Raw genomic sequence first — 72,089 nt, 5'->3', positions numbered from 1 at the left:
TTTATCTATGTGTTTCATGCCTAGCTATTAACAGTAGGAGTGAAGTCCACACCCTGTGATGAATGTAAAGGCAATTCATATGATATGTACTAAAAACAACTAAGGCAGTTTGTTGCCTTTGGGATAGCCATTTGAGAGTAATGCTATATCTGTTCCATAGATACACTGTATTAAGCAATTCTTCTGGAAGTAGAACAAAGGATGTTCACAACTCTTTTCCTGTGACTATCATATCTCATGAAGAGAGGCTCCTGTTATTTTCTTTTTCAGGTACATTATTTTGTATAGAGTGGATAGGATGAGAACATTGGTTATCTGTAATTGAATGGTTTAAGGTAATAATGTTCTTCTGATTTCCAAATCTCCCTCCCTGGTGTTCCCTTCCTAAACTTCCCTCACTTTATCCTATCAAAATTCTGTGCTAATATACCATACAGAATTGAGACGATCAAGAGGTGGACCCACTTGTGCATCGCTCCAATCCCAAGTTACAGGACTGCAGATGACACTCAGGCGTAATGGTGGCGTGGCTCTGTGGAAGATGTGCAGTGGGCAGGGGTCAGTGGGGGCTCCTGAGTGAGTGTTCTTCATGGTTGTGGTGTTCTTTTCAGTGGGACCAGGGTCCATGCGGTGATGGTGGTCTGGCTGTCGTGTCTGGAAGGAAGGGTGGTTCCTGGGGTCTATTAGCTGAAGTTGTCGTGGTCGGCCTTGATGTTCAGAAGCGCGAGCCAAGCTTGTTGTTGAGGTCTTGGGAGGGGGTGATGTCTGTGGTTTCACTGGGGGGGTTTGGTGAATTCCTGGAGGATGTTGAAGAGTTTGTTAGTGTTGCTGGAGTTGGCGAGGATCTTGTTCTGGATGAAGGTCCTTTTGGTTGATCTGATGGGTTGGTGGTATTCTGTCATGGCGTTCTTGTAGGAGGTGCGGTCTTCAAAGGATTTGCTGCATCTCCAGTCCAGTAGGGTTGCATGGTGTGGCTAAAGTGGACGTTGTTACTGCCTGCGAAGATGGGGTTGAGGGTGTGTCCTGCCTTGTGAGTGGGTGTGGTGATGCGTTGTTTCAGTTCGAGGTTGGCGAGGTTGTCCAGGAGGGTAGCTGAGTTGGGGTCACTGAGGTTGTCGAGGTGGAAGTTGAGATCTGTGATGAGCGTGTAATCCATGGATACAATGGCGTGCGGTGCGATGAGGTTGGCGATGGTAGTTGTGAATGCGGTTCGAGGTCTGGGAGGTCTGTAGGCAAGGGTGCCTCATAGGGTTGTTCTGGGGCTGGTCTGGACCTGGAAGTGGAGGTGTTCGGTGGTGGGTGGGCTGACTATCGAGCTGGTGGTGGTGAGTTGGAGGGAGCTTATGTGTACGATGGCCAGTCCTCCTCCTGGGTGCTTAGGGCGGGCCTTCCTCTTAATCTTGTATCCGTCAGGGATGGTGGTGGCGATGCTGGTGGCGGAGGTGGAGATGGTCCAAGTTTCTGTGAAGAAGACCACGTCTGGTGAGAGGGTGTCAAGGAGGTCCCAGATCTCTATGGCATGTATGTGCAGGGAGTGTACGTTGAGGAGGATGCACCTCAGAGCTTCGGTGGTGTTGGCATCTGGTGTGTGGGCGGCGGCCGTGGGGGTTTCGGAGGGTGGTGAAGGTTTAGCGGAAGTGTCGGCAGGAGAGCTGGCCGTGGGTAGTGTTCGGTGTGAACAGTTGGCAGCTGTTCCTTCTGGGGTTGAGTGCGAGGAGGGCAGCTGTGCCTTAGCAGTGGGTAGTCGGAGATCCAGGGTATCTGGCGCTGGTCGGGTCATGGATGGGCACAGATGGGCTTGCCTTTGGCTCGCCAGTGACGCGGCCGCGCAGGTGCTGCCATTAAATAGGGAAGGAGGAGGGAAGCGCTGCTGGGAGGCGGGAGCGGTAACCGGCAGGGGGGAGGGGACGCCGGGGGCAGCAGTGGCGGGAATGGGCGGCGAGTGGGCATGGAGGACAACAACCAGGTACAAAACGGAAATAAAACAGGCAAAAATTAGAACAGAATACAGAGGTGACAATAACAATAACAAGGCACAAAACAGAAAAAGACAGAAACGGAAGACAGGCCCAAAGGCACAAACACAGAGGCAGAGACACAATCATAAACACAGAGACAGACAGCAGCGGACCAGCAGAAGAGCAAGGCTCTCCCACTGGACCACTGGGGATGAGGCGCAGGCAGGAGCCTGCGGGTGGAGGAGGGCCTCGAACACCTACCAGACAGAGGTGAACGGGGTCAGCAGCAGCGACACAGACAGCGGAGCTGCTGGGGGAGAGAGCCTGAGTCTAGCGTAGGTTTTGTACTGGAAGGGTATCCTTCCAGTGCAAAATTCTATGCTTATACACACTTTAAAGCTTTTCCTACTTTGTATGTGTGCTGCATAGTGCAACACGCATGCAAAGTCAAAAAAGCAATGAGAAATGAAAACATTTCTCTTTTTAATGCATGCTTTCCAGCAGCATTCATTTTTGGCGGTAAACACTGTCTACTAAGGTAGGTATTGCATCAAAAAGCATGAGTGGTTGCATGGGAATGCCCATGTACCACCCATGTAACACCCCGTTGATGTAAAGTAATGCAAAGCAGCGTTTCATGCTGCTTTGCGCTACTTTTCCTTAAAAACCAATGCAAATTCCAGGGTGTGCGTTAAAAAAGTAACGCAAATATGACGCTAAACGTTTGTGAATCTTGACCTTAGTTCATAAGTTTTGCGTGTCATTGCAGCATTGTTAACACAACACAGGGCAAAGGAAGCTGATATTTCGCAGTGGTGGATTTTTCAGACTGGTGCTATATAACAATACTTTATATTTGGATTTGTAAAACACAATTAATTAAATCAAGTGCTTTTTCTGAATCTCTCTTTTCAGAGAAAGTGAAGCAAGTGTTCAGAGTGACTGTTTTAATTTTTTGCCCATAAAATGCACTCAAACAAACCAACAAGCTAAACTGTCAGGGTCCTATGGACACCTTTGTCTGAAAGGAAAAAGGATGCCCTATATGAACCCAAACTGTCTCACCAATTATGACCTCACCCGCCGCCGGCCAGCATAGTTTACCTACTATCTGGCCCCACCACCCCATCCACACTACTGTGGGTGATGAATTAACCAAGCCGTTATGTACTCCAAGAAAATTGCATTGCCTACCTTTGACAAGTGAAACCCATCACATAAGAATAAACAGTCACCCCTTAAGCAGGTGTGGGGTATGGACGACAGCCTGGCTGATGTTAACAACTTACCAATCATATTATTTACTCGCCGTACGAAATTATTGAGAGCTTTGACAGACTTACCACCTCTCTACTGCAACATAGGAATGATGTTAGACCAAGCTATGGTGGGCCTATGGAAATTTCTTTGCAAGCCAGCAAAACTCAGACATTACCATTTCAAACAAGTCCCTCTTGCCAATCTCCACCAGGTAATTTCCGGTGCGATGCACTATGATGAACCCGTGGGCAGATACCCCCATGGCAGTAATTTGTCCAAGGTATACCTCAAATGGGCCAACCGTAGCTCTCCATGCCCTCCATAAAAAGTCAGCCAGTAGCCTGCCTGATTTGCCCTGTCCACAAAACCACCAGCAAGGTAAATTTATTTTGCACGCCAAATGTAAGAGTGTCCCAGTACCAGCACTTCTGTAATCTTCGCAGCCTCTGCATCAACAGGGGTCATCAAGAAATCCAGCAGCCAACACCAAACCCCACGCCTTTCACCTGGCCCTACAGGAGAATATGGAATGGTAAAAAAAATGGGGGGGGGGGGGGGGGGAATTGCCAGCAGGATCTACAACATGTGCATTCTCACACAACGCTTGCAACAATTAGAGTTCCACTTGCCAATCCTTTGAACAGTCTAGACTGTAAGCCCCATAGCTGCTGCAGCAGTGGCAGCCCCATTCCTAAAGGAGTGTGACCCAAACGGAGCAGGATCAAACCCCACCACTCTCAGTAATTCGTTAAGGATTCTGCAGAACTGAAACTTGGTCAAAGGTGTCCCAGCAGCATGGGATAGGTGTAGGGAACTCCACTACGTCTCTGTGGTGATACCTCAAAGAATTCATCTTGAAACAAGATAAAGCATCAGCTGCATAGTTCACTACACCTGGGACATGCTTGGCTTTAAACAATACATTCAGCTTCAGACATAGCAACATCATCTCTTTCAAGAGCCTAAGAATCATTTTACACTTCGCTGCCTGTTGGTTGATGCATTCTACCACAGTCATGTTGTCAGACCAGAAAATTACAGGCTTATTGTGGAACTTCTCCGGCCATATTTCAGAGGGCAACAAAGGATGGAAAAAAGCTCAGGAAAACCAATGTTAGTGACTAGACAAGACTGTACTCATTATCTGGGCCACCGCTGCACACACCATGCTGGGCCTAGAATAACCCACTACCTTTGCTGCCCGCCACATCAGTCAACACACCTATTTCTTCACTGGAACTAGGTGGAGTGAAACACAATACTGTGCCATTAAAATCCCACAAAAATGCTTCCCAAATTCTCATACCTTGGCAGACCTCCTTTGACAACCTGGTGTGGTGATGTTTCTGCTTCAAGCCAGTCATGGTTTGGGCAATTAATCGAGAAGAGGGGCGACGCATGGGTATGATGAGCAATGAGAAATACAGGTGCCCTGCCACCACCCAAAGGTGGTGCAAGGTAACATTCCTAGCTCCCAGGCAAGCTCGCAGAGCAAGGGAAAAGGCCTTTTCCAGAGGAGCCTCGAAACTCCGGCAACAGAGTCCAACTCGATCCCAAGGAACTCAATGGTAGTCGCAGGCCCAAAAGTCTTACCCTGTTCCAGCAGTACCCCAAAAAATTTCAGCAGCTCCTGGAAAGACTGCACATTCTCAACACACTCTCCTGGCCCCGAGGGGCCTAAAAACAAGTAATCATCCAGTTAATGCAACACCGCCTGATGGCCCGGTGTAGGACTTGGCCCTTTTTTGCAGGGTCATCCCTGAACTTTTTGCCTTCCTCCTGGTCTTTTGTCTGACCTTGTGTTGGTGGTTTTAGGACTCTGGGCACTTTAGCACTGCTATCCAGTGTAAAGTGCGTGTGCTCTCTGTGGTAAACATGGTAAGATTGGTCTACACCTGTTTGGCGTATTTATCAGTTCCCAGTAAAGTGGTATCTCATATACCCGGGGCCAGTAAATTAAATGCCACTGGTAGGCTTGCAGCACTGCTTGCGCCACCCACCGAAGTAGCCTTTCAAACCTGTCTCAGGCCTCTGCCATAGCAGGGCCTGTGTGCGCAGTTTACTGCCGCTGTGACATGGCACACAAAGTGGTTGCCACTTCTATGACCCCCCCCCCCCTTTTTACTGCATGTCAGTCACCCCTAAGGTAGGTCCTAGTTAGCCCTATAGGCAGGGTACATTGTAGGTAAAAGGTAGGACATGTACCTTAAGTGTGTGACTTGACTGGTAGTGACAAACTGCCATTTTGGTTTCTCACTGCTGTGAGGCTGCCCTCTCATAGGAATGCATTGGGGGTTCCCTGATAAGTGTTTCAGTGGTAATTCCTGATATGATAGGAGCAGTGTGGTCAAGGTTGGTATGTTTGGAATAGTGATAATAAATGCTGTGTAATGGTGTGCTCAGATTTATGATCAGTATTTTAGAAATGCCACCTTTAGAAGTTGGCATTTCTTGCTATGTGTCTTTGCCTGCCTGATGTGTACTGCATGTCTGGCTCTGGAGTGACAGTGGCTGGTGGCTCCAGATGGGCAGGGTGAGTCAGCTCTAGGCTGAATAGGCAGATCTACATTTAAAGTAGTGGGAGCAGTAGCCCCTGACCCTGAATGGGTCCGTGCCTGCCTGGTTCAATGCTGGCTCCGCCCCACTGTGGTGTGTCTGAGGACAGAGCCCAACCTGACAAAGGAGGGTGTAAGCACTGTAAAGAAAATGCTCCCAAACCCCCCAGATCCAGTTGGGACTGGATCCCCAAGCCCTGTGCCAGGGCAGAACAAAGACCAACCTGGTATAAATATTGGGGATGTGACTCTTTGTAAGTGTGCTGTTTTTGGTGCTTACTTGTGCCTGCTTGGACTGCTGGGCCCCGAGAGGAACAGTCCCGAGGGAGTTCCCCTCTGCTGGAGGGCCCTGTGAGCTGGCCTGCCTGGGCCCAGCTCTGCCCCTCTAGACCCTAGGGTGTAATCTGCATCAAGCGCGTGGTGAGCACTTTGTTTTTCTGGCCCTTTGAGTCCTAGGAGTGGGCACTTGCTTGTGGGTGCCAGGCGAGCGCTGTGCCTGTGTGCCAGAAGCCTGGTGGGCATTTCTGGCTCTATTATTTCTTTGCCCACAGAACTGGCAGAGACTTTGCCGAGATCAGCAAAACCGGAAGCCAGGCAAGTGCGCCGGATCGGGGGTGGTGCTCCTGCAACAGAGACGGAGCCTCGCAGGCTTTTCCCGCCACTAAGAGGAAGTCAGGCGAAGAGCGCCTGGTTGTGGGTGGAGCTTGTGGCAACAAGAGGAAACTGCCTCAAAGCCGACAGAGACCTCGCTCTATGACTCCCCCAAGAAGGATGCAAAAACAACAGTTGATGGACAGAATGCAGAACAACGTCATACATTCACCCCAGTACAGAGATCTGGGCCTAAATCCATCGTTTTTTTGCTCACCATGCCATTCCAGTTTGAACCCAGCCATATGCAAATCCGTCATGACCCTGTGCCTCATGGGAACAGTCCAGCCCGAACTGCCAAGCCAGGTCCTCCCTGGACTCGAACCAAGCATCCTAGGACCGGTTTCGGGGTTTCACCCCTGTTCAGCCAGGATAGCTTGATTCCAGTGGCATGGAGAGCACGGGACTCACGTCCGAGCATACCCGTCCCACTCGGGGTGACAAATGCAAAAACAACAGTTGATGACCAGAATGCAGAACAATGTCATACATTCACCCCAGTACAGAGATCTGGGCATAAATCCATCGTTTTTTTGCTCACCATGCCATTCCAGTTTGAACCCCACCATATGCAAATCAGTCTTGACCCTGTGCCTCATGGGAACAGTCCAGCCCGAACTGCCAAGCCAGGTCCTCCCTGGACTGGAACCAAGCATCCTAGGACCGGTTTCGGGGTTTCACCCCTCTTCAGCCAGGATAGCTTGATTCCAGTGGCATGAAGAGCACGGGACTCACGTCTGAGCATACCCGTCCCACTCTAAAGAATGATGATGGATTAAACCCAGAACAGTTGACTGGGGGTGAGTGTTTGATTTGCTCAAACGCTCCGGCCATTATCCCCTTTGGTATCGCTTTGTTCGCCCTAAGTTGGCAGGGTATGCCCAGACGTGGGTCCCTTGCTCACTTTGCCACTGGATTCAAGATAGCCTGGCTGATGAGGGTTATGAACCCGAAACCAGTCCCAGGATGCTTGTTTCCGGTCCAGGGAAGACATGGCTTGGCAGTTCGGGCTGGACTGTTCCCATGAGGCACAGGGTCAGACTGATTTGCATATGGCCATGTCTGAACTGGGGTGGCGGAGTGAGCTAAAGAATGATGATGGATTAAACCCAGATCAGTTGACTGGGGGTGAGTGTTTGATTTTCTCAAACGCTCCGTCCATTATCCCCTTTGGTATCGCTTTCCCCCAAGAAGGAGGCAGAGTTGTGGCTGGGTGGTAGGCAGGCCCCCCCCTGTGTGGAGGAGGAGAAGCCCAGCGTGCCTACACTGAGAAAGAGAGAAGGGGCCTTGTGATGGCTCACCATATTCGCATGCACCACCGAAGAGTGGCGGCGAGAGGAGGGTCTCGACCGGAGCCTCGTGGGCTCCGAGCACAGATCGGCAGACCTCTCCCTACCAGACCAAGGAGAACAGCCCCGGTGAGTGGGGCTGAGATTTGAGCATTGTTGGTCCGTGAGTGACACCGGAAGAACTCCGGTGAAGGAAACTCTCAAGGCACTGTGGGTACCAGTGCTGATTTTCTCAGCTGCACCGCAAGAGTGTGGGCAGCTGCAATGACGGGGCCATTCTTATTTTAATGACGAGGAAGGGGTGGGATGCCCCAGAGGAAGGCCAGTGGGCCTGTGAGCACCCGAGGTGCTGGTAGGGCGCAAGGCCCTGAGATTGTGCATAAGGTGTTTAGGCTTGAGGTGATGTATGCACATAGGGAGTGTTACAACGGTACACTTCTAAATGTGATTTATTCCTAATGTGTTTATGCATGATATGTTTCCGCTAAGTACAGTATTTTACCAGTAGTCACTGGTTGTTTCATCACTTACCTGTTCTTATGGTTCTGGCCGTGGCTCAATTGACCATGTAGTGTATATAACTCCCCTGTGAAGTATAACCTAGTGCCAGATGGCACAATGTACATTTGTGATTATTTTCTAATGTGTTTATGATGATACAAAGGCTATTTTTTTTTTTTTTTTTGTTTTTTTTGAAACCGTTTATTGCAATCTCAAATAGTTACAGGTATGGGCCTACAACCGTCTGGCCGGCCGCTAGAGTGGCAGAAGCATATGACGTATATACAGAAAAATCTCTTAGCGGTGCAAAAAGGTAAATCAGGAGATATCAGTAGTGCAGGCCACATAACTCCAAACCCACAATACGGTTTCCTTTTGTCGAAACACAACAACACAAAAAAAAAAAAAACCACACCCGCAAGGCAACCCGCAATCCCAAGTGACAGCACGCGCTCCTTAAGTGGGGGACCCCAACCAATCGCCAAACTCTGAAGAGGGGAATGAGAACAGATCAGGGACTGGGGAACCACGTGCCCGTGGCTGGGGGAGGGGGTCGGCTAGGGGGACGGAGCTGGTGAGGCAGCCGGCAGCAGTGGCGGCTCGCAAATACCCCCGCGATAGGCGTTCCAGGGGCCCCAGATTTTCACCCACGCCCCAGGCTTGCCCCTCGCAACATACACCACCTTTTCACGAAACATACACCAATCCATGTGTTCTTTCCAGGCCGACACCGCCGGGGGCCTCTGGGATCCCCACAATTGAGCAATGTCACGCTTGGCTATCATGTATCCCAGAGTCACCCACCGCGTCTGCGGAACCGAGTAGTCAGTTGGCTCCCACACATTCAGCAAGCATCTCCTTGCTTCAGGCAACAGCGCGACACGCGTAACCACTCGCAGGACCTCGTGCACACCACGCCAGAATCGCTCCACCTTTGGGCATTCCCACAGAATATGCAAGAACGTTGCCAAAGCACCACAGCCACGCTTACACAGTCCATCCTCAGCGAAGCCCATACGTAGAAGCCTTGGCCCCGTCACGTAAACCCGGTGGAGGATCTTAAGCTGGACGAAGCGAAGGCGAGCCAGGATGGCCACCTCCTTCGGAGAGGCCACCGCGGAAGTCCAGTCCTCGTCGTCCAATTCCAGCCCATCGGCAACCCAGGCCTCGCGGAGGCCAGTCAGCAGGCCCGATCGGTCGTTGATCAGTTTTTTATATATAAGGGAGATCGTGCTGTCTGGGACATGGCCATCCAGCACTCTGTCCTCCAGGGGGGAAGACTCCGGAATGGACGCGACATCCGGGAAGACGGAGCCCAGCGCGTGGCGGACTTGTAAGTACCGAAAGTACTCACTGCCTTGCAACTGAAACTCCGTCTGCAGCGTCTCGAAAGTTTTGAATCCCCCCCTCGTCCAGAGATCTCCCACTGTGCTGATGCCGATCGTGTCCCACTTCTCGAAGCCCTTCGAGGTCCACAGGGAGCCCAACCTCGCAGACGCATATAGCGGTGACGCCCGGGTCAAACGGTCCTTCCACCCCATAGCTGCGTTAGCCGCGTGCCATACACGCACCATGACACGCGTCGGTCCCGTCAGGCGAGGGTCCGGCGCGCCAGAGTAGAGCGCTCGATTGTAGTCGCCACCGGGCAGGAGCATCTTGTCCATTTCAAATGCCGGGTTCAGGGCGGGCCCGTAAAGGCCATGATTAATCGCAGCTAGCTGGGAGGCCCAGTAATACCGTTTAATATCCGGGAGGGCAACCCCCCCGTCGTACCACGGGAGCGTCAATTTAGCCAAGGCAATACGTGGCCTCCCGTCCCAGAACAGGCGACGCTGCAAACTCTCCACCTCACGGAAGTAGCGCGCCGGGACCAAGTCCATAGTGTTCTGGAGAGCGTACAGAAAGCGCGGCAACAACATCATCTTGAACAAGGCCGCTCGGCCGAGCGGCGAAAGCGGCAGACGCCGCCAACGCACCACGTCCTCCTTCAAGCGCTGGAGGGGGGGCAGCAAATTCCGCTCGTAGCGGGCCTCCGGGTCCAGAGTAATGTATATACCCAGGTACCGAAACCCCTGGGAGGTAATCTGGATCGGACAGTCCCGTGGTAGGACCGGAGCCTCCCCGGCAAGCACATATACACAGGATTTCGCCCAGTTGATGACGAGGCCTGAGTTGCGACCGAATGAGCGCAAAACATCAACTAGGACGATCAGTGATTTACGCGGGGAGGCAAGATATAGAAGGATATCATCAGCGTAGAGGGACACACGGTCCTCATGCTCGGGGGTCCAGCGGAGACCACGGATGGAAGGGTGCCACCGCAGCCACTCCGCCAGGGGCTCCAGGGCCAATGCAAACAGGAGAGGCGACAGGGGGCAACCCTGTCGCGTGCCCCGTCCCAGTGCGAATGGGGCCGAGACTCGTCCATTCACCACCACCTGCGCCAATGGGCCGGAATACAACAACTTGACCCAGCTGATGAAGCCCGGTCCGAAGCCAAACTTCGCCAGCATCGCCCAAATGTATGGCCACTTGAGCGTATCAAACGCCATGGTGGCGTCCAAGGACGCCAAGATGGCCGGTTCCCGCACGAACGGGACACGCGCGAGCACCCCGTGCAAGCGTCGCAGATTAAGGGCCGTGTTGCGATGGGGTATGAAGCCGGACTGGTCTTGGTGGACCAAATCGCCCACCACGCCGACCAGCCGGTTGGCCAGCACCTTGGCGAGGATTTTGGGCTCCGCGTTCAAGAGCGAGATAGGCCTATAGGATGTGACCCGCTCACGGGGTCTCCCCTCCTTGTGGATCACCACGATCGTGGCCAGACGCTGGTCCGGCGGAAGGGAACCCCGCGAGCGGGCCGCCAGGAACATCGCGCGCAGGTGGGGCGCCAGTACATCCGGTCGCAGCTTATACAGCTCGATAGGGATGCCATTGGGGCCCATGGCCTTGCCAGATGCGACCGAGCGGATAGCAAGGGCAATTTCGTCCCAGGTGGGAGGAGCGTCCAGCGAATCCCTGTCCTCTACCGAAAGGGAGGGCAGCGCGATGCCCCGAAGCAGGGCATGGGAATCCTCCTCTGAGCAGGGAGAAACCGGGGAATACACCTCGCGGAAATAATCCGCGAAGCAGGAGACAATGGCGTCCGGCTCGGTGACACACACACCATCCATCCTCTCGATCAACGGAACCACACGACTCGCTCTCTCCTTTTTGTCCAACCACGCAATCAATTTACCAGCCTTATCACCCACATCATACAGTCGCCCCTGTTGCTCTCTACTGAGGCCCCTGGCCGCCTCCGTTACGAGGGCCCTATCGGCCGCCTGCTTGAGGTGTAGAACATGCAATGTGGCATCCGTCACCCCGCTCCCCAGGTCACCCTCTAGTTCAGTAATTTCGGCCTCCACCCGGGTTACCTCCTCCCGCTCGCGCCTCCGGGCATGGGAGATAAAGGAGAGGGCCTCCCCTCTGAGAACTACCTTAAAAGCCTCCCACAGGGAGATAGCCGAAGGGACAGACCCCACATTCTCCTCAAAGTACCGCTGCAAGGATTTGATCAATTCGGCTCGAATAGTGGGGTCGCGCAGGTACCAGGCATTGATTGGGGCTACCCTGCCCTCCCCCCTCGGCAAGACATCAAAGTGCAACAGTAGTGGGGAGTGATCTGAAATACCCCGCGCCAAATGGCGCACCTCTCCCACTCTCCCAGCATAGGCCGCAGGGACAAGGACATAATCAAGCCGCGAGAGGCTACCATGGGCACCCGAGTGGAAGGTGTATTGCAGCTGCGCGGGATGCTTTAGTCGCCAGCAATCCACCAATCCTAGTGTATCTAAAAGGCCGGACAGCCACGCCTGTGCCCGGGGGAGGTCCCTGGGGGGATGACGATCCATAGACCCAGAAGCCACCGCATTGAAGTCCCCCCCAACTACCAGGAGCCCACCCGGGAGGTCAAGGAGGAGGCGCCCCAGGTCCGCAAACGTGGTAGATTGCAACCCCGGCGGAACGTACACTGATACAAAAACGACCACTCTGCCCTCCATTCTACCCACCAAGACAGTGTAACGTCCCCTCTCATCATGGCGCACCTCATCAATCTCCAATGGGAGCGAGTTCTTAATCATGATGCCCACCCCCCGCGAGCCCGAAGTGAAGCCCGAATGGGCCACCAAGCGATAGCCTCGCCGATTCATGGCATGAAAGAAATTGCCTATAAGGTGTGTCTCCTGCAGAAAGACCACATCTGGTGAAATTCGTTTCAGATACTGCAGGACCACACCACGCTTAATCCTATCCCCCAGTCCGTTAACGTTCCATGATAACACAGTCAAATCCCTACCCCCCATCATACATGGAAGCCATCAGTCGTCCCCCAAAGAGCATCTCGAAAACAACAATACAGTAAAGGGTTCGCCTTGCGGTGCAAACAAACAACACTCCACCCCCGCCCACCCATCCCAACAGAACTCCCCCCTCCCTGCACCCCTGCATGAGCCCAGACAGCCCCCCCAAAGTGCAGTGTGCCTGTCGCCCCATAGATGAAAAACTAACTAGTCCCCCAGAGGAGGAGGGAAAGCCCCCAGTGGACCCCGTACGACCTCCATAGGAGGGGAACATACACGATCAGTGAATGGTAACCGGAATGTTGTCCAGAGCAAGGCCTACTATTCACCCCTCAGTTCTGATCCGGCGAGCCCTCCCCGCCAACCGCACCCCCCCCACCCCCCCGGCCCCGATCCCCAGGCAGAGTATCCAACCAGTCCCCAGCCGCCTCGGGACGGTCAAAAAAGTGCGTGCGACCATCCACCTCCACCCTCAGCTTAGCTGGAAAAAGCATTGAGTACTTAAGGTTCAGGTCCCGTAGGCGACGTTTAACTCCGAGAAAACTCAGTCTCTGCTTTTGGACCGTCGGAGTAAAGTCAGGGTAGAAATTCACGTCCATATTATCGAGCTTGACCGGTCCCTGTAGCCTGGAAGTCTGCAGGATAGCGTCTCTGTCCCGAAAGTTAAAAATCCGGGCAATGAGAGGCCGCGGCGGGGCTCCGGCCTTAGGTCTTCCGCCGGGGACCCTGTGAGCACGTTCCACCGCAAAAAGCTTACTCAGCCCCCGGGGCTGGAGACGGGTGAGGATCAGGTCTTCCACAAACAAATCTGCCGCCTCCTCCTCCCGTCCCTCCGGCACCCCGACAATGCGAACGTTGTTCCTCCGGGCCCGACCCTCGGAGTCCTCCAATCGACGGTCCATCAGGGCGCTCACCTGGCCAAGCCGGTGCACCTCCTTTTGAAGGGCCGCCACGTCTGTAGCGAGACTCGAGGTAGTGTGGGCCAGGGAATCGACCCGGTCATTTGTTTTAGACAAGTCGGCTCTCACCAGGCCCACATCCACCAGGGCCGAGTCTATCTTCTGCGCCAGAGTATCAAAGCGCTGGTCCACCGAGGCCTTCATCTCGGCAATGGCGCCCATGACGTCCCGGAGGGTCAGATCCGCGGGCTGAGCAGACGCCTCAGTCGGGCCCGCGGGGGATGTACGCGGTGCCTCTGGAGATCCCTTCTGGAGGGTGTAGCGGTCCATGCTGTTAGACTGATGTGCCGGGCCACGGCGGGTCGATTTCACCTTTGCCCGGTCGCCATCTTGCTTTGTGGACATGTCGCACTCCCAAAGTCGTGCCAATCTCCTCGAAAGGGCCGATAAACCAGTTCACGGGTTCCGGGGGGGGGTTGACCACTGGACCGCAGGACAACTCACAGCCGGCGGGTCAGCCGGGCACCGGGACAAGGCCACACCACCGCACCCGGCTCCGCAACCCTACCTCGCTTGAGGGCAAGTAGGGCGCAAAAGCGAAAGTGAAAGCGCGGGGTACGCGAGTCGCCCAGCCCTGCCCGCCGCTGTTGTTCGCTTTGTCCCCGGATCGCCCCACAACTCCAATCCGGGGGGCCGGCGCGGAGAAGGCCGCAATCTTCGATCGGTGCTCCCACCGGTGTCCGGGATCCGATTCGAAAACGGAAAACGGGAGCCGCCTCAGCTCGGGTACACAGACACAGTCCCCTCATCAAAGACAGGATATACTCAGGATTAATTCAGGAGGTCGCGGAGGTCCTCGGGAGCTTCGCACCTACGCGGCCATCTTGGTTGCGCGCTAGGCTCCTCCTCCACAAAGGCTATTTTTGTTTATATAACCTTGTGTGGAGTTTCTTTTGTGGTGCGCCTAGTGTGTTGCTGTTGTGTGTGTGTGTGTTGCGCAAACGCTTTACACATTGCCTCTGGGATAAGCCTGACTGCTCGTGCCAAGCTACCAAGGGGGTGAGCAGGGGTTATCTTCAGCGTGTACCTCCCTTGCCCTGACTGGAGTGGTGGTTTCTGCCTGGCTTAGGCGCATGCCCTAGCCAACCAGACATCCCATTTCTAACACCCGGCTTCTGCCTGAAAGCCCACTTGAGAAAAGTGCTGAGTAATAGTAGCATGAGACTGAGCGACCCATAGGAATGCACTTGTCAAAGTAGAAGGAACCTTCAAATTGTAAACCCAGCAAATGGAAATCTTCTGGATGCACAGGCAGCAAGTAAAAGGCTAACTCTATGTCTGACGTTGCTAGGAGAACTCCAGGGCCCAAATGCTGAATTATCTGAAACCCCTGTTCCAAAGAAGAATATTTGATTGAGCATAATGTCTGCAATCAGGGGGAGCACGGACAGTGCGCCACCTTTCAGGTGTTGCACTGTCAGTGCGCCTCCTGAGAGCTTCTTTGCCTCTGCGTCCGCGTCTGTAATATGGTGCGGGCGCAGAGGCAAAGGGAATCTCTCATTTGCATGGGGCATGCCTCCATGCAAATGAGGGAACGCCCTCTTGAGAAAGAGCTAGTGCTGTATTTGCGCCAGCACTTTCAGTATTACAGAAGGGGCCGCGCTTGCGGCCCCTTCTGTAATACCAAAGTGCCCCGGGGGCATGCAAAGCGGGCTCAAATGCCCATTGCTCCCCCAGAGCACTTCGTTTAATATGACCCCTGCTGTGTTGTCTGTAAAGTTGCACAAATCACAGGCTCCTATTACCAAAACAACAGTAGTCTCCAGAATGTGAGCACGCCTGCATAAAATATGTAAGTGATTCATCAGTGCTATTTAAATATTTCACAAAAGAAAATAGGTGTTTAGTATAGCTACGGAAGTGTAACATATGCCCATCATTTCGTAAATTGTCATGGATGAAGCAGAAAAGGGCACAAATAGTTGAGGATCCCAGGTGATGGATCGGATGAAAGCCCATTTTACCCAGTGTCAAGGAAGTGGCTATGGGGTGCCTAAAGCATTACATGTATACACTAGGTAAGTCCAACAGCAGATGTGGTTTGCAAAAGAGATGCCATAGACTTAGTCATCCATGTCTTCCTATTGTAACTTACTGCATCCCGAGACAGGTGGAAGCTATAAAGCTGCTTTAGTAATTGAGGATATATTGACAAAAAGGCAGTGTTAGTACTTGCTGCACATGCTGCTAAGGCACTGTGATCAAGTGGAAAAAGTAAAGAAGATAACTTATATTTGGAGCATGTGTTGCACTGTTCGGCATGGTAATGAAGTGGTAGAGAGTTATCACTCCTCACCACATGTAACCCTAAATGAGGTCAGAGAGTTGGGACATGAGTTTTCATCACTGATTGCATGCTCCCTTGTTACCTCCGCAAGAGTTAGTGTAGATTTTTCATTGAATTTTGGGGACACAGCTATCACTGCTCTTTTCACAGCCAGGCCAGGAGCTGTGTCTGCAGATGGTGCTGTAGTATATTGCCAACTGTTCCCAGCAGCACATAACCATGTCACAGTTCATGCTCTGTAATGTGTGGAAAAAACACTTTAGGCCAGAGGTCTACAAACATTTTTTGCTCCAAGACTCCTCTAAGCATGGTGTTTCGATGTCGGACCCCCCTCCAAAACATTATGGCAAAATTATGGGGAGTGGAAGGAGCAGGGCCGATTACAGGGGGGAGTAATTATGTGGTCATTTCAGGGGTAATTTTTCTTTAACTGATAATCCACACTAAATCTGTGACTTATAAAAGAACGAATGCATGAAACAAAAGCCGAAACTGACTAAATTAACCACCCTTACCATAATTGGGGTGTTCTGTGCCTCTCACACTTTTGTGTCCCAATACAACTGCGCCCGCTGCACTAATAATATCCCGGTCTGGTGGCTCAGTGGATTAATGTGTACATTGCAGGGACCTGTGTTCAATCTCATAGTCACAGGTTCAAATCCCAGGGGGTCCATTCAGCCGTTTATCCATCTGAGGTCGACAAAATGAGTACCATTGAGTTGGGTAACAATAAACATCTGTTATTCAGTGCCAAGATACCCAAGGGTGAACGTGCGCTTTACAAAACACACATGTTGATAATAACAGCAGCCCTAAGAAGCAGGCTGTTTCTTCTGCCTCTTTCACCCTTTACCCACCATGCCTGACCATTACTCCAATCTTGAAACAAATTCTCTGTCCGTTTCAGATTAAAAGAAGCTCCCATGTGTTGCCCGCCTCTTTGCAGCAGGGGTGCCTGGGGTCCTAATGCTAGCAAGGGAAATGAGCCCCCAATCCTCTTTTATAAATTGAAACAGTCATAATTGTGATGCAGTGGGGCCCCACACTTCTGGGCACCAATCCCACTGCACCTGTTTCGCTAATATGAAGGTGTCCTGTTAATGGATTTATAAAAATGTTTGCACTAGGTACAGTCTGATATACCTATTTAACCTGAAAAACTAAATTATTTCTGCCATCCTATCTTATAAATATGGCCACTAAAATTAAGCAATTCTGTGGTGTTTTCTGCACAATTATGGAGTTTCCACATTTGCTACATAATCTGCCACCTGCTACATAATCTGCAGCTTTTAACAAAATTATTTTTTTAGCTCAAACAGATTGTCGTTTTATTTAACAAATACATGTAATAGTTTAGTGTGTTACATATAAGAGTACAGCATCATTTATATGTAGGTTGTAAGCCTAAAATGCATTTTAAGAGAAATATTAAATTAGCCTGATTGTGGGCATTAAGCTTACAGTCGAGACATTTAATACTATTGTTTTTCTGCTCTGCAGGTGCAGACCAAAGGCATTCGTTAGTAGAAAATAAGCACATTATATTTCAGTGATAGTCAAGTGAGGAACAACTGGTAAGGTCAAATAAGTTTAATGAAGAACAAAGGGAGTGTTATCAGTTCGTACCATCAGACAAATTGAGTAATCCAAGGTTGCCTTGAATGCGGTGACTGGAATATGGGAGTAGTGTACAAGGTGCTAAGGTCTTTCTTGGGAACTAAAAAAGTTGTGATATGTATGAGGTCATATTTCATAAATGTTCTTCGTTCTTTTTAATTTGTGAACCCACCTTAAGGTTAGTCAGATTCCCTTTAGAGCGGTAAAACCTCTCTTGTCATCACTGATTTTGTGGCTTCATATTATACATGACTCCTTACCTACATAACTACTACAGAGGTTCTGTTGCTGTCACCTTTCTTGCTTGCTTGATTCAATAGGGTTCCCCTATCCTTAGGTTAGTATTGGGTTTAGTAGATGCTGAAAATCTTTTCCATATATGGGGAGTAGGATCAAGATCATTCATCTAGTCATCAAAACTTGTTCCTTGTTTTGCTGAATTTCGGAAATACACATATTCTCTTTGATGTTGAAAATCAATATTGTATGTCGCTTCGGTCTTCCTTTGATCATTCTGTACTTTTACAGTATGTTCTTGAGATTAATTTGTATTAGTCTGGCTTTGAGTCTGTAATAAACCTTTTGAATTTTGACTTTTATTGTGTGGTCCTAATGATCACACTGTATTTTAAGATTGAATTGTTGTTAACCCCTCTTTCTCTCAGGCTTCTACAAAGGTCTATTGACCTGAGTTACATTGGAAGAAATGGGCCAGAGCGTGCTCAGTAGGGAATATGAGTGACGGTCTTCATAGGACAGAGCAAGCACCACTGTGACCTAATGGCCGCTGGCAGATGGCCTTCCAGGCCAAATGTTTGCACTGGTAAAGACAGCAGAAACTCAGCTGGTGTAAACACAGCATGTGCACTAATACTAAATAGAATGGGGACAAGCTTGGCGTGATGTGAGAACTGATGATTTACAATGTTGGTCCTGCTTCACCAAATTATAAATGACCCCATATGTAGACACAGGATTTAAATGCATTAGTTGACGATGGCGACATGCTTCATTGACAAGTGTTCAACCATCTGAAACATCCTGCATATTGGATTGCATCCACCATTTGGAAATGAATGGCTGTACAGCAGTCAAATACACTGGCATATCCCATCAATGTTCTAGTCACCAGTGAAGCCATGGGTCACCTCAGGCATGTGTTAGCCTATTTCCCTCGTGCTACATGTGGCAGGCTTTCTCCAGTGCTGAATGATAACTACCCAAAGTACTTAATTTGTGCCTTCTATGCCGGTGGGTCCCATCAGCACTTATGTTTTAGGGACCTATTAAAATCCAACACGGTGAAATCTTTAATATGGTTTATTGTTTAACAGCACGGCAATGCATCTCTCCAGCAGTGGACCCCAGGCACAACTGCAGCCCAGCTGGAACACACAACTGACCTTCTCAAGAGAACTTAGAATGAAAGATAAAAGATAACAGAGCGCATGCAGGCAAATGGTTTAGCAAGGGCTCAAGTAATTAAAGCAACACAACCCTAATATATACAGAATGTGACACATCCCCCTCATTTAGAAAAAGAAAAAGAAACAAGAAAAGTGTTTAAACATAATCATCAAAGCTTTTAGTACATTGTCTAAAACGGTCAGACTTCTTAACTCTTGAAGAAACAGAATCATCTTCATGTACATTGTTAAATTCAACAAAAGATTCTGTGCTGTCTTTGTAGTTACCACCAAAATTTTTATCAGCACAAGAACGTGTTTTAGAGAACATATTTTGGGGACACTTGGCAACACTTTTAATGTTCCATATCTTGCCATCTTGAGTAGCCACAGAGTTTCTAAAAACTTTCTTTATCTGAATAGCTTTTCCAAATTTTTACATCAAAATGGTCGCACACTGCTGACCTACCTGCGTGTTACCCCAAAGAACTGTGGTCCCTGTAGTCAGCGTCGGCGGATACACCTATGCTCGTGTCGTGAGTGCAAGTGTGAATAGCGTTAGCCATTCCTGGACACGTGTTTCGAGGTAGTTGCCGCTCGTCAGCAGGGAGTAGGAAAGAGTGTAGGGTTGCAATGTAAGCTGCTAAAATCATTATCAGGTCTAGTACCTCTCGTAGCAACGCAGGTACGTAACCTGAGTCCGTCGACTCCCCGGCTCAGAGAGCCACTAAATAGTTACATCAAAATGGTCGCACACTGCTGACCTACCTGCGTGTTACCCCAAAGAACTGTGGTCCCTGTAGTCAGCGTCGGCGGATACACCTATGCTCGTGTCGTGAGTGCAAGTGTGAATAGCGTTAGCCATCCCTGGACACGTGTTTCGAGGTAGTTGCCTCTCGTCAGCAGGGAGTAGGAAAGAGTGTAGGGTTGCAATGTAAGCTGCTAAAATCATTATCAGGTCTAGTACCTCTCGTAGCAACACAGGTGCGTAACCTGAGTCCGTCGACTCCCCGGCTCAGAGAGCCACTAAATAGTTACATCAAAATGGTCGCACACTGCTGACCTACCTGCGTGTTACCCCAAATAACTGTGGTCCCTGTAGTCAGCGTCGGCGGATACACCTATGCTCGTGTCGTGAGTGCAAGTGTGAATAGCGTTAGCCATCCCTGGACACGTGTTTTGAGGTAGTTGCCTCTCGTCAGCAGGGAGTAGGAAAGAGTGTAGGGTTGCAATGTAAGCTGCTAAAATCATTATCAGGTCTAGTACCTCTCGTAGCAACGCAGGTGCGTAACCTGAGTCCGTCGACTCCCTGGCTCAGAGAGCCACTAAATAGTTACATCAAAATGGTCGCACACTGCTGACCTACCTGCGTGTTACCCCAAAGAACTGTGGTCCCTGTAGTCAGCGTCGGCGGATACACCTATGCTCGTGTCGTGAGTGCAAGTGTGAATAGCGTTAGCCATCCCTGGACACGTGTTTTGAGGTAGTTGCCTCTCGTCAGCAGGGAGTAGGAAAGAGTGTAGGGTTGCAATGTAAGCTGCTAAAATCATTATCAGGTCTAGTACCTCTCGTAGCAACGCAGGTGCGTAACCTGAGTCCGTCGACTCCCCGGCTCAGAGAGCCACTAAATAGTTACATCAAAATGGTCGCACTCTGCTGACCTACCTGCGTGTTACCCCAAAGAACTGTGGTCCCTGTAGTCAGCGTCGGCGGATACACCTATGCTCGTGTCGTGAGTGCAAGTGTGAATAGCGTTAGCCATCCCTGGACACGTGTTTCGAGGTAGTTGCCTCTCGTCAGCAGGGAGTAGGAAAGAGTGTAGGGTTGCAATGTAAGCTGCAATGTAAGCTGCAATGTAAGCGACCATTTGGATTTAGTTATTTAGTGGCTCTTTGAGCCGGGGAGTCGACGGGCTCAGGTTACGCACCTGCATTGCTACGAGAGGTACTTTACCTGATAATGATTTTAGCAGCCTCGTACACGACACGAGCATAGGTGTATCCGCCGACGCTGACTACAGGGACCAGAGTTCTTTGGGGTAACACGCAGGTAGGTCAGCAGTGTGCGACCATTTGGATTTAGCTTTTCCAAATTTGTTGGCACCCTTACTAATGATACCACGTTTCAAAATCCTAACCCAGTCTCCAATTTTAAAAGAAGGAACTTTAGTCTTTCACTTTTTATCAAACCAAGATTGAGTTCTGTTTTGTTTGCTTTCAATTTAAAAGCAGTATCTCTTAAACACTCACTGCTCAAATAATCTTTTTTACACTTTTCTCTGAACCACCAAGGACAAATTTTAGAAGCTGGCTCCCTTCCCTTTAGCAATCTGAAGGGACTGACCTCCGTTGTAGTATGAGGAGTTATGCGATACAACCAAAGCTTTTCCCTTACTAAATTCAACCAATTACCCCCTTGTTTGACAGCGTTCAACTTGACCATTTTCATGTGGCCCATACAAAGATGTAAAAATATGTTTAACTCCACATTCACTCACAAATGATTTCATTTCAAAAGAGGTAAATTGTACACCATTGTCCGTAACTAAACAAGATGGACACCCTTCACGTGCAAAAATCTCTCTTAAAAAGTTGATAACTACACTTGTGGTAATCTTAGAGACAAATTTGACCTCCGGCCATTTGGAATGATAGTCTACTAAGACCAAATCAAAACGAGAATTTTCTGGTAACATATTGAATGGGCCGGATATATCAAAAGCCAGTTTTTGCCATGGCTCTTTTGGCCATTCAACCATCCTCAAAGGGAGACACAAAATTTGCATTCCCTCACAATGCGATCAATGAATCTGTCCATTCCAGGCCACCAGAAAAAGTTCCTAATCAGACGTTTCATTCATGATATAACAGGGTGCGTTTTGTGAGCTATTTTAAGAATAACATTTTGCATTCCTTTAGGGGGTATACATTTACTATTTTTAAACAATAGCTCTCCTTCAAACTCCAGTTCTTCTGCTACTTTAAAATAAGGAAATAACTCTGGTCTGATCTGGTGTTTCTTGGACCACCCTTCCATGACATACTTTTTAATTTCAACCCAATCATTGTCATTGCGCACACACTCTTCCCACATAGTCTCACTGATTTCATTAAATTGTGAAGGCATGATATCACTGATGTTAAGGATAAAATCAGATTCCTTAACCACATACACTCCATTGTTGGCACATGGCAACCTTGATAAACAATCCGCTGTCACATTTTTCTTTCCCGGAACATACACAGTTTTAAAATTATATTCCTGAAGCCTAGAGGCTAGTCTGGCAATCCTAGCAGTAGAATTCCATCCTCCACCAGGAGATAGGATATTGACCAACGGTTTATGGTCGGTCCTTAGAGTGAAGTTGCTACCCCACACATATAACTTGTAATGTTCTATGGCCCACATGCATGCATGTAATTCTCTTTCTATTACTGCATACTTCCGCTCTGTCTCATTCAGTGTCCTAGAAGCAAACCCTACATTCCATTCTTCTTTCCCACTTCTTTGTGAAAGTACTCCACCAATACCTTCAAGACTGGCATCCACAGTAATTATGCATTCTTTCTTTAAACAAAACGGTTTCAACATTGGGGCACTCACTATTTCCTGCTTGATTGCTTCAAAAGCCTTTTGTTGACTAATAGACCAATCAAAATTAACATTTTTCCTTAGAAGTTGCCTTAGTGGTTCCATTTTACATGCAACATTTTCTACAAATTTGCTGTAGTATTCACACATTCCAGCAAAACTTAGTAACTGTTCCTTGTTAATCGGAGCTGGTGCGTTCAAAATGGCATCGACATTAGGTCTCTTTGGAACAACTTCATCACCAGAAAGAGTGTGTCCCAAATATTCCACAGATTTCTTATAAAGCTTACATTTGTGTGCCTTGAGTGTAAGACCATGTTTCTCCAATCGTCCGCAAACTTCATTCAAATGCTTTGTATGCTCAACCTCATTGTTTGAAAATATCAAAATATCATCTTGAAAACATTTAACAAATTGGTCAATGTCTCTGAAAATATGAAACATGACCCTTTGAAAAACAGACGCGGCCGAAGCCAAACCAAAAGGCATCCTAGTATAACGATACAAACCTTGAGGAGTAATGAAAGCCGTCAAAGGTTTTGAATCATCCGTCAAACCAATCTGGTGATAGGCAGATCTTAAATCTAAGGTAGAAAAAACCTTAGCACCCTCTAGCATAGATACCACTTTATTGATATTTGTAAGTGGGTGACAATCTATAACATTATTTTCATTCAGTGCTCTTAAATCTACACATACTCTCAAATTTTTATCAGTCTTTCGAAACTAAAACCATGGGTGAAACCCATTCTGAGGACTCAATTTCCTCAATTATACCTTCGTTTGTAAGCTCTTTTGACATATTTCTCAGTTCTTCCCTCACATTAATGGGCACTCCCCTGAGTTTTTGCTTCACAGGACGTGCATCTTCCTTTAAAATAATCCTGTGTGAAAACTTTCTAAGTTTTCCCAATTTGTCACTAAAAACATTTTTGTACTTTTCCATCAAGTCCTCAACTTTGTCTCCACATTCTATGACAGCTATTTTCCCTGTTAAGCAATTGTCATTTAGTGTGACCGGTTCTGCAGATCGTGGGTTTAAAATTATACCCAGTTTCCACTGATCTCGCCACCCTAAAACATTTACACCTTTCACCGCAATGTACAACTTAATGTCTGCACATCTGTCTTTGAAAGTTAATGTGACATTAAAGTAACCTTCCATATCAATTCTAGAACCATCAAAACTTTCAGCTATGATATCACTGGCATGTAATTGTTTCCCTTCCCATACAGTGCTCATCTTCTCATCAAAATATTTTTTTGATAAAATGGTCCAAGGTGAACCTGAATCTGCCATAAGATGTAATTCCACTCCTAGTACTAATACCTTACATTTTGGGGAATCAAGTAGGACTTCTCCTCTATTAATAATAGATACCACAAAACCCCTTTCACATTCTGAATTTTCTTCATAACAAACCACATTGTTTACATCTTTGTTTTCTGAAATTGTCGATATAGATCCACGTGTGGAAGTAACATTTCTTCTGTTATCTCTACAAAGGTTGCTAAAATGACCTACTCTTCCACACTTCCTGCATTCTTTGTTAATAGCAGGACAACCATTGAATGACGCAAGGTGTGTTCTACTACCACACTTGTAACAGTAGTGTTGATTTCCAAAGCTGTCATTACGTCTAAATGAATTGCTACTGTTGTATCTATTCCCCCAAAATTTCTGTTGATAGCCCTCTGGCTTGTATTCAACTTTGTTTTTTACTGCACATACTTCTTCTACACTCTCAGTTTTCTTCTCACATTGCCTTACCGTTTTTATCCATTTCTCTGATTGTTCTAAAGCTTTGGCAGTAGCTATAGTTTCAGATAATTTTGGATCACCCATAACCCAAAGATTCTCTTGAATCTTTTTGTTCCTAACATGCACAATGATCTGATCTCTAATCATTTTGTCTGCCATCATACCAACATTACATTTAATACATAAAGATCTTAAAGCTGTAAGAAAGTCATCAAAGGACTCTTCTTCTATTTGTGCTCTTGTGTAGAACTTAAATCTGTTAAGAGCAATGCTAGTGGTGGGTTTGAATCTCTTTTCCATCCTCTGTAAAGCCTCTGTATAACACTGATGTGCTCTTCACTGTCTTGAGGTGTAATCTGTGGTAAAGCTCTGAACACATCCTGTCCTTCCGAACCTAGGCAATGTAATAATATGTTTTTCTTCCTTTCTGCACCTATTCGTTCGCCATCAATTGCTTTCATATATGTTAAAAATTCTTATTTCCATCTCATCCACGGTATAGGTGGCTCTTCCTTGTTTTGTAAAAATTTTGCTGGAGGTTCAAATTGCATGTTTATAGTTTATACTACTCACTTGTTTAGTATATCTGTTTTTCTTAAGATATTTTTTTTCATTCAATATTTAGGCTTGTTTCCTTAAGATTGCGCATCCACCATAAAAAATATATATATATTGTACTCCACTTTATAAGTATTTTCTAGCTTTACCTTTGTAACAATTCGCTTTCCTTTTCTTTTCAAACCGCTGTGGTTAATCTTCTTGAAATATCTTTTAAACCCTCTTAAATACACGATCTGAGGAACAGATCGTAATGTTAAGCGTTGCTATGGCAATCAAAATGGCTGCCACGTAGCGTTGCACATTGGCCAAGCGTACCTCGATTCCTCTCTTGTGACGTGTTCCTTCTATGTTTCTATGGCAACCAAAATGCTTCCTTCGTTGTGTTGTACGTCAGCCAGGCGTACGTCGATTCCTTGCCAGTGACGAGTTCCACCGACGTAATCTCGTCACTGAAGCTTAGAAACTGCAGATGCCAGGATACCAGGTGTACGCTTTTAAAAAAAAACAATGCACAATGTGCCAGTAAGCTTCACTATTTCTTCCGTTTGCTTCCCGCTTGACCACTTGGAAAATAAAATTATCTTCTTTCCGCTTCCACATGGGTTACCTTAGCTTTTCGCCAAATTTAAAATAATCCTTTGGTTCTTGAAACTCTCCGTTCCTGTGCTGTTCAGTGACAGGAGGGTTTCAATAAATCTCGTCGCCAATATTAAAATCCAACACGGTGAAACCTTTAATATGGTTTATTGTTTAACAGCACGGCAATACATCTCTCCAGTAGCGGACCCCAGGCGCAACTGCAGCCCAGTTGGAACACACAACTGACCTTCTCAAGAGAACTTAGAATGAAAGATAAAAGATAACAGAGCGCATGTAATTAAAGCAACACAACCCTAATATATACAGAATGTAACAGAATCAATATTCTTTCATTCTGTCCTGTGGACATTGGCTTGAAAAACAGTTCACAACGTCCTTGCTGGCCTGGCTGCCTATTCTGCCTATTCTACTGGCCTGTCCAAACCCAGGCATGCATTGCGCACTCTTTGAGTTACGTCACCCAGTTATCACTCACCTAAGAAAAACTCTAGCGTTCATTTTCCCCTATCCATGATTCACTTTGGTGACTGTCATTGGTGTCTACTGAGTCTCCTGTCCTTTCATTGTTGGTGCTGTCCACCTCGCCCCCCAGAGCCCTGCTGAGACTCTTCACTCTGTGGCTGCACACTCCAATGCCCACAACTCCTTCTCCACACCTATTGCTATCCCTTACATCTGAGAACGACGTGGGGTGCTGGAGGAAGAAGACTCAGTGCGAGCCGTGGAGCCACCTGGAGCCAACATTTACTTCCGCTGTCATGGAAGTAAGTGTGGAGGGGCAGGCAGGGGTATGGGCTGACTGGAGCGATAGAGAGCGCATAAGAGAGAAAGTGACTAGGATAGAATGAGAGAGAAAGAGTGTGAGAGACAGAATAAAAGAAAAAGAATGGGCGTGCGTGTGTGAACATGTCTGTCTGCTTGTCTTTACATCTCTCAGTATAGCAACGTAACACATCTGCATGTCTTCAAAATGTAAGTGCTTCTCCAGACAAATGGCTTGCAAAAAATCTTATGACACCCACCTGACCATATTTTACAGGGTGTTTTGAAATTAGTTTTTTGGTGAATATGAAGCCTTGCTGGTTCCATTTTAGGCGGTTTGCATGTTACCACATATTTAACATAACCAGAAGTTAATATTTTACTACAGAATGGGTGCAGATTTTTTTCTCCTGAAATTTACTGTATAATAAATCGTAAGTAGTGAACCAATACATTTTTAAGTTCAATTTATGCCAGCCTTTTTGGTTGTATACAGGGCTTTATGTGGGACGAAAAAGTGGTGCACAGAGAGGGCGCGGCCTATGTAATTAGGGGCATAGCTTAAATATAAACAACATTTTTGTGACCCCCAAAGTGTGGCACTAGACTGGCATTTTGGTTTGAACAAAGCAAACACAAGATCCATCCATCATCTCCTTTTGTTTGCATCGGTTGCCCTAAGTTGGCAGGGTATGCTCAGATGTGGGCCCCTTGCTCACTTTGCCACTGAATTCAAGCTAGCCTGGCTGATGAGGGGTGTTACCCTGAAACCGGTCCTAGGATGCTTGTTTACGGCCCAGAGAAGACCTGGCTTGACAATTCGGGCTGGACTGTTCCCATGAGAAACAGGGTCAAGACTGATTTTCATATGGCTGGGTCTTAACTGGGGTGAAGAAGTGTGCTAAAGAATGATGATGGATTCAACCCAGATCAGGGACTGGGGGTAAGTGTCTGAAAAGTTTCAGCGCTCTGTTCATCATCTCCTTTGAGTTTACATTGGTATTTTAGTTACTCTGAGCTTTATGTTATTGCATCCAGCTATGTAACATGATAACCGACTTACACCTAAACCCAGCCAGGGCTATCAACTTTGTCAATGGGTGTTAGCTGTTTAAGATAAATGAGTAACACAAGTATCTTTGCTGTAAATAATATTGCAAGGCTGTGAGGCTGTGAATTAAACGGTACTAAGGCCTACAGTGTCCCAATCACTCCTGTTTTACTCACTTTTAGACATCTACGTCCTTTTTCTCTCCACATTTCCTCCATCTGCATATCTTACACCTCATCTCTTTCCTCCGCAGCACCCTCTTGTCACTCTTTCCTGAATGCACTTCCTGGTATCTCTTTCACCTCACCACCCCCCAAAAACACAACACACCCACTCATCACTAAGCCACTAAGCACAACACTTTCTTTTGGACCCACTTTGTCAATATTTAGACAATTGTGAACCTCCTTCACCCACATTTGCACAGAATCCCAATTGCATCTGGAATTTGTGATCATTGCTCTGTGTGCTCAGCAGAGAGGCCTAGGATTGTATGAGCACGTAATCTAAACACCTTTTTGATCCACTGACAGGCACTCTGAGAACTTCGCACCACCTTAAGGCTCTACTCCAGACTTCTCATACGTGGCGGTTATAAAGACCTAGAGCTAACTTGTTTAAAATATGAACCAGTGCTCAATTTGTAAAAAGAATACGTGCCACGGCTCTCATCAGGAGGCCCTGCAGTTTGCCCCTGTCATGCTTCCAATGATAGTAACAACACAACTATTAACCTTCACATTCCTACAAGTGTGACAATTCAGAATATTGTAGTCCCCCAAAGCTATAAGAATGACTTGGGCAGCATGTAATGGTCATTCTAATGTTTCTTGAATTAATAACTAACTGTTGTCGGGCACTGGAAACCACTGGCTCAAATTAAGCCTTGCTAGTAACTAACCAAGAGTAATATGCTGCACGAAAAATTACATAGAAACACAATATTCTGGAGAAAAAAACTAACGCTCGTAGGGAAGGCAGGGATAAGTAAAAAATGTAAAATGTTAACAAAAGCTAAATTGCTGACACCGATTACTTTAATGTTTGTCACATTCGATTTTCAGAAATCGGTCGGTGTTATTTTGCCAGTAAAGATAATGACATGAAGATAGAGCCCAATAGGAACCTGTTTCGATGTCCTTTTTTATTTACTACCGGGTCTTAGACTTAGAGGGGCAAATTGAACACACGACTCCGGCTCGTCTCTATTGTAATTATAAATAATACAGGCTGATAACGACCACCTTCTGAGAAAGTACAAACCGGTGTCTAGATAGAAAGAGGCAGTAGCCGGCGAGGGGGGCTGGCAAAGTAATTGACTTGTGTTTACCACAAGCCTTCCCATTCAAAGTAGTAACACAGCAAAACATTCCAGACCACAGCTGAAACTAACTCCGCATTTTTACTGATGTTCCACTTCTTGAAGTCTGCAGGTGTAGTCTGATGTGCAATTAGCACTAATACTTGACTGTATACTGTTTTTAGGCACTTCCTATTTGAGCAGATAAGGGGAATGAGGCACCGAGAATTAAAGTTGTTTCCCAGGAGTCAATATTTGAGTAAATGTGGGCTACTAGGATTAGAATACATGTCTCTGGTTCTACTGCGAGAAAGGTAAAAACCAGACTCAAAATCTGTGCAAAAACGATCTTCCACTCCATCCAGATGATGTGCCATCACAGTAACACAACATAGAGAGCAGCTCAGATGTGGGCAGATCGTGATTGTGATGTCTACCTGTGGTATTATTCTGCAGGCTTGGGCTATCATTACCCAGCCTACCCTGTGACACCCCTTTATAGTCAAATTTCTGAATCCACCACAAAAGTTATTGGGAACACAAAAATGAACTTACCACAAATCAAAGCGGGAGTTCGGATTTGCATCAGAAGTAGAAGTGTACACCCCTTTCCAGTTCATTTTCCATCCACCATCCCAATGTTAACAACTGTGCCCATACAGCATCTGGCTCTGATTTACAAACAAACAAGAAACAGAAACTGTTTGGGCACTTGCACCTATTGTTTTTGCAAATTAAACACTGATCCCAGTGAGCCCAGTAATAGAATGGTGACTAAGGTTACACGGATTGCTTCGTAAGCATCTATCTCTGCTTCAATATACACATGAAGGGGCTTATTTACAGGCCCATTGTGCAGCTGGTGCGTCACTTTTTTTGATGCACCAGCGGCGTAATGGGATTGACAATATTTACAAGGCCATGTGAAGTCACCCTGCGTGTCTTTACATGGCCTTGGAAACATGGGCCCCTTTCACACATTTCTCTTTGTGAAAGGAGCATTCCATGGGTGCTGCTGTGGGTGTTCCCAGGCAACGTCCATGGAAGTTGATGCATTCCCAAATTTACAGCAATTTGTAAAACTGGGAATGCATCAGAATCCTAAGCGTCCCCGGGGGAGGCCTAGGAATCTTTATTTCTCCTTGTTTTTTCCTCTCTCTATGCATGCTGCATTCTGGAGCATGCATAGAAAGAGGAAGACATCTTTAATGATTGTTTTTGTGCAGGAATGTGTCTTCTCCTGCATTAAAAAAAATCATCCCTGTAGCGCAGGCACCCTTGCAAAATGACACAAAGGTGCCTGCTAGCCAATTGTGAGCCAGCGCAGGGATGCGTTGTATTTTCAATATGACGTATTCCTGTGCTTTCAAAATGACAGAGCATGGCGCATATAAATGGCTTGCGGCACCTCACTGTGTCATTTTCTTGTAGATGAGGCCCTCAGTTTGAGGACAAATGGTACATGATAAGGAACGTCAGGTGGGTTGATCCATTTACTGCACTCTTCTTGAGTGTTTCAGTATGTTCATCCAATGGGTATTTCCACAGAACATAGGGCATGGCCACATCACACATTATTTGGATGGTTTCTTCTTTGTGGGGAACCCCGGTTCCACGGACTGTGAGCAGCTACTGGTAAGATTCAAGGAACTCATGGGGGACCTTGGGGTGCCTCTGCAACCGGAAGAGACAGTAGGACCCAGTACTGTGCTGTCCTTTCTTGGAATTGAGATCGACCATGAAAGCTAGATTACTACAGAATATACAAATGATTATGCTACAGCTTTTGGATGCAATGCTGGCAAAGAATAATGTCACAGGGAAGGAAGTGCAGGTTCTTCTTGGGCATTTTAATTTTTGGGCTGGGTGGTGAGAGTGGGGAGTACGTTTTATAGGAGGTTGGGTTTGGCTCTAGCAGGCTTGCCGTTATCACACCCCCATATTCTGTTGGCAGCAGGGGTTAAGGAAGACCTGCAGATGTGAAGAGTCCTTTTTGCATTTATTTAATGAGATTCAGAAATAGATTGGGATGAAGAGATATTTTGGGATGCAGCAGGTGGTGCTGGCTTTGGTCTTTATTTGCATGGACAATGGTGCACAGAGGGTTGGCCAGAGGAATGCAAGCAAGGTGGCCGCAGTATTGCATTTTGGGAATTTTTGTCCCTGGTAGTAGCAGGTTCTCTTTCATATTGACAATATGGCAGTGGTTCAGGTGGGTAATTTGCAGTTTGCCAAGGACACCAAGTCTGGAAATTGCTGATGGTATTTATGTGGAAGTGCTTGATATTGGGTATTGTTTTTACAGCCAGGCATGTGTTTGATGTGGATACTGACATTGCAGGTGCTCTGTCTCATTCACAGTGGAAGAAATTCCATGAGCTGACCACGGTGGGGGACAAAGTCAGGACCCAGACGCCTCAGGAGTTATGGACAATAGGAGACAGAGGATGCTTCAGTTTTGTAGGGAAGTCTTTAGTGGTTTCTACGAGAGCAGCTAATTTACAGGCTTGGTCAGAATTCATAGCAGGTGAGGCTTATAAAAGACAGGAGGTGGCAGTCGAGGGTTACTACAGCAGGTATGTTAGCCTGGCATAGCCTTTGTGAAGAAGCTTTTGTGGGGTATGCTACTCCAGCGGGTGAGCTTGGCAACCAGATTTTAGAAGGTTGGGCCAAGAGATTAAGCCAAGTTGGTCCAAAGAGGAGGCCTTTGACTTGGGATACATTTTGCAAGGTGCTTCAGATTTTGCATAGAGTTTGTGTGGATGAAAGGGAGGTTGTGTTTTTTTCGACATTGATGACATGGATGTTCATTGGGTGTCTGAGTTCTTTGGGGGTAGTGGGAGCAGGGGTGTCCTTTGGGACAAGGTTCGTAGGAGTGAGAAAGGTTTTCAGTTCTGCCTGTACAAATTTAAGACAGACCAAAAGAGTCGGCTCAGTGTCACAGGCTTACCCGGTCAACAGATTCTGCCCAGTGCCCTGGGGGCTTGCACTCAGGTCATAGAATAAGTTTGAAAGTGGTAAGGTATGCTGACATCAGGGCTGGACTGGCCATTGTGGGCATCAGGTGCCTTCCCGGGAGACTGGAATGGTGGCGGCTGGTTTTGCAGCAGTTTTTTTGTTACTGGGAGATGGCTTTGTATTGGTGCTGCAATATCGGCCCACAGTAACAAAAACAGCAGTGCTTTATGCTTGCACCCTCCCTCTCTCTTCCCCGGGCTGGTCTTTCAAAATTGCCAGAGCTGCTTTGGGTTCCCAGTCCAGCCCTGGCTGACATGATGATGGTAAATCAATTTCAGATTATCATCTATTAGCCATACTACACAAGGCAGTGGGGCTCCTGGGTTTGGATGCTTGTGGTTTAGGCACACATTCTTTTCGCAAAGGTATGGCAATGGAAGCAGGTAGACAAGGCTGGTGTAGGGGAAGGATTATGGGTGTTCGTCAATGGTTTTCTGACTATATTTAATGTTATGTTAGAGTGGGAAATGCGTATTCTGTATAACTGGACTGGTTGTCAACTTTGTTTGTGTTTTTCAGATTCAGTGCTTGCCTGGAGGCAGCCTGTTTGAATATCTAGATTGCGGGCTATTCTTTCACGAAGTGGGTTATTCACCATGCAAGGAACAGCGCCAATGAAGCTAATTTGGGTTGCAATCCTGCAATGCATTCTGTTAGTTGCTATGGGAAAGGGGGCATGCGATGGAGTGAGCTCCTGCCTTATTTGAATAGATTGTTGGTTAGGGATCAGTGTCTCAGAAATCTTGCTGATACTCCCAAACTTAGGCAAAAATGGTTAAGTAGTGGAGAAAGGTTTAGCACTGTTGAAATCCATGAAGGAGAATTTGAGGGAGGTTCATAGACAGTGGTCCGGTTGTCATGTGCTATGGATGGAGTTTGTGCCTAGGAGGGTATGACGCAGAGCCATAACGCCTGCAGCAATAGGGCAAGGAGAAAGCTGAACAAGGAGATGCAGTCTTTCACTAGGGAATTGGGAATAGCTAGGGTAGTACATTAAGATTTGCATTGTGAAGCATTGGAGTTTTACCGCGGGGATGGGGTCCATTTGTCCTTTATGGGCATGGAATTGTACCTATTCGAGTTGAAATTGGTGCTTGATAAAGTTTTGAACGTTCCCTGGGAAGCTGCAGGTAAGGGGGGGAGAAAAAGTAGTGCCTGTTATGCTCCTCCTTTTTCTTGGTGGTGGTTGGCGAAAAGTTGCCATAGTTTACAGAAGTTTATGGTTGTTTGAAAGCAGCAATTCATGCTGAAAGGGAACGGGGAGACAAGTTAATGCCTGGAGGAGCCAGGAGGTTATAGGTTATGTAGGAAGTTTAGTTAGTTAGAGGTTACTAGTTGTACTAAAGAGGGAGGGGAGTTTGAAGTTATCAGTTGCAGTTGATCAGTTTTGGAGCAAGTACACAGTTACAGTATGTAGTTGTTGTGGGGAAGGGATATTCAGGGGTGAGGGTTATATTAGCATAGGTGAACAACTTTGTGTAGTGAGGTTATGTTTTGTAAGGCAATGGCCCAGGTTAACTTTTGTGATGTGCACCTGCTTCAATAAAGAAGCTTTTTTTCACACAATCCTGGTGTCAGTGGCTGATACTGCTCCCCTTCTTCTCCCAAAGACATTCCGCACGCAAAGATCGCTTAAAGATATATGTTTGAAATTAGGTTAACTAAATGTGCAGTTTCACAAGAGGACAGGAACATGTAAGTACGGGGGGTTGTTATAACAATTGAAGGTAAGAAACTTTCAGCTGGAAGCAAATGACCATATTTCAGGGAGCAGTGGGCGGGGGGGGGGGGCTGCAGGACGAATTAGCCTGCTTAAAAGCAAAGGAGTGAAAGAAAAACACTGAAGGTGCATTGCTATGCCAACCAGGCTGTGGTCTGGCTGTGCTTGTCATGACTAGTGGACGATTAATGGATGTCTTGGTTAACTTTCTGATGGGCACACATGGATGACATGCAGATCAGGGTGAGGGGGCAATGCAGCGCCAATTGTTTTCTTTAAAGTGTGAGGCCATATCTTGGTATTACCCTTGCAATGTTGTCTTTTAATGATGGCCCAAATCATTTTTGGGACATCTTAATTGTTTTCTTTTTCAGATGCCTCCAGTGCTTAATATCATTAATAATTGTTTGCTTTACAGCAGGGCAGGGGGCCTGATCTTGGTATTCGCTTTTCAATTGTGTCATTTTAATACTAAGACTAGAATTACTGCGACATCTTGAGTGTTTTCTTTTCCAATGCTTCATAGTACATGCATGTTTTTCATTACAGTGGAAGAGCCAAGCTGCCTACTTTCCTTGCAACATGCTTCATTTTAATGTAAGGGGAAATTATTTCGATGACAACCTAAGATTCTCTTTCACCAGTGTTTTATGGAAAGCGTTTACTGATGCGTTTCGCACATGGATCGTATTGAGAACCTCAATAAAGTAATCAGCTTTCTACAATATAAACGCAGTCCCAAAAACATACTGTTTGACTTCTTTGAAAAGTGGGTTCATGCATATGTTTTAAATCTGTTTTGCTGCTTACATATGGCAGTATCTTGTACAGATTGATAGGATTATCACCTTTTCAAGAAAGTATAGCAAGTTCTTCAATGTTGATAGACTTGTAGAGCCAAGCATGGGTCGGTATGACTAGTTAATATAACGTGCAATACTATTTATGACAACCGGCCTATATAACGATGCGTATTAATGCCCGATTACTCACCGCTAATCTTCATTACTCCGAGTCCTGGTCTTACCATTCCATTTCTTATCTTGTCTGCTCTGCAGAAACATTTTACCTATCAAAGACAAAATACTTCCCCCCAATAATGCGCTGACCTACCCGGCCCAGCATGCAAAAAAGGGGAAGTGCATCACACACACATCCTGAGAATATGCCAGGGACTGTCCGGGACTATGTCAGGGTATTGGGCAAGGACTGGTGACTGGCTAGAACACTTAAGCAGAAAGAGGAGTACAGTGCTGCCCAGGATCACACAGTAAGCTAGAGGAAAAATTGGATGCAAAGGGGAAGTCTGCACAAGGGAACAAGAAGGCTAGTCCAAGAAACGATAGGCACCCAAGAGGCGATTTTGCATTCTGAATAACGACACCCAGAACGGACATGCAAAATATATATATACATATATATATATGCTACTTTGTCTCAATAGGCAGCTGTCATTCTTCCTGCTAAGAAAAGAGCGCAGACCACAGGTTCCGTGTCACTGCTAAGGTTTATTCAGCCACAGCTACACGACCAGCATGACGCGTTTCGATCCCTCAAGGATCTTGATCACATGACGCGCTCACACACCATGAGGTACCTTTAAATTACATTTTTTTGTCTTTTTCTTAAAGTGACATGCAAGCGAAATGTGTTAGGTCACAGACATAAAGGAAATACTTTGTTGCAACTTATCAGTAGTTAATTGTGCAAATAACAAAATTGTTTCACAATGCTCAATGGAATATGTATAAAAACAAATCGAATTATATACATCCATTAAAATGTGAGTTTTCCGGCAAATCGATTATGTTTAAAATAACCTCATTATAATAAATAAGATTAAAAACACAATAAATATTGATGATTTGCAAAATAAGGTTGGAAAACTGCAAAGACAACGTCCAGGTATAAATACCTAAGTCTAGTTTATGTCTTAAATTGAAGAACATAATATAGATGTTTCAACAAATCTGTTGCAAAGTTTTCAGACCGTGATTGCCAACAATCACTCCGATAATTGCATGTGAAGTATTATAAGTGCAAACATAATTAAAGTGCTAAGTGCTTAAATTTTTGATTTACCCAAATTTTAAAATGTGTGTACCTAAAACCCGATGTGTACATAAATAGATAAAATATATAAAGTGCGGCATAGAGAAATACAGTATAAGAACGTAATGTTCTATCGTGTACTGTTCTCTTCTCTTTGTTCCCTGGAGTTTGATTGGAAAAGACTTTAGATTGCCCTATAACAATACTTTTATTGATGATTTTTTTAAAAGGTTATTGTTTAGACAACATATGACGAAGGAATAGTGTAGCAAAAGATTATAGACAGGTGTAAAGGTCCTCTGTCTGGTTGAGACCATTGGGATATTTGGTATCTAAATTCAACATATATCTGGTCTCAAGTTGTCTGAGGGCTCTGACACGATCACCTCCTCTTTTCTTGTATGGAATACTGTCAATTAGAAAGTATTTCAGAAGGGTGGGGTCTGATTTGTGTTGGTCCTCAAAATGTCTTGCAACTGGGTATGTTGGATCAAGATTCTTAATTGCTCTCATGTGCTGAAGTACCCTCTTGTGTCCCTGAAGGATAGTGCTTCCTACATATCTGAGTCCACAGGGGCACTCCAGCACATAAATAGCATGATCCGTTTTGCAAGTTAGGTACTTGGTGATCGGGATTTCATCATTGTTGAACGGTGTTTTAAATGCAGTGGTGTTAATGCCTTGTTGGCATGCTTTGCAAGATTTGCATCTGTAGAATCCCTTTCTTTGACTAAGCCAAGTACCCTTTGTTATGTTCTCCAAATCATTTTTAACCAAAGAATCACGCATAGATGGGACTCTGCTGAATGTGATAGCCGCCCTCTTAGGGAGTAAATGACCAATAATCGGATCTCCTAGTATAATTGGCCAATTTCTATTAATAAGAATCTTCGGAAATTTTCCCTGTTTACAACTTTACTCTATTAAAAGGTTTATAAACACTCACAACTTTTCCGCAAATTAGCATTATTTCTCTATAGATAAACATTTCTTTAACCGCTTGCTTCCCAGCACATTGCATTTTGAAAGCTCACTCCCAATGAGCGTTGGTTCAAATCTCCACTTGCAGATAAAAATGTATACCAAATGTATATAAAGATTTGCCAATTATAGTTGCTTTTGTATTGCTTATTTTACTACTTTTGCAGCATCCTTGACCAATGAAAACGTCCTCCTTGCATTAACCAAGGACACTTATACTTACCTCCCCCCCCTTTTTCCTCCCTCCTATCCTTATATATAGGTACTACCCCTGACAAAGTCCCTCTGAATTGATATTGGAACTTCCACATGATATTGGAAAATATCCCAATTCACTATATTCACTTAAGGTCCTGAAGAAAGCTCCCCGACCCCTTCCCGGGCACTCTAAGAGCTGAAACATGTCGACCGACCACTACGATTAACATCGCAGAGGATCCATAATGCGTCCAGTCTGCAACTCGATGTTTTTAACCTTTCCCCAGCACCTATTAGAATAAAAGCTTTTTTATAGGTAGCGTGAGGAATTTTTATCATAACCAATCACTTCACTTGAGCACTTCTCACTTTTTTATTTTATCATTTTTTCCCTGATCACTACTGGAAGATTCAGTGGTTCCCTCCAGGTTGGAGGATGCATGGAATAAACCCAATGATGATGCTATCACGTATTTAAAGGCGGAGAACCAAGATATACCGCCCTCGTACTGCTTTACGTGATTGAGGGTTTTTTACCTATATCGGAAACAGCCACCTGAACCCTGGTGCCAGCAACAAGTGATCCATTCCCTTTTGATTATAAATGACTAGCTGGAAGCCGTTTGGATCACAGCCTCTTCTTTTTCCCTACTTTTGATTGAACTATATTTAGCAGCGCACAGCTGTGGGAATTTTTCCCTTTATTCCTGTATTTATTTTTACAAGGAATAACTAGATCTTGGTAATTAATAACCTTGATCCTTCCCCCTTCCCTTCCCTAGAAGATGGCAGAGAACTTAGGCTTAAGTTACTCTTTGGATGAAATCAATGCCATCCTCGCAGCCCCCTCATCTTTCCTACAAGATGGAGACCTTACGCAAACTCTAGCACAAAATAATGACTGGGAAACACTATCCGAAGATAAGAAGGAACAGGTCAAAACCGCTATCCATAGTGTCATCATGACGGAGTACTTGCGCGCCAATGCTGCACCCAGAGGCCTTTGGGTACATAACGCTCTTAGAACTTTCTTGCAAGATTTAGCCTTCAGAAAAGACTGGTCTGCCATCTCATGGAAGTGCACCAGGGACTATCTCGTTCTCATAATTAAAACCGCAACTAGACTAACTGAAGCCCTCACCATCAAGATCCAACTAAGCGAGGCGAAACTCAAGAACATGGTACATATTACAGTTTACAAAAAGAAACTCGAAGAGATCAATCGAGAGATGAACGAGACGAAGGAATATCTAACGCAAAATAAAATCCAGAAATTAAGTAAAGATCTGAAACGTTTCTCCATAGAGAAAATGCATCCATACAGTAAAGATGATTATGAAGTACCCAATTACCAATCTGACAATGAGTCCAGTGCCAACTCCTCTAATAATTCAGACTATAGTGGAGAAGATACTACACAACAACGCAAGTATAGAGGCTCCAATAGACGCCAACAAAGACGCAGACCTAACACGTGGCGTAACCCAACCTTCGGTGAACACCCACCCCCACCCCCACTTTTCCACCCCTTTGTTCAAAATTACCAAGGATGGATGAATCCCTACCAAACAGTACCACCTCCATTAGGTCCCTATATGGGACCCTTCTCCCAGCAACCACCGTCTTTTTTAGGGAGAGGCCGATCCAACCAGAGAGGAAGAAGGAGAGGTGTCACCTGGATAGACCAAGAAAGGCAAATATAAACCAGGAGCATGTCCAACATGAACAAAGACAAACCGAGCACAAGCACGACTCATTGATCTTCAACATCTCCGATACTCTACTTATGGAAGAACAAGAATCAGTACTTAATAAAGGTCTAGGCTTTGTACCTACTCCACCTCTAGACATCTTCAAACTGCAAAGCGAAGTTGCCCATTTTTGTAGAACACTTAAACTTAAAGCCTTCTTCCAAAACAAAGAAGATAACACGAACAGAGGAGACACCTCTTTGAGACCCAAATCCACTTTCTGTCCAGCGCACCATCAAGTTCCAGCAGAGATTCAAGTCTTTGAACAAGCAGTCATGAAGGAAATCAACGAACTTGGCGAGACAGCAAAGAAACCATATATGAACACTACAAACAAAGAGAAAAAAGCTCTAGAAGAATTAAAAACACACCCTAACATCATTATCAAACCCGCCGATAAAGGCGGAGGCATTGTCATTCTCAATAAAGAAGCCTATAACACACAATGTCTGCAGTTACTATCTGACAACAAGTTCTACAAAGTAATAACTGATGACCCTACACCCAGATTACAAAGAACTATCAACCTCATGGTTGAAGAAGCTCAGACTAATAGTTGGATCTCGAAGAACGAAGCTTCTTTTTTGCGCACCCCCCTCCCACGAACGCCATACTTCTACTCTCTCCCGAAAGTACACAAAGCAAGAAAACCTCCACCTGAACGTCCCACAGTTTCTGGGATTGGCTCAGTCCTCGAACCCCTTTCCCAATTTGCGGACCAATTCCTAAAACCCATGGTACAACGTACACCCACGTACCTCAAAGACACATGTGATCTCCTCAATCTCTTAAAAGATAAAAGCTTTTCCAGTGAAACGATGCTGCTTGTAGGACTCGATATAGAAAGCCTTTATACGAGCCTACCACAACAAGCCACTCTTGACACCCTCAAAGATCTACTCTTCCAACAAGAATGGCTATACCATACACCTAGACATTTTGTCTTAGAATGCTGCAGAATGGCCCTGACTGAAAACTTTTTCGAATATGAAGGTACTCTCTACCAACAATGCCACGGTACTTCCATGGGAAGTACCTTTGCTCCCAGCGTGGCAGGCCTCTATGTGAGTAATTTTGAGAGTACCTTCATACTAAATGACACTAACCCCTTCCTTTCCAAAATCCTATTTTGGAAAAGGTATATAGACGATGTCATCATGTTTTGGGACGGTACCAAAGCAAATCTACAAGAATTTCATGACTGGATTAATACTCAAGACCCCTGCCTAAAGTTCACCTATGACGCAGATAAGGACCGTTTGGACTTCCTAGATCTCACTATCTATGTTGAAAATGACATCATCAAGACAAAAACCTTTTTCAAACCAATGGCCAAAAACAGCTTGCTCTCTTTCAATAGTTTTCACCCGCGTCCACTGCGAGAAAATTTGCCCTACAGCCAATTCCTTCGCCTTAAAAGGAACTGCAGTGAACTCAGCGAGTACAAGTTGCAAGCACAAGATCTTTTCACTAAACTTGGCAAAAGAAACTATCCTGAGAAAACAATCAAGAAATGTCAGAAGAGAGCTAGAAACCAGCCAAGAGAGAGCCTTCTGGAGACAATACCGAAAGCCACAACCACTGAGAAATTGACCTGCGTTACTAATTATAGTACTGTAACAAACTCAGTTAAAAAAATCATCAACAAAAATTGGCGTATCCTTACCTCTGGCTCTCTCACTTGGCCCAAACCCATGTTTGCCAACAGACGAACCAGGAACTACAAAGACATCCTGGTACATACGCGTCCACCAGATCCCAAACCGAACCTGACTCAAAGTACCTTGTGGACCTTACCCCCTGTTACTGGCCACTTCCCATGCGGCAACTGCTCCGTCTGCCCTCTGACAGAACCTATCAAAACTGTAATCTTATCACCAAAACTGACCTGGACGATGAGACAACATACCAACTGTAACACGACGCATGTCATCTACATGATCACCTGCCCGTGTGCTCTCAGATATATTGGGATGACTTGCCGCAAGATCAAACAAAGAATCTGCGAGCACCGAAGTAATGTCAAATGCGGACGAGGTACAACCAAATTGAGCACTCACTATATCGACCACCCACATACTGTGAAAGAACTGAGATGGATAATACTTGAAACCCTTACATTCAAAACACCTAATGCAGAAAAACTACTCTTCCAAAAAGAACAAAGATGGGTCCACCGCCTCAAAACTAACAGTCTGGGATTGAATGACGACATCCCGTGGCTAAGCATGTCACTATAAACAGATGTATGAAAAGGAATACATTACACCATAATATGCTTATCTCAATAGCGCTACGCTGTGCCTCCCTTCCATTTTTTAATTCGACTATCATGTGACTATGAATAGATGTGTATATACAGCAAAACATCACATCCCCAGCATGATCATTGAAAAACTCTGAGAGTTCCGCTATTTTGAACCTTCCCTCCAGACTCCACTATTTACAGTTGCCGGTAAAAACGCATTCCTCTTCAGCAAATACCGTTGACTTTAACAAATAATTTCTCTTCAGTAAATACTGATGCCTTTAATAATACATACACAATGAATTTTTCAATTCAATAAAGTTTTCTGGTACAGACACCGCTTTCACCAGTCCTCTTTTGCTGACGCTTATCCCGTTATTTAAACACACCCCCGGTTTCCCCGTCAACACAGGAAACTAGAGTCAGCACAAGTCGTAGCTGTCAATCACGGTACGGAGACCTGAACACCAGCTCAACTCTGAAGACACGCAACGTTATTCTGTAACTCCTTCTGTAATGCTCATTTTTCCTTTATCCGTACAGCAATATCGCTGCCTGCATCAATGTACGGAGTCCGTAATTGGAATACCTCAGGTACCTTTCTTTAGAAGCTGTATTCAGCGCATACTTTCCACCTAGCGCGCACTAGACCGCTTTCCACATTGCTGTACAGATGGCACCTTGTTAACGACGACTTCCCGCCTAGCGCACTTGACCTCCCTCTTAGCGCACATCACATCCACACTTGGCTTTAACAAAGTATACGTTTACATTGATGCAGAATTTTATTACTAATACTGCCGCTATCATAGACTAGTACGTACCGTACCGTCCACAAACCCTTCTAATTTTACATACCGAAGGGCTCGATGCGGAACAGTACTTATTTATTACTAACACCAGCTGCTATTACAGACGGATTTGTACCGTCCTTAAGCCCTTTCAATATACCTAATGGGCCTTGTACTAACCACGCCTCAGAGCCACAACTTTACTCTATTAAAAGGTTTATAAACGCTCACAACTTTTCCGCAAATTAGCATTATTTCTCTATAGATAAACATTTCTTTAACCGCTTGCTTCCCAGCACATTGCATTTTGAAAGCTCACTCCCAATGAGCGTTGGTTCAAATCTCCACTTGCAGATAAAAATGTATACCAAATGTATATAAAGATTTGCCAATTATAGTTGCTTTTGTATTGCTTATTTTACTACTTTTGCAGCATCCTTGACCAATGAAAACGTCCTCCTTGCATTAACCAAGGACACTTATACTTACCTCCCCCCCCCTTTTTCCTCCCTCCTATCCTTATATATAGGTACTACCCCTGACGAAGTCCCTCTGAATTGATATTGGAACTTCCACATGATATTGGAAAATATCCCAATTCACTATATTCACTTAAGGTCCTGAAGAAAGCTCCCCGACCCCTTCCCGGGCACTCTAAGAGCTGAAACATGTCGACCGACCACTACGATTAACATCGCAGAGGATCCATAATACGTCCAGTCTGCAACTCGATGTTTTTAACCTTTCCCCAGCACCTATTAGAATAAAAGCTTTTTTATAGGCAGCGTGAGGAATTTTTATCATAACCAATCACTTCACTTGAGCACTTCTCACTTTTTTATTTTATCATTTTTTCCCTGATCACTACTGGAAGATTCAGTGGTTCCCTCCAGGTTGGAGGATGCATGGAATAAACCCAATGATGATGCTATCACGTATTTAAAGGCGGAGAACCAAGATATACCGCCCTCGTACTGCTTTACGTGATTGAGGGTTTTTTACCTATATCGGAAACAGCCACCTGAACCCTGGTGCCAGCAACAAGTGATCCATTCCCTTTTGATTATAAATGACTAGCTGGAAGCTGTTTGGATCACAGCCTCTTCTTTTTCCCTACTTTTGATTGAACACTATTAATAAGAATCTTCAGAAATTTTCCCTGTTTACTAAATCCGAAGATAAATCTAAATGTGTCTTCCATCTGTTTTGGTTTGTCTTTGGTTTGGAGAAGGGTTACTCTGTCTAAATCATTGCATTTTTTAATAGCAGTATCAATACTTTTTAAAGAGTATCCTCTGGCTAGAAATCTTTTTTTGCTGGATGTCTGTGCTTGTTTAAGATCAGCAGGGTTACTACATATGCGTTTCAAGCGCAGCATCTCCCCATAAGGTATACACTGTATGAGGTGCTGTGGGTGTGCGCTGCTGGCATGTAGTATCGAATTGCCAGCCATTGGCTTTCTATGTAGTGTAGTGTGGATCTGATCTTCCTTTATGTAGATCTGCACGTCTAATAAATTTACCGATACTGAACTAATATCTGCTGTAAAGTGGAGATTCAGGTGATTTTGATTCAAGTTTTGTACAACAGATTTGCATCGCTAATGTCACCTCGCCAAATTATGAACAGATCGTCAATATATCTGACCCACTTGACAACATTGTTCCTTAGTTGTGTAGTGTATTGTCTTGTGAGGACCAGTTCCTCCCACCAGCCCATGTGCATACATGCATAGCTATATATATATATATATATATCCTTGACCTCGATAGCTCTCCACGCTGGTGTGGCGCTCCTTTCAGCTGTGCGTTGCCTTGCGGTTGAGCCAAACCGCTGTAAATTATTCAACCCTTTCCCGTAGGAGAGAAAACAGGTCGCACTCCGGTAAATAGTTTCAAAAGTATATCCAATGTTTATTTCGCAACATCCATTCTGGAGAACAAAAACCAACGCGTTTCGATCTCCCCTGAGATCTTGGTCACGGTTACGCCCCTCACCAATGTGTTGCATATTTAAAGCAAAAGGTGCTTACATCATTTCCTGTGTAAACTCTTGTGGGGCATTATGGGATTCGTAGTTTAATATTTACGTCACCGCATTTGCGTGTAAAATTATAAAAATTCTATGTGAAAGATTTTTACTACTGCATTTATAAGGTATAATCCTAAACAATTATTATATATATTGGAATAATTGGAGAACATATTGTATATATCACCAAGTCTTTCGGTTCATGCCTCTAGTGGCTTTTGAGTATTCATTCATATTATCATTTTTATTCCATGCCTGGAAATGACCCCATAAATTTCCAAAAAAGTATATACAAAGCAAAAGACACATAAATGCCAAAATGGCGAAATGAGTTTGTTAATGATTACAGTTCTCTATATATACATGAAAGGCTGAAAGATTGTCATTCTCTGAATGATAAGTTCACATCTATTCAGTTCATTCGATTTCTTTAAACTGCTATTTTTTCTCATCATGTTAGTTACAAATGTGTATAAAGTTCCTCACTTTGGTTCAATCCATACGGTGTTAAAGAGCGTAAATTCAAAATATATCTTGACTCTTTTCGTCTCAGTTTTTTCTCTCTGTCACCGCCTCGCTCTTGTGTTTTAACAATGTCAATCCCATAATAGGTTAAATTCTTCCAATTACTATCATGGTTAGTTTCCATGTGTTTTGCGACTGCATTTGGTCTGTCCTTGTGAATAGTTGCCCTCACATGTTCTAGAATCCGTGTTTTTAGTTCACATATCGTGCTACCGACATATTTAAGTTGGCATGGGCATTCTATTATATACACAACATACTGACTATTGCATGTAATTAAATCTTGTATCTTCCAGATTTTGCCATCCGCTAATTTAATCTCTTGGGTGTTTCTCGCGATTTGGCATGCTTTGCAGTTATGACACTTTTTAAAGCCTTTGCTTTGTAGCCACGATTTTTTCTTTTCCTTATGAAAATGACTATGTGTTATTTGATCTTTTAGATTTGCTGCTCGTCGGTATGTTATGTTGGGTGCATTCCCCATGATCGATCTCACAGTAGTGTCCAATTTCAAAATCTTCCAATTTCATTTTAAGATTTGTCTGATCTGAGTTGACTCTTTTGAGAAAGTAGTTATAAATCTTATTGGTTCTGTTTCGCCTTTTTGGGTTTCTTTTTCCGGAATTAGTTTTAATAATTCATTTCTGTTTTTTTCTTTAGCTCTTTTCCATCCATTTTTAATTTGTGATTTCGGATATCCTCTCTTTTCGAATCTTTTAAAGGTTGTTGCACTCTGTTTCGACCATTCCGTTTGTGTGGAACATATCCTACGAACTCTTAAAAATTCACCATATGGAATGTTTTGAAATAGACACTGCTGATGGAAACTGCTTGCATGCAAGGTTGCATTTGTAGCTGTCCATTTTCTGTGCAGTGTTGTATGAATTTCATTATCTTTAATGTAGATTTCTGTGTCGAGGAACGTGACTCTTGTTTCACTTAATTCATAAGTGAATTTGAAATTTGCAGGTGTTTTATTTAAGATTTCAAAATACTGTTTGAATTCAAGCTCGGACCCGTCCCAAATGATAAGCAGGTCGTCAATAAACCGTAGCCATAAAATTGTTTTGTTCAGAAAAATATCATTATCTGATTGCCATGCCCATTTTTGCTCCCACCAGCCCATAGTGAGACAGGCGAAGCGTGGGCTAAAGGAAAAACCCATCGCTGTACCTTTCGTTTGTTTAAAGATGTCTTCTCCAAAATGGAACACATTTTGTGTTAAACACATTCTCATCATTTCTTCCAACATGTTGTTATGCTGTGTGTAATGGATGTTTCTCTCCTTCAAGAAAAATTTGCATGCAGTAATTCCAATTTCATGATCGATGTTAGTATATAACGATACGACGTCCATCGTTATCAATTTGTAGGTTGAGTTCCAAGGGGTACCATTTAGATGTCTAAGCATGTCCGTTGTATCTTTAATGTAGGAACTTAATTTTGAAACAAAAGGTAACAAAAAATAGTCAATGTAGTTAGCCATTGGTTCAAATAAGGATCCTTTTGCGGAGACAATTGGACGCCCTGGTGGTCTAGTTCGATTCTTGTGTACTTTAGGCAGAAAGTACATTGTCGCTGTTACAGGATGTTCCACTGTAAGATATTTACATTCATCATCATCAGTTAATCCTTTGTCTAGCCAGTTCTTTAGTTTTTTGTCCAAATCTAATTTCATTTTCAGCGTTGGATTAGATTTTAACTTCTCATAATAGACTATATCATTTAGTTGTTCATATGCTACTTCTACATAGTCTTGTTTGTCCCAAATAATGATATTAGCGCCTTTGTCGGCCATTTTAATTAATTGATGATGATGAATGTAAATATCTTACAGTAGAACATCCTGTAACAGCGACAATGTACTTTCTGCCTAAAGTATTATGGCTGGGTGGGTTCGCTTACCAGCACCTGAAAGTCTGCATGAAGGGCAGGTTTGGTGTCCCTGTGCATAGTCCTGTTCAAACCAGTCCTGGGAGCCGTTGGCTCCTGCTCTGGCACGAAACTGGACAAAGGACATGAGAGTAACCTTCCCCCTGTCCAGACCCTCCCCTGGGAGGTTCCCCTGAATCTTCCCAACCTTTTCCCTAGGGTACTTAAGAGCTTACCTGGATGTATGTCCCTAGATTCATCGTGGACAAGATTCAGAACTGAAACCACTGCACTTCTACCTTCTGGGCAGTCTGGACTTCACCGGACTTCACTTGGGCCTGACTTCGTCTCCCTTTCGGTCTTCTGTCTCGTCTGTGCCTTTGACCATACAGGATCCATACAGGACCTTGAAGATAATCTCCCTTCAAGTGAAGGAGTCACTTCCCTGCATTCGCAGGCACCTCAACTCTGCTGACCGGTCTGCTGATCCCGAGCTCCTGTGGACTCCGAAGGGTTCAACAACACAGGTGGTGGTTATCTACATCTCTTTAGGCCCGAGCTGCCATCTCACAAAGTCTGAGGTCAGAATCTCTTATGGGGGCTGCATTAACTGAACCCCTGTGCACTGCATACTTTTGCAAATGCAGTTGTTGCTTGTTGCCAACTCTGCAACAAGATAATTGGGCTCCAATTAGCCCCAACCTCCGGCAACTTCTTCCACCAAGATCTTCAGCCACATTGCCTCGTTGGCACCGTGGCCTGCTCCTTTTGATGAGCTGCTCGAGGTACTCTTGCGATCCCTGTGCCTCCAGCCTGTGGGTCCAATTGAGGGTCAATTTTGTTTTTCTTGGGATCCTTTGAGTGCTCAGGGCCTGCCCTGACTCCCCTGCTTGTGGTGAGTCTCCTGGACCGTGCTGACCCCAACCATGCCCCTTCTTGACTTCCTCCGTGGGTTGCTTTTACCAAGGCTTGTTGGTGCTCCCGCCAGACACCGACCTCTCAGCACTCGACATCCTTCATGGGACAGCTCGTGTCCAGGTCTTGGTTGTCCTCAGCATTGCCTGGTCCTCGCAGCTGCGGAGTCAAGGTCACCGTCATCGACCTGAAACACCCGACATCAGAGGGCATCTGACTTCCAAGTCTTCTGGTCACCTCCGAGTGACATAGACACTGTCCCCTCTGCTTTCAGGTAGTCCTCTTCATGAATCCATGTTTGTATTTTTCCGGACACTTTCTCCTCTTTCAGTTGTGGCACTTTCCTGAAGTCCTCCGTTGGGTTCGATGGCGGCTTCCGACGCCATTTCACACCTATGCACCCGGCTTGCATGGGATAGGTAACTTGGGTACCACGGTATCCATGGGTGGGTTGGCTCTCCAACCTTCTGTCTTCCACGGGGTTTCTTCTGGGTCCACTGGGAAGGGTCCCTAATCTTTAAATTTCCAACCGCGACTTGCACATAGACTTTTACGGAGCACGTGGAAGTGTTCTCACACTGCAAACGCTCTCCGTGGGGTCCGTAACTACTCAGCTCAGATGGTCCCTTGGGGTCCCAGCAATTTTACATCCTCTCAACACTGTCCTGACTCGAGTCATGGTTCTTATACCACTTCCTTAGTATATGGATTGGTTCCCCCCGGGGCCTACTCTGTATTAGTGCTATTTACTGTAATTTTGTTGCTATAGTATTGTGTACTTTGTGTCAATCTCTGTGTAGGAGATACTGTAACATACTAGAGAGTGCTCTATAATAAATACAAATTTTACACATACTTTGTGTAGTTCTTTTTCATTTAATCTATACTATAAAATTGTATTCTGGTAAAACAAGCTGCTTTACACTCCTTCAAGACTAAGCCTGAAGACTGCTCTCCACAGCTACCACTTGGATAGCTTTCTAAGATTGTCTGAGACCTCTTAGATCATCATCAAGGTTGCAACTGGTGCAAGGTGCCCACTTACATTAGTGGACCTCATATACCAGGCCATCTTCTCACAAGGAGCATGTGGGTCAAGATGTAGCTGTCAGGAGTAGTTGTGGTTTTGAGTTGAAGAAGAGACGGCTCAAGAACACTGTAGTTCATCTGATTAAAGTTCCAAACAAGAGGGACAATTATTCTGAAGCTGATAGGTCTTTTCTGAATCCCAGTTGAGTTCCATTCAGTTTTAAAATACCTATCCTGATCTTCAAATTGTTCAGTGGACTGGGCCCCATCTTTGTGATGTCCAGAGTTCAGCTGCTGATCTCACCACCTATCAAGCTCTCTGTAAGAAGGATGGTTACTTTCTGTTCAAGCCTACAGAGAATGTACCTGAGTTAAGCAGAAATGGGTCGCCTATATGCAAAAGAATGAATGAATGAATGAATGAATGAATGGATGAATGAATGAATTAATTAATTAATTAAGCAGACCAATAGTACTCGCAAAAGGCCCCAAAAGGAGCCCTGGTGCTGTTGCTACTGATTGTCTTAAAGAGTTCAGTGTTTCACTGTAAGTAGGTATATATTCTCATCCTACTTAGAATACAATAACACATTAATTTATTCATTAGAACTATCTTCTAAACTGCTCATATTTCCAGCCAATGTTCCTTATTTCTCCTCCATCGAACACTGATTTAATTCAGTGTCAAACCTTTGCTAATATTCTCTTATGGCCTTATTCGCGAAGATAGACTGACATGTTTCTGTAAGTTTAAGTTTGTTTTGGAATTCTCTAAACTGTATTTTAATGCTAGCTTTATGAGTGCAGTACCTCCAGAGTCTGGGGGGAGAACTCGGTACACAAAAAGATCGGCATATCATATATTTTTGTATGGAGTTCTCTGCCAGGACTGCAGAGTCTCTGCACTTATCAACTTAGAATTAAAACACAGTTTTGTGAATTCTAAAACATGGGCCGGTAGACGCCGATGTCCCTTGAGGAAGCTTCCACCCTGAAGCCCCAACCGCCTTCACAACCCTTACAAGAGACCATGAATACAAAATAAAGTTCTTTGGGTTAGGGGTCATAAATCCCCAGCCGTATTTTGTACAACATATAATAAGGAGAAAAAAACACATTGTCATTTAACCTATAAGTTTACATTTTCGGACATAGTTATGTTCTAGCCTTAACAGAGTTGCTAATACATGGGAGTTACCTAACCATCACTAAGATTGTTTCTGTGCAGTCATCACAAACATCTTCCTTGAGTGAGATCATGACTGGTTCAGGGACCCTTCTTCTTAGCAGAGCCGGCTCTAGGGCGGTGTGACTGGTGCCACCGCACCAGGTGCTGACTTCAGGTGGGGTGCCGTATATTATGCTTTTAAAAACACCTGCTTCTGCGTTATTTGTCTCCAGCAATTTTCAGCCAACAATAAAAATGTCAAAATAACTTTGGTGATTAATGTTCTGCCTAGAGAGAGTTCGAAGTTTTGTCTATTGGATGTATTTATTCATTGTAAGGTAGCACAGAGGGTTAATATGCTTGCTGCAAAGAACGTGTATCACACAGATCACAAAGTGCATATAATATATCTAGGGCATTGGGTTACTATTTTGGTGAGAGAGATCCTTTTGTTACTAGTAATTTATAGGTAAAATTCCTAATATAGAACATGGAGCTCTTAAATGTCATCAAAGAGCTGTGTGGAAACTGTAAGGTATAGATTGGAAAGTTATGATTTTCCCCCAGTCTTTCATTGCCCTAATGTTGCAAAATGGGCTAATTTGAGTACAAATCCATTCTTATTATGAAAAAGAAGCCCTAACCATGCTTACTTTTAAAATTCAGAGTTTGTGCTTCTCCGGACTAAGCACTCATAAACTATACTGCCCACCAGTATAGATGCCCTGTGACTCCTACACCTTGTAGTCCTGTCATATGTAACATATCCTATATACTGATTTACACACATATAATTGATTGTCCCTGTGTAATCTGCGTGATGTAAAGTGCTCTGACACCCTATGAGTGGTGCTAAAAAATTCCGAGAGAGCGTGTTTAAGGAGACTTGAGTGGCACCGTTAAAGGGTGGAAGTGAGGGAATGCGTGGGGAAGGTGGTCATTGGGGGGCGCCAACAAACATTGTTGCACCGGGCGCCACCGGCTCTTATTCTTAGAACCCCTTGTCCAATACCACATTGGACATAGATGGGTCCCTCCTTTTGGGAGGACCCCCACCCACAGATCTCCCATACTCGGATCGGAGTACCTGTGCACGGGGCACGTCTGCCCGCTAGGATACCTCCCTCGGGCACCCACTTACACCCATCTTTGTCCCCCCAATGGCCTGTGCTAGCTTGTGCCCACTGCGCATGTGCGGGTGTGTGAGGTGAGCGCAGTGTGTCATCAACCGCCCCAACCCTCGCGTCACTGCAAGGTTCTTTCAAATTGCTGCCAGCACCCCATGGAGGGTCAACTGATGCTGCTGTTACTTTGGTCTAAAAGGGAGCCTTACATGGATCCGAACTGTCCCACCTTATCATGACCTCACCCGCTAACCTACATAAATATGACATATGAATCTGACCTGCAACAGAAAAGAATGAACATCATATACAACATTCTACAATGACCTGCAAGAGAAAAAGGTGAATTAGACATGACGGGTCATTATCACGACTTCCACTAAAGCTCAGATGACTTCACCAAGCAACATTGCAAAAACCTTACATTTGCCCCTCCTACCAAGCCACAAGAACCAAGCACAGCCCCACCCCCGGTGCCCTCCCTTTGCTCTGGGGATTGGGGGCAGGGAAAGAATGCTCTCTTTCCCTTGCGGCTCCCGGTGGCATAAATTAAGGAAAACAGAAGGGGTGTGGCTGCAGAGTTGCGGCAGCGAAGCATGCCATTCCTGGAGGCATGCGGGGGGAGGGGTCACGAGGTCATGTTGTGTCCAAGGCGGCAGGCAGAAAAGAGACCTGCCTGCCTCCTCCTGGCACCTTTTAAAGGGGTGGGGCGACCATTTTGCTGGCAATGCCCCCACCGGAAGTAGGGCGTGCCCCATTGAACCAATCCCACCTGACACTGTCCAAGGCCGTGGTGACTTGCCCCGCAACACCTGGTTCGGTCCTCGGTGTCACCGCCATAGGCTCAGCTCCCCCTCGACGGGAGAGCCTAGGCAAACTTAGACTTGCGCCAATGTGTAAGTTTACCTTCGTGAACCAGGCCCTGAGTTTGGTCTTAATACACCCCAGGTTCCATGTGTGACTATATGAATTGTGGGCTCAAAACAGCATGAGTCACAAAACGAGAAATGTGCCTATGTTTGTGCAGAGGAGGATTACAGTGGATAATTTAAAAGATCACACAATATTATCAGCTGCTTTAGATGCATTCTTTAGACATTGCTTGTGTTTGCCAGACCGTTCATCAAATATAAAACGTGGATCTTACTGCATCACCGCATCTGTAATAATGTTTATTATGCTAGATGGAGGTAATACCGCACGTCTATAAGATCTCCTTTGTTTAGGCCTGGTTAGAGCTCGTGATGGCTGCATTATTGACTACCAATAACAAAGCGCATCACAAATAAATACCGTCTAAATAAGTGATTGCCGCCCAAAATAAGAAGAAAGGAAGGTGGCTACAAAATGGGTTCCACAAACGCAGGGGCTGTGGTTGTTCGAAGTTAAAAGTTGGAAAATGAGTGATAAGCAAAGGGGGTCTAAGAATTTGTGCTAACTTTACCTTATCCCTAAAATTGGAATGTATATTTTAGCTTCTGGTATTTTTACTGCGGGTGGTAACGTTTATTGTCAGTGGTAAATGTGACCGCTTGCATTGTGTGAATGCTAAATGAATGGAAGCATATGTTGACAGACTGATATTTACTTATGGAGTTAAATACATTGTGCCTATTGTAATGTAAAACTGCAATGCCATCAGAATTACTGCTGGGCACACTCTGCGGTAACGCGATCTGCTGCTGGGTAGAATTGTGATCACAGACGGCTAAGGCACCAGGGAGACCTTAAAAAAAAAGTAACCAAGTAATCACCAAGGCCTAGCCCTTTCTAGTGACTGCTCCGTATTATGAAATGGATCACGTCCACGCCGTGATCGGCCTGCTCTTACACCCATCTTACATTGCTGTTCGATTAGGAGAGGTCTGTGCAAGCTAACATGTATGACCCACATCAGGAGCCCTTAAGGAAAAGCTTGAAACCCGTCCAGACTCGACGAAATAAAAAGTATATCACCTTCTTCTACGCCTCGCCTACATTTACTATTTTTAGATTCCTGCTAATAGATTGCATCTTTAAATAACAAGGCGTTGTCATCCTGACGAGCAGAGTCCAAAGAAATGTGCCCACGCAAGTTAAACGAATGTCAGAGGTATTAGTAATAACCATTGGTTAGATGGTGATAAATGTTCTGATAGAATGTAGTGCAGGGGGGCGATGCTGCGCATGTTGTGCCTGGCCCGGTGACAGCACATTCCACCTTCGCGGTCTGGCAGTGGTTCTCACCTTTGAAAACCCGATGAAGGTCCGACTGTCTCCAGCCGGGCTCGCGAGAGCGCGAGCTGGGGTCTGTGAAAGGACAAGTTGTGATGCTTATTTGCAGACAGACTGTCTAGGCTTTCCTATAAACACAGAGCGTAGAAGCCAAGGAGGATAGAGGACAGTCCTGGTTGTCAATAGTGATGAGTGGGAGGTTCGAAATACCAGCAGCTGTGTACCAGTTGTGCATCGCATGCAGCCAACTTCTGATAACGATGTGGGTGGATCTCCTTACTGTAAGGTAAACTCCACACGCAAAGCCCGGTACAAATGACGTTTATTAGCAGCCATGAATACAGGCGAGCTCCTTCGCCATGCCTTAGGCTTACACCTCTGTGGTCAACATTCTGAAACCTCTCTGTTAAATTAGAACAAAAGTTAACCAACCTAGTACGGTGGTCTAGGGAGTACAATTTGCACCCATATAAATTCGAAGCATAATGCAACACATCTTATCCTTATAAAAATAAATATATAAATAGAGCAAGACCTCCGACCCCGGTCTGAGGCCTGCTCTCTCCCCACCTGGTCCGCAGTGCTCTGCTCCACCGCAGATCCCTTTGGCCCAACTCAGGTAGGGTTCGAGACCGCTCTGTGCTATTCTGTGAATGAGCTTGTCCCCTGTGTAACTGATCTTTATTGTTGTCTATTTCGCTAATTGTGCTTTTCCCCACTTGTGCTGCTATTGTGCTAATTATTCTCACATTCTGCCCATTGTACTGTTATTTATCCTTTGTTATTAATCCCATCCGTTTTGTTGTCTTTTCCCACCGTTACCTCCCCCGCTCCCGCCTCCCAGCTGCACGTTCCATCCCCTCCCCTACTTAATGGTGGCCACTGGCGCGCCGATGGCACACCTAAGGCAAACCTGTCTGTGCTAGTCTTTGACCTGACCACGACCAGCACCAGGAACCCTGGATCTACGACCGTCCATTGCTACGACTCCGCCGCCCTCTTCGTACTCAAACCCAGAGACTGCTAACAGGCCTCACGGAACATGACCCACGGCCAGTTCTCCTGCCTCCACTGCCCCCAGACCCTCACCACCACCCCGACCTTCAGCACCCCCAACACCAGCACCGACAACACCCTCAGATGCATCCTCCTCAACGTGTGCTCTGTTCACAAACAGGCCATGAAAATCTGGAACCTACTCGACTCTCTCTTGCCGAAATCGCCTTCTTCACAGAGACCTGGACCAATGCCGCATCCGCCCCGACATCAACACCGCCATCCCAGACGGATACAATATACAGAGGAAGGACCGCCCCAACTGCCCGGCAGGGGGCCTCTCATTCGCCCACAAGAGCACCCTCTGCCTCACCACCTCCAGCGAATCCTTCCCCTCCGCCGAAACACCTGCATTTCCAGATCCAGACCAGCCCTAAGACCACACTCCGAGGAACACTCATCTACAGACCCTCCAGCCCCCGGACCACCTTCGCCACCACCATCACCGACTTCATCGCGCCCCACGCCATCGCATGAATGAGCTACATACTCATCGGAGACCTTAGCTTCGACATCCTCCGGGACAACCTCGCCAACATCGTACTCAACCAACCAGTCACCACGCCGACACACAGAGCAGGACACACCCTCGACCCCATCTTCGCTGCAGGTAACAGCATTCACCTCAGCCACAAAACACAACCACCATGGTCCGACCACCACGGCGCTCATTTCAAAGTGGTCAAACCCAAGGCACCAAAACCAGCCACCCGCCCACTACGAAGAAACTGGAGCAAGGTCACCGACGATCAACTTAACTCCACCCTCACCCGAGACAACCACACTTGGACATCTGACGCAAACATCGCAGCCAGAGGACTCCACACTTGGATCTCCAACTACGCAGACGAGCTCGCCCTGCTACGCAACCCTGGCAAACAACGCCCCAGGATAGCCGCCTGGCTCACCACCGATTTCCAAGAAGCCAGACACACCTGCAGATGCCTGGAAAAGAACTGAAGGAACACCAAGACAACCGATAACTACTCCACCTATAAGGACACCAGGATGGACTACCACAACCAAATCAGAACAACCAAAAGGAACTTCATCCACAACAAAATCCTCACCAACTCCACCAATTCCAAGGAACTCTTCAGTGTCATTCAGGAATTCACCAACCCATGCAGCGAAGCCACAGACATCACCCCGTCCCAAGACCTCTGTGTCAAGCTTGGAACCTACTTCCACCTCAAGATCAGAACACTCTACGACAACTTCATTGACCACCCATAAGACTCCACAGCCGGCCCCCCTCCTCCCCAAGACACCAGCCAGCCCACCATCTCAAACTGGACACCAATCACGACAGAGGACACCGTCACGACCACGAAAGGCATCCACTCGGGATCCCCCACAGACTCCTGCCCTCGCACATCTGCCACAGACACCATCGCGCCCGTGCTGCAATGCACCATCAACACCACATTCGAAACAGGCACCTTCCCAGATGACTGGAAGCGCGCAGAAGTCAGGCCTCTGCTCAAGAAGCACACGGCCGACCCCAATGACCTCAAGAACTACCGGCCCATCTCGCTTCTCCCCTTCACAGCCAAAGTGGCAGAGAAAACAGTGAACAGGGAACTAACACGATTCATCGAGGAGCATGCCGTCCTCGACCTGTCCCAATACGGGTTCCGAAGCAACCACAGCACCGAGACCGCCCTACTCGCCGCCACAGATGACATCCGCTCCCTCCTGGACCAAGGCCACTCCACAGCCCCCATCCTCCTCAACCTGTATGCAGCCTTTCGACACAGTCTCTCACCGCTCACTAGTCGCCAGACTACACAACGCTGGCATACAAGGAACTGCCTTGGACTGGATCCGCTTTTTCCTCACCGGAAGAAGCCAAAGGATCAGACTACCACTCTTCATCTCCGCCCCCACGGAAATCACCTGCGGAGTCCCACAGGGGTCATCACTCAGCCCGACCCTCTTCAACATCTACATGGCCCCCCTCGCAGCCATCGACCAACAACACGGCCTTAACATTGTATCCTACGCCGACGACACCCAGCTCATCCTCTCCCTCACCAGAGACCCAACCACCGCAAAACTCAACTTCCAGAGAGGAATGCAAGAAGTCGCAGTCTGGATGACCAAGAGCTGCCTAAAACTCAACGCCGAGAAAACAGAAGTCCTCGTCCTTGGAACCACCCTCTCAGACCACGCCAAACACCTCGGAATCGTATTCGATTAATCACTCATCATGAACCGACTGGTCAACGCCGTCACCTCCAGCTGCTTCAACACCCTCCTCATCCTCTGCAAGACCTTCAAATGGATCCCCCCGAGCCGAGGAAGAGAGTCACCCATGCACTCATCACCAGCAGACTGGACTATGGTGCTAGTTTTTGAAGTGAGGGGTTACCTATACTACCCCCCACATCTGGTTCAGGAAAGGTATTTTCTTGTTAAGGCTCCAAGAAGTCTGAATTGACAAAATACTTCTTTTGTGTGTGCAGGATGCAAAGCCCTTTGAAATGTAAGTATGGCTCGGTACAGCTCTGCCACCAACCATATTGGCAGGGTGGCCAATCCTGTCCACTTTTGTGTCAGTGTCTGAGAAATATACAGTTCCAATGAGAAAACTCACTCTGCAGATTCCACAGGTTCTATAACTCCATCACTGTTAGAACTAACACTCTCGGTGGGGTATGCCCCCCAAACCTTTTTCCCTTCCTGTTTGCTGAAATACTTTCTGCTGGCTTTAGGACTCTGTGCACTTTACTACTGATGGCTAGTGCTAAAGTACTGGTGTTCTGCCCCTAAAACATGGCAAGATTGGACTAAACCCAATCAGCACATTTAATTTACTTATATTTCCCTAGTAAAGTGGTACTACCTGCACACAGGGCTGGTAAATTAAATGCTACTGGTGGGCCTGAAGCACTGATTGTGCTACCCACCTAAGTAACCTTTTAAAACGTGTCAGGTTACCACAATAGCCTGTAGTACAGTTGTAAACTGCCATTTTAAATTGGCAAAAAAACACCCTTTGCTAGGCCTAAACCTTCCTTTTTAATACATATAAGTTACCACTACAGTAGGTCCTAAAGGCTCATAGGGCTGGGTGCCTTGTATTTAAAAAGTAGGATATGTGAGTGTAAGTTTACATGTTCTGGTAGTGAAAAACTCCTAAAGAGTTTTTTCACTACTGTAAGGCACATCTCTCCCATTGACCAACATGGGGTTACCATATTACATTTAATACGTTATAACATATGATTGGGATGGTAAAGTGGAATTAAGGCTCAATTTGGAAAATGCCTCTATTAGAACGTGGATACTTTCTAGTTATAACTATTTATGCCTTATGCCAGCGAGTGTTCTGGGTCATAGGACTATCATTTACACTGCTGTTGGGGTTTGTATATTTCTCCGGACACTGACACAATAGTGGAGAGGATTGGCCTCCCTGCCAATATGGTTGGTGGCAGAGCTGTACCTAGCCATACTTACATTTCAAAGGGCTTTGCATCCTGCACACACAAAATAAGTCTTTTGTCAATCCAGACTTCTTGGAGCCTTAACAGGAAAAGAACTTTCCAGAACCAGATGTGGGGGTAGTAGAGATTTTCCCCCCCACTTCAAATACTAGCACCAGGTATAAAAATTGGACTTCAGGAGCCACTCTTTAGTGCCCTTCTGGATTGACGGACATTAGAAGAGGAAGGACAGATTTATGCCTTAGAGGACTGCCCTGCTGCTTGAGGCCAGGCTTGTCCCCCAGAGGATTGTCCTGCTGCTTGAGGCCTGCTCTGATCTCTGAAAAGGAAGGCTGGATCTGCTCCCTTCATCCCAGGCTACCTGAGTGACTGCAAGAGTCAGTTGGCTGTCCCCTGTACTGAACTACAGGGATAGAACAAGCTCCAGAGGCCTTCCTGCAACTGCCCAGCTGACCTGCTGCACTGGACCTGCACTGAGACCTGCCTGAGCCCTGCTAGACTCTACCAGAGGGAGTTCCTGATCCCTAAGAGGGGCCTCCCAGGTGCTGGATTCTTGTATGGCATTAGAGTGCACTCCTGTTCAAGAAAAGGTGATATCCGGAAGTGTTGGGGTCTTTGCGACTGCGAATCGGTTGTTTGTACTGAGACTCTGCCGCACATGACGACCGCCATTGCGAAGCTCTGGTGAGCCCGACTCTTCTTGCTACAGTGACCGCCAGCGAGGACCAGCAATGTGAGATCTGCACCTGGTGCTACAGGAACAATAGCCGGCGATGACCACCAGTGTGAAGCTCCAGCAAAAACCGTCTGCTATGTCTGACCAGATCTTCATGCTACAGAGGCGAACATCCATGATGACAGGTCTGCTCTTTGCTCTACAGTAATGATCATCCACAATGCTCTCTCTCTGCTCCTCGTGGCTTTCTTCACCACAAATAGAACTCGTTGCTCTAGACTTTAATAAGGTACATTTTTCAGCAGGATTAACCTGGTCCCTGTATCCACCCAGCACTCTCTCACAGTGGGGATGAACTTGTGAGTTTCCCACAGTCTAGCATGTCCACATGACCACAAGTGGCGCTTTGTGCTTTTAGACACAATCTCTACTTAAACTTTAAAATTGAATCTCACCAGTTATACTGATTTGATTTTTGTCATTCTGTTATAATTTCATTTATTAAAATCTACTCTATTTTTTCAAGTTGGTGTCAGATTTTTCTTGCTTTGTGTTATCGCTTTATTAATGTTTGTGTGCTGCATAAATATAAATACTTTATACTTTGTCTCTAAGTTAAGCCTGACTGATTTGTGGCAAGCTACCAGATGGTTGAGCACAGGCTAATTTAGTGACTTTTGTGATTCACTCTGACAAAAATTGTGCTTGTTGCCCGAGTGGGGTTTCAACCCACCTCAACCAATAACCCAATTTCTTACAGCCACTTTAACATTTTCCTAATTCCTGTATCACTTCCTCCGTAATTGAAAAGAAGATATTTTTGACTTTGTGTTGACAGGTTTAGCATTGGATTTTAACACAAGCTTGTGTTTAAAATTGTTAACCATGCCAGTACTTCCAAAGAAAACTCATGGAAACTCATTGAAAACTCTCTGTCCATGCACGTCTTCCTCTTTCATTCTCCACCAAGGCTCTGGATTGATAAGGTCTAACACAATAACCAGTTCTCTGTGGTCCATCCAACTTAAAACTGATGAACCATCCTCAGTAACATAAAATTTACACTCTGCCTTCCTATCATTAAATTCAAACTAATGTTACCGGAATCCTAACATTTCAATAGTGTCCCCTGTAAAACGTCTCGCCTTCAATCTGTTTCTTCTAATATTCCTCCTATTTACTTTACAAATATATTGCTTCAAACACTTTTATTCACTATTGTAAATGGAAAACCTGAACCGGCTACATTGTGCAGTTTCACCCCACCCTTCTTCATTTCAAAAGTTTTACGTGTCCTGGTAGTGATAAATTCTTAAATTTGTTTTTCACTACTGCAAGGCCTATATCTCCCATGGGATAACATTGGGATTATTTTATTACATTTTTTAAGTACACTTTCCAAATGGGAAGATATAATAGTTGCAAGTTTGGTGTCTCTGGAATCCAAATTTAAAATCATAATCTATGGTATAATCACATTTTAAATTATAACTCTGAAAATGCCATTTTTGCAAAGTTGGCATTTTCTTGCTTTAGCTATTTGGGGCCATATTATGAAAGTGCCCCAAGGGAGCAATGGGCATTTGTGTCTGATTGCACCCCTTGGGGCACTTTAGTTTTACAGAAGGGGCCGCACACACTTGTGCGACCCCTTCTGCAATACCGATAGCACTAGTGCACTTAAAGCGCCAGTGCTACCTTCAGAGGCTAGTCCCTTATTTGCATGGTGGCCTGTCCCATGCAAATTAGGGAATCGATTAGCTTCTGTGCCTGCGCCACATTACAGACGAAGGCACAGAGACAAATACAATCTCAGGAGTTGCAATGTAAATGAGCCCCCTGACAGCAGCCCTCTGGAGTGTGGAAAGGAGGTCCTATGGACCCCTAGACATCCCCTTGTAGGTGGTTGCAGTCCCTGACTGCACCCACCTGCAAGGGAATCTCTAATCCCCCTTCAATGTGCAGGCGGGTTGCCACCTACACAGTGGAACACTGAGAGGCTGCTTTAAAGCCGCTCAGTATTTCATATGAATGCACTGCCCCTAGGGCATCATGAGTTTGCGGCTACCCAGGAGGCAGCGCATTCTATGTAATAGGGCGCACTTTCTCTGTTTGTGCTGGGTGCACCTGTTTAAGGGTGCACCAGGCGCAAACAGGGAAAGTGGGCCCTAATACATAATATGGCCCTTGGTTCCTGAAGCCTGTCTCTGATCCTATGATTGGGGGTAGTTGGCAGTTGGGCTTTGTGTATTCCTCCTAGACATTTCCCTGTCTTAATTGTGAAGTGCACCTCACAACCAAATTTCCACAAGAAGTTAGTCCATTTTTTCCCAGTTGCATCCAAAATAATCTCTATTTTTTATCTGAATAACACAGAACAGCCAATGCGTTTCGTGCACTTCCCCTGGACTTCATCAGGGCATGATATGTTTGTCTTTCAATATATTGAATCCTGAAGCATGCCAAAAAACATCATATGAAAATGTCTAGATTCCTGGTGTAACTTACAGCCTATTCCTCATCGGGACCCTATCTGTTTAGGGGTGAGCCAGGCTCATCACAAGCCCCGAGTATATGGCAGAGAGGCACCTTGATATGTGCCGTGTCCTGCTTCGGAATCTGGCGTCTCACCTGTGTGGCCCTTTTCTGCATATACCTGGACCTGCATCACTTGAACCCAGAGCGACTACAGGGGCTAGCTGGCTGGCCTTCTTATCTGAAGCCTCAAGGACATAACAGGCTTCCAACCCCTGCACCTGGACTCTGCCATCTGGGAGTCTACCCTGCCAAGTGGTGCCACCCCAGACCTGGACCCTTGGAAATGGGCCTAAGGTTCGTGCTAGCAGAACTGACACATCTTTTCTGCTGAGCGACGCATCCCCAAACAGAACTGCGTATCTCCTTGGCTGAGCAGCACATCCCCGAGCAGAACCGACACATCGCCCTTCTGGATGGACAGGACCCATCGCAAAAGACTTGCATCACTGCCGCCTCCTGCATTATAGGACTGACACAACGCCTTTTGAACCGCTGCTGTGCGATGCTTTGCTCCTCGCTCCCCTTGTTGACAGTAGTCTCAACGGTTCAGTGACTAAATATCGAGGGACAGAATATAGACTGCCCAAAATATCAACTCAAAAATATCGAGGGACAGAATATAGAATCACTATCTACAAACAGGTAAGTACTAAAATATTGAGTACAAAATATAGATAGTTAAAATATAGTGAACTAAAATATCGAATTTTTTAAATGTATTAAATAATATAAAAGTAATTAAATAACAAACACAATTAAATAAAACATAGTTAAAATAATGTAAAAAAGCTTAAAATGTAAAAATAATAAATGTAATGTAAAAAAACAGATTTATTTTAACATATATATTTACTTAATAATATTATAAAATAATTATTAATCTTAATATTAACATATTTAAAACATTATTACAAATATATTTACACACATATAAATAAACCTATTATCTAAATATAAAAATAAATGATATATAATAATTTAAATAATTAAAGTAATACTTTTTATGTTAATTAATAATTTACACTCCATTAAATATAACAAAATTAAAAACATTACATAGCTAAGGGAATAAAATTAGTATTCACACTCCAACAATTGCAAAAGTAAAGAGTTTGTTGGATAGTGGGAGGGTAAAAATTACTATTCCCACTCCAGTGAGTGCAACAGTAGGGAAAGTGTTGGAATGCGGAGGGGTAAAAATTACTATTCCCACTCCAGTGATTGCAACAGTAGGGAAAGCGTTGGATAGCATAGGGGTAAAATGTACTATTTCCACTCCAATGAGTGCAACAGTAGGGAAAGCGTTGGATAGCGTAGGGGTACAAATTGCTATTCCCACTCCAGTGACTGCAGCAGTAGGGAAAGCGTTGGATAGCGTAGGGGTAAAAATTACTATTCCCACTCCAGTGAGTGCAACAGTAGGGAAAGCGTTGGATAGCGTAGGGGTAAAAATTACTATTCCCACTCCAGTGAGTGCAACAGTAGGGAAAGCGTTGGATAGCGTAGGGGTAAAAATTACTATTCCCACTCCAGAGAGTGCAACAGTAGGGAAAGCATTGGATAGCGGAAGGGTCAAACTTACTATTCCCACTCCAGAGATTGCAACAGTAGAGAAAGCGTTGGATAGCGTAGGGGGAAAAATTACTATTCCCACTCCAGTGAGTGCAACAGTAGGGAAAGCGTTGGATAGTGTAGGGGTAAAATTTACTATTCCCACTCCAGTAAGTGCAACAATAGGGAAAGCGTTGGATAGCGTAGGGGTAACAATTACTATTCCCACTCCAGTGAGTGCAACAGTAGGGAAAGCGTTGGATAGCGTAGGGGTAAAAATTACTATTCCCACTCCAGTGAGTGCAACAGTAGGGAAAGCGTTGGATAGCGTAGGGGTAAAAATTACTATTTCCACTCCAGAGAGTGCAACAGTAGGGAAAGTAATGATTTAATATTTAAATAAGAATAAATTAATTATCAATGCCAATTAAAAATTAATTAAAATTAATTACCAATCACAAAATATTTATTAATTAATTAAATATAAATACCAATAAATGTTATTTATTAAAAATGAATTCCCTGTTAATAATTAATTAACAACCAATTAATTTTCAATACCAAAAATGTAATAAATAATAAAAAAATGAACAATTAATAATTAATTAACACTAAGGTGCCGATTCCAATCCTGTAAAACCCGGGTACGATTCGTCGTACGGAGTGTATTCTCTATATCACTACCAGCAGTGGACAGACATGTGAGGGGTGGGTGTAAATGACTACCAGCAGTGGCCTGCAATATGAGGGCTGGGTGCATATCACTCCCAACAGTGGACAGAGACATGGGGGTGGGTGCATATCACTCCCAGCAGTGGACAGACATGTGAGGGGTGGCTGCAGAGGACTCCCAGCAGTGGACAGCCATATGTGTGTGGGTGCAGAGGACTCCCAGCAGTGGACAGAGACATGGGGGTAGGTGCATATACCTACCAGCAGTGGATAGAGACATGGGGGTGGGTGCAAATCACTACCAGCAGTGGACAGACATGTGAGGGGTGGGTGTAAATGACTACCAGCAGTGGCCTGCAATATGAGGGGTGGGTGCATATCACTCCCAGCAGTGGACACACATATGTGTGTGGGTGCAGAGGACACCCAGCAGTGGACAGACATATATGGGTGGGTGCAGAGGACTCCCAGCAGTGGACAGAGACATGGGGGGGGTGTACATCATTATCAGATGACCACAAATCCATGGGTGTATGTACGCATCCCTAACTTTGGACAATGATGATAGTGCCATAACAACACATCACTGACAGCAGTGTCCCACTCCCAGGAGGATGGATGTCTTTCCCCCACTGCATGACATACCACATGTGGGTGTGAGGACAAATAACACATGCATACCCACCCCTGGAGGATGCAGCACAATACACACACTGAGATCATGCCACAAGACTGTATAGTCATGTCACTGCCTACTAAACTAAGAGAACCAAAGGGAACACACACTGTCACGCACATCCCAGGACTGATAGGAATGTACAGGTGCCGGGCCAGCCACCATGATGTTGTCTCTCATGGAAGGAATAGGGTGGAGTTCCCACAGATACAATGCCCACAATTGTGAGTCAGGTGCCCAAATACCCTGCAGAACAAGTACCATATGTGTGCTAGGCCGGGAGTACACACATGCATAGTGCTGAAAAGGTTGAATTTCTCCATGAAGGCATTTCAAAATACTCAATACACATGTACAGTGACTAGCAAGGATGGCACAGACGATGCAGCCGGAGACATTGCTGAGCAGGCATGGCCATAGTTGAAGGGATCCGTCACCAACAAAGGAAATGTAGACACAGGTCAGCACAACAATTGTGCAACTCTTTGCAGGGAAGATGTCAGGTGCCACAGAGGAAGGAACACTCCTTGGGACAATGTCTCTAAACAAAAATAACACACACTACCAATGTTTCTTTGCAGAGACCTTGTGATGGCACACAGATACCATGGTCCACCTCATGACCATCAGACTAGAACATTTCTCAGAACCATAACACATTACCACAACACCAACTCCTGGAGCCTCAGCACCAACATCAATACCTGAAATGCAATAGTGTTCAAAGTAAAAATAAAATGCTTTATTCAGCATAAAAAACAAATTATGAAATCACACTATATACAAAGGCCAATGGCCAGTCCATAATAGAAGTCCTTGGGGGGACACATGGGAACGCGTCTCCCCTAGCTTGCCTGCACAGTGGAACCCTCAGGTTTGTCGACCGGGGGGGGGGGACATCATGTGGGGAAGGACCAGGCACCGCAGGGACAGGAGGGGGAAGGGTAGGTGTGGTGGGTGCAGGGTTGGACGTCTCCACCACAGGGGGTGGGGCAGAGCCAAAGGTGGAGGTGAGCTCGGCGCTGCACACTGCTGCCAGGGCGTCCAGAGTAACCCCTGCACCGGTAGAAACCCCAGGGCCAACGAAGAGGGGGGTGGCCGAGGGATGGGGTGCAGCGCTCTTGAGGGAGGGGGTGGACAGGGGGGGGACTCAACTACCCTGCCCGGGGACTTCCTCGTCCGCTTGTGGGGTGGTGTCACAGTGGGGTTGAGGGCCAGCTCACCCATGTCAACCTCTTTGGGTGTCAGTTTGGCAGGGGAGCCAAGGGGAGTGCTTTTGGAGGGACTGGGTTGTGAGGTCTACGGACTCAGACTGTGGCTGCGTGTATGTCTTATTGCCCCAGACCCAGTGGGTGTGCCTACATTCCCCTGACTGTGCGTGCCTGGAGGTCTGCGCTTGCCATTACTTGGTGGTGTGCTGCCTGTGTCTAGTGGGGTGCGTGCTTGGGAATGTCTGGGTGTGCATGGGACAGGTATGGGAGAGGTAAGTGTGGAAGGGGCTGGGGTGGGGGGGATGAAGCGCTGCAGGAGAGTCACTGCTGCCATCAGGGAAGAGTCCATGGACCGCAGAAACCTGCGTTGTTCAGACATCGTTGCTGACATGCCCTCCATGAACGACACCATCTGTGTCAGCAGTGTGGTGTGGCCATGGAGGACAGTCAGCACCGATGCCTGCCCAACCTGCAACTGCCGCAGTATGTCCACAGACTCTGTACTGAGGGCAGCAGGGGTGACAGGGGCAGGGGGTGCTGTGCCTGTCCCAAAGGAGACATGGTGGGGCCCTGCACGGACAGAAGGGACCGGAGCAACTGGGAGGGCGGTGATGGGAATGGAGGAGGCGGGGACAGATGTTGGGCTGCTGCCAGGTGTTGTAGCAGCCTCAGCCCCCTCGATGAGGTCAGCCTCGGACCCGTCTGCGTCGTAGTTGGAATCGCCACCAGACAGGTCCTCCGACTGACTCCCCTCGCCCTCCGTGCCACTGGCTCCTGCAGACTCGCCAGCACTGGTGGCACTGGTGCTGGGTCCCTCATCCAGGTCCGTGCAGGTGTCTCCCTCGGTTTCCAATAGGTCACAGTGCATATCAGGCAATGCATCATGAGCAACAGCTAGATTACTCCGCACATATGTAAGCCCTGTACTCCCCAGTTGGTAGACCCACCATGCCACTTGGACACAAGGAAAAATAGGACACACCAGCCCAAAACTTGAATGAGAAATACACTGAGAAGCTAGTGTCTGGGAAAAGGTGAGCACAGCAATACAATGAAGTCATGCCACCTCTTGTTTACCCTGAAAGAAACAGTAGTGGTGCACCCAAGGCAAAGTAACACACCTCAATACCAAAGGTGTCCCCACACTCAGAGACCTGTAAGTACTTTGGAACACAAAACGAAAAAATGTTGGTCCCTTGGGAATCACAATACTTTACACAATCAACATGGTCAGAATGTGGGAATGTGCCATTTTGTGAACAGAACACACATGTGCCTTCATAAAAGATGGCTCCCAAGGAGGTGCACACAAAACTACATTTACCCAGTCATTGAAGAAGCTGGCAGCCTTTTTTAAAGAAGCCACTGTTAGAAAGAAATGGTGTTGCAGAAAGTACATATACATGGGCCCACGGAGGTCTTGATGACTTAACACTCGTAAGTTGGTATCACAAACAACCAAGGACTTACCCAAATTCCACAACACTGGGGGAACATATATATGTATAATCAGAAAACCAGTCTCATTAGAACAGTGCCTTCTTTTAAAATGTGCCAGCGTGTTCCCTGAAAGTGTAAAGGTGGTTTGTTGTGCACTTCCTTGTGAGACACCTGTCATGCAGGCACATTATTGTTCTTAACAACAAAACATCAAACTAAAGCATTTAAAACATGAAGACCTGTTGACAAGTGTTGGGAGTGCCAAGGTACAATAACTTTTGACTAACAACTTGAATTATGTTAGTTGTCACATTGCCATCCGTTACCTGATGACACAGTTGGCAACACATCTGACCCACTGCCTGTCATATGGAGTTCCACACATGTCCAAACCCAGGACAATGCATAAGATAATGGGCCTGCAATTGTGTCGTAAAAAGGCATACCTGCACTGAGGAGACACCCTCATGGCAAGCCAGAATGTCCACACAGATGTCAGCACACAAAGACCAACCTACGTAGCATCTGGACCACACACTGGTGCAAAAAATATATGAGCAGGAATCATGTATTTAAACAATTGACACATGCTGCAAAGCACAAACATTAAACCCTGCACAACATCACTGGGTCACTGCACGTTGAGTCTCTGTCCAGCCAATTATCACACACAGGTCAGACCTGGCAAGGAGACATAAGGTTTGGCCATGTAGGCCTCGCCCGCATAAATCCCCCATACCTGAGACAATGTGATTGAGACAGATCAAGAAGTGACACCTCTTAATCAGGGTTTACAAACATGTGCTGCAAGAATTCCCAAATGTACTCCACATCACCTCGTGAGGCTGGCAACACATATTTGTGACAAACAACCATCAACAGATAGTTGTGAATAGACACACAGGCACTGCCCAGTGTGAGTATGCACAAGCCAAATGGGGTCTCCCTGTCCAGTGGACACATGTAGCACACTTTGGATACATACAAATGAGGCCAGGGAACAATGCCACAGAGGCAAACATATGCTGAACACACCGAGAATGGACACAGTGTTGGATGACACACATGATTACGAGGCAAGGGTGTCTCAGGGGACTGTAGTGGGCACACTGCTCCTTGTTCCTGGAATGATCTGACTGTAACATGAGCAACCGTCCTGGCACTATGCATATCTCCCACTCATGCACATCATGTCTGAGGCCACAACATTGGTCATGCATGCTGCAAGTGTGTTCATTTGAAACCTCACACTCCTATGTTGAAACTCATCATCAGTGCCAAAAAATATGGACCCCCAACAGAGTGAACAGGACAGGGCACAGGCAAGGTACCAACACATGTCACAGACCACCCTCCCACATGATGCAGAAAGCAATGTGCACTTGGATTAACTGGCAGCCTAGATGACCATGTGCAATTGTGATTACACACAGACCAGGGGACACATGTCAAGGAGAGGAAGGGATGAATAAGAGCACCGGTTGACTTTGGGGAACAGAATATGCACTGCACATATAAACCCTGGCAGTGTATCCAGGCTACAGAGGACTTCCAAAAGCTGGGGACACACAACACAACAAACAGACATGTACCTACCGCCTCCTTGCTGCTGTCTCTCCTGTAACTGCCTATCCAGGTCAGGGAAGACCACCGCCAGGACAAGCATCATGTGGGTGGTCAGGCATCGGCGCCCGCCGTGGGGGCGTGGAGGTGAGAGCTCCAGCTGGACCTGGGCGATCCGCCGGGTAGAGCACCGGATGTTCTGCCATCGTTTTCGGACTTGGGCTAGGCGCCGACTGCGACCCCCCGCCGATCTCACGGCCCTGACGATCTCCTTCCAGATCCCCCCCTTCTCGTAGGCAGTTACCTGTGAGGATGCCAAAGTGAGACAACATCACTACACCTGCTCCACGACACAGAGACACACATTTAAACATCTTTGATATATTGAACAGGGCATAGGATGCTGCCAAGGAATAGCATCTTTCTCATATAGACATTGGCCTCTGTGGAAGCCCCAATGCACTACAAGGCATTGAAAGTACACAGGTGGCATGAGGGGTGCGACACACTCCCTGATCATGGCACACACTGTGCATCACATGCAACACCAGGCTGATGGACAGCACCTCAAAGCAGTTTCATGCCCAGGCCACTGACACAATCTCAGCAGAGTACACAGACACACACAGGCACAGATCAATCACCTGCCATTGGCAACAGCGGATACAAACCTCACTCCGCACATGTGCCACTTGCCTGTGGGGTGTCACAGGTGTCGGGCTAGCTCAGCAAGTCAGGCACAGAGCACGACTTACTTCTCACATCAGATGGGTAGAGATGTGGCCTCCTCCATACAGCTGTGGTGCAACACTTCAGATAGACACTCACCCACATGACAAGGAACATTCACACACATCAATGTCCAGGATGGCGTACACTTCACTTGGACACTCTCACCACAGGTCCACTCAACTCATACACATCTGTGGGTACAGTCACCTGTCACACCGGGGGGACCACTGAATCACCTCAGGACAATAGCCCAAAAATGCCACCAAGGATTTGCCAGGCTGAATGTGTCATGCACTATGCAGTGACTGTCACAGTAAGCACAATGCAAGTGAGGAGTGCACACAGGAACTACATCATGCTCTGCATGACAGACATAAGCCTTTTCCCCCCCTGGGACCCACTCTAAACAACATTGCATGTCTGTCACACCTGGGCACAATGCCAGAAGTGACAGTCACAAAAAAGGTGCACAGTCAAAGGTAGTGGAGTCAGCACTCACCTGCACCCCTGGTCTCCCATACAGCCTGGGGTACTGTGGGAGGAGGACATCCAGCAATGCCTCATTCTCCTCAAGTGTGAATGGCTGGGCCCTCTCCACAGTACGTGACATGGTGCCAGAGGAGGCACAGACAGCAGCAGTGTGGTCGACAGGAAAGTTGTGCAGGCAAGTGCCCTCTCATGGGTTCTGGCTGACTTATATCTGTCTTGCTGGGGGCTTTCATTTACAGGAGTCCAGAGTGATTGGTCAGACTCATTTGCATCCTACGTTTCCTCCAATCCCTTTAAACATACACCAATGACACAAATTAGCATGGTTCAAAGTTTGAGCATCATAGCAAGGCAAACACCACTTTGCAACATTGTAATTTTTGGGCCAACTGACTTTTCAAGCCCACATGATGGCCACATTGCAACTGAAATCTATGTATCCATGACAACCAGCATGCATTTTGGGCATAATACTTGTCCCCTATGTAATTTATGATTCCAAAAAACATGTACGGTGCGTTTCACACGTACCCGTACACGTATGGCACCACTACAATAGTGATATGCACCGTACTCACACATCCATAGCGTGGGTACGGTGCGTATCACTATAGTAGTGGTGCTGTAGGAGTACGCGTGGTACGGGCCGTACAGACCCGCTGAGAGCGTGTGTACGGTCCGTACCACACATACTCGTACGGCACCACTACTATAGTGATACGGGCCATACATACGCTCTCAGAGCGTGTGTACGGTCCGTACCACGCGTACTCCTACAGCACCACTACTATAGTGATACGGACCGTACACACGCAGAGCGTGTGTACGGCCTGTACCACGCGTACTCGTACGGCACCACTACTATAGTGATACGGACCGTACACACTATCTGAGAGCATGTGTACGGCCCATACCACGCGTACTCGTATGGCACCACTACTATAGTGATACGGGCCGCACACACGCTCTGAGAGAGTGTGTACGGTGCGTTTCACACGCTTATACTGGTGATAGGAGGCGCACACGAAAGGAATGGAGGTCTCCGACTCGCACAAGGCTGTACATCAAGTCATTGTCATTGCAGACTTTCATGTGCAGTGCCTAGGTGTGTCAGGCAGTGATATTGCACATGTCTCCTCATGTAGTTGCACAATTGATGTGTGATGACCTGTGTACACATGTCATGTGTGATGAGGCACTATGTGGCACACTTCCTCTTCACACTTTGCACATGTGTGCCTGTAGTACAAACGTGTCAAGCACAGCATCACTGGTATAGCACAGTCACCACCACCCGCAACTGTCCCCTAATGCCAGGGACAGGGACACTAACAACTGACATTTCACAATCAGCGTGCCCCGATGTGACTATGTCATGTGTGTGTCATGTGTTCCCATGAGCTTGCTGTTAGTGTTCCGTCAACTACATCTGCTGTTGCTACATCCAACAAGAGTCTGTGTGGAGATGGGCATGGCACACATCTACGCACACCATGCCACATGTGGATTCCCACATAAGCAGGGTCTGTATGCATCGCACATGATATTTTCACATGAGGACATATCTGCGTCATCTCAATGTCTGTGTTTGATCTGTACATTTGGCATTCCATGTGACCTGTGCGTCTAGCTTGCCGTCAGCTGTCTGTATGAGATGACATCCTTTAAATCCAGCTATGTGGATGTATGTCACTCCTGGGATGTCTCTGGCTGGTCACTCAGACTGGCCCCCAGCTCGTTTCAGGGCATGTCATGTAGACTTGCCAATCAACGGGAGTATCTGGCTTTTCGTAGGAGTATCACCAAGCTGGCATACGTGTCCTGGATGTATTGCACAGACCAGACTCTGTATTTAGCTGATGTGTAGTAGCAGTTTAGCATGTGCTCTGTTCGTTGACATTGACATTATGCTCTCAATCTTCGTTATTCAATACAATTTTCTGCAGGGCATCGACTGTCCCCCGACCAATGCCAGACTTGGGTGCCATGAGGGAACGTGCCTGCATCTGACGTTACAGATTCACTCAACAGTTGATTGAGGACTTGGCCGACAAGCTGGCACCACACCTCCAACCGCGACACAGGTATCCTACTGCGCTGACCCCCAAGATGAAGGTGATGGCAGCCCTACATTTTTTTGCCACAGGTACGTTTCAATTCACCATAGCTGATGTTGGTGGCATGTCACAGACAATGTTCAGCTGTGTCCTGCGTGATGTTTTGGCAGCCATGTTGGAGCACCTTGATGAATTCATCCATTTTTCTACTCCTGAGGAGTTGACAGGTGTCAAGGGTGATTTCTATGCCCTGGGAGGGATGCCCCATGTCATTGGGTCCATTGATGGGACACATGTGGCTTTGGTACCACCACAGGAGGTAGCCTATCGCAACCGTAAACATTACCACTCTATAAATGCCCTTGTGGTGTGTCTTGCTAACATGCTGATTTCCCATGTCTGTGCACGTTTTCCAGGGTCAGCACACGATGCCTACATCATGAGGCGTAGCAGGGTGCCACAAATGATGCTGCGGCTGCACAATGACAGTTGATTGAGGACTTGGCCGACAAGCTGGCACCACACCTCCAACCGCGACACAGGTATCCTACTGCGCTGACCCCCAAGATGAAGGTGATGGCAGCCCTACATTTTTTTGCCACAGGTACGTTTCAATTCACCATAGCTGATGTTGGTGGCATGTCACAGACAATGTTCAGCTGTGTCCTGCGTGATGTTTTGGCAGCCATGTTGGAGCACCTTGATGAATTCATCCATTTTTCTACTCCTGAGGAGTTGACAGGTGTCAAGGGTGATTTCTATGCCCTGGGAGGGATGCCCCATGTCATTGGGTCCATTGATGGGACACATGTGGCTTTGGTACCACCACAGGCACAGGAGGTAGCCTATCGCAACCGTAAACATTACCACTCTATAAATGCCCTTGTGGTGTGTCTTGCTAACATGCTGATTTCCCATGTCTGTGCACGTTTTCCAGGGTCAGCACACGATGCCTACATCATGAGGCGTAGCAGGGTGCCACAAATGATGCTGCGGCTGCACAACGAACGAGCATGTCTTGTTGGTGGGTATACTCTGTTTGTCCTGTGTGTTGCGGTATCTTTGTATCTTACGGCATCTCCTGACCCACTTATTTACATGATGTTTCCATGTAGGGGACTCTGCCTATCCCAACATGCCATGGCTGATGACACCTCTCCGCATCCCAAGATCAGCTGCAGATCACCGGTACAACAATGCACACGGGCAGACCAGGCGAGTGATTGAGAGGACGTTTGGCCTCCTGAAGACCTGATTCCGGTGCCTTCACAAGACAGGCGGGTCCCTCCCATATGCACCGGCGAAGGTCTGCAAAATCTTCCTCGTGTGCTGCATGCTGCACAACATGGCAGTGGAGAAGGCAGTGCCACTCATCCTGGAGCAGGATGAGCAGGAACATCCACCCGTGGAAGATGAAGGGCTTAGTCACGAGGCAAGTGAGGAGGAGGAGGGGGAGGAGGATATCCGAAGTCAGCTTATACGCAACTTCTTCTCATAATGGTGAGTCACTGGGTCTGACTGTGCACGCTTGTAGCCTTGGGTGGCATGTGTTGCAAGGTGTGTCTGTCATTCCCAGGTTCTTGCGCATGTTGTCTGCTCGTGTCATTGTTGTCGTCCTGCTATTCCTCATGACTATTGCAACGTGTGCTGAATCAGCGTTCCATGCACGGACATGGGGAAATGTCATTTTGGGTAAGGATTGCAGCAAGGCATTTTGGGGGTGGTACGTGTTTGGAATGTGTGGGGACTGCTTCTGTGCATGTTGTGTTACCATGCATACATGTCGACTCACCATGGGGCACATGACATGTAGCATGACTCCCATGAATTGATAGTCACCCTTCGTGACAGTCATCTGTAATGGATTTTGGATTCTG

Source organism: Triturus cristatus, chromosome 6 (genome assembly GCF_964204655.1).
Source record: "Triturus cristatus chromosome 6, aTriCri1.1, whole genome shotgun sequence".
NCBI lineage: Eukaryota > Metazoa > Chordata > Amphibia > Caudata > Salamandridae > Triturus > Triturus cristatus.
This window is presented reverse-complemented; position numbering follows the sequence as displayed.